We start from the raw sequence: 72089 nt of genomic DNA on the forward strand, positions 1-72089 counted from the left end.
CTACCCTCCAAGGGTATTGGATAGAAGACTCCAAGAAGATTGAGCCAGAGATGCAAGAGAAGGTCCGAGGGTTCTCATGAGCCTTAGGGTAGATTTTGGGCTCATGGGCTAAGTATGAGCCCATGTATCTTTGTATATATTAGATTAAGGTTTCATTATTTTTGGGCCTTGTATTTAGGGCTCCATAATGTAGGTAGGGTACCCTAGAAATGTAGGATTTTTCAGCCTTTGAATTTTAGGACACCTATACTAGTTTTTGTATTATGGGTAGTTTTTTAATTTCACACGCATTAAGTGAATATTTGATGTGTGTGTTGGGAAATAAATTTAATTGAATTGGGAGAAGCCCAATCCAATTAAATTTTAGAGGGGAAGGTGAGCATTTGCTTGCTACACCCCATTGCCACATCATATAGTCACACTTTGTGCATGCCCTTCATGCTTTACATGCCTCATGACACCTAAGCACACTTAGTGGAGAATCTTGGACTTGATCTTGGATTAGTGTGCCGAGCCATAGCTAGAATTCACTAATCATAATTAGTGAACTTTTGGCTCCAAAATTTGGCTCCGCAAATTCAATTCACATTTAAGTGAAATTTGAATAGAAATTCAAATTTCCCTCCAATTTTGTGTGACACTTAGGCTATAAATAGAGGCCATGTGTGTGCATTTTTTCAACTTTGATCATTTGAGAATTACACTTCAAAGTTCAGACCTCATTTGAGGCACAAAATTTCGTGCTCCTTCTCTCCCTCTCCCTCCCATCATTTTCTCTTACCTTCAAGCTCTTATCCATGGCTTCCTATGGTGGTGAGCTTGTTCTTGACTAATCTTCTCCTTAAAGTGGTGTCTCCAATCATCTTTCCTCCTTCTCCATTCCTCTTCCATTGAACTTAAAGAAGCTAAGCACTCCATTAATGAAGAAGATCCAAGGCCTAAAAGCTCAACATGGAGCTACGTCATGTGGTATCAAGAGCATCTTCATCTAGGTGATATTCTTTTGCTTCCTCTATCTTTTTGTTCGGTCAATTCACTTTAATTCCTTTTTCTTCATCTTATTATCCATGTATATCCTCCATTGTCCTGTGTTTTGGTGCTGTTTAGAGTAGATTAAAAAAAATAAACTGATTAAATCTTAGATCTACACTTGTTCTTGCATTTCTATGGTTCAAATTTTATAGATCTACTCTTGAATCATGTTTTTGTGTTGATTTTAGGTTCTATCATTTTTCAGTCATATTCTTCTTGTACTGAACCTTTAGATCTAAATTTTCTTCCAAAATATTGATTAGAATAAAAATACAAAAATCTAAGTGTAAATCACTTAATCCATGTTGTCTTAGAGTCATGTTTAGTTATAATAATTGTCACATTATGTTCTAAGTTTGTGTTGAATTTTGATTTTGTTGATTGAATTCTAGATACATTTGTTCATGTATTCTTGTCACTCTTAGCCTATCTTTTGAATTTTGAGTCTAATTCATGCATGTTATTTAGTTCATAACATGTTCTAAATCAATTCCTAGAAGCAATCTTGTTGAACTTTTTTTTTTTTGTTTTCTAAGTTTCCTACATGATGCCTATGAAGAAGTTGAGTTGTGGTGCTGAGTTGTGGTTGGATTTGTGAATAAAAATAAGTCTTAAGCTCTCTTGAACTATGTTATTCCAGACAATTTAGCATAAGCAAACACAAATTATAACTATCTAAGTCTTAAGCAACATAAACACTACTCTTGATTTCTAGGTTGAAATTACTGGTGGTGGCAGCTTGGACACACGAACTTGTAAAAATTACTGGGAATTGATCACTACGAATTTTTAGCTGAAATGATTACTGAATTTTCTAGAGATTTGTACCAAAATTGGAAAAAAGGAACCAAGTCATTTGGATAAATGGAAAAAATAATAAAAATCATACACGTTGGTAGGAAAATCAGTGTCCAGAAAAAGAAAGTGAAAGGGAAGTGTGTTTGTTGTTTGGCTCAAAATTTGTTCTATAATTGGTGCATATTTTATACCAATCTTATGAAATTTAAAATGAAAATTAGTGTGAAGACAAGTGCCAAAACTAGAGGTTTCTTGAGTTTTTTTTTTTAGTTTTTCTACTCTACTCTAGAGCCATTCTAGGTTTCTCTTTGAGTCCTAGCTTTCTTTTATGTGCTTTTCATTGCTTTAATTGTTGAATAATCCTTGAAAATTTGTCTTGTTAAAACTCTATTGGTTTAACTTTCATTTCACTTTTTGGTCTTTGGTTATTGCTTGCCTTTTTGTTTCCTTGTTTGTGAGTTGCCATATAGAGAATTGGAAATGAGGATTTGTGCCATCCCTTGAAGAACTTGAGTCAAGCAGAAAGGGGCCAACCACCTTAATAGCTATTCGACTAAGAAACACTCCAAATTGAGTGAATCACCAAAGAGAGAACAACCACAAAAAGTGAGGACCATCTTGTAATTTTGTAATTGACAATTTACTTACCTTCATTGCTTTTAAGTTTTGTAATTAAAAAGCCTTTCATTGGAAGTGTGTTGGGAGCCTTCAATAGGTTACGAAACTTCCATTTATGTGTAATAATTTCAGGCAATTTTCCCTGAGGATAGTGAGTGTTTTGTTGGGAACATTAAATGTGGTCATCTATACACTCTTAGGATCTGCCTAGTTTACATTTCTTGCATTTTAATTTCTTACTTACTTTCATAGCTTATTTTCTTTACTAGTCACACCTAATTTATCTTGTAATTAAATAATACTTTCTTCTTGGTTATCACACTTATCTTGAGTTCTTTTGAACCCTAGCTTTTACCTTTTAGAAATCCCTAACAAGAAAGAACCACGACTTAGGAACCAACATGAGTCATCATCCATCTAGTGTTAATGGTGAGGGTACTAGTCATAAGGATCCTCTATCTAGAATCTTAGATGAGTTGAGTTCCCTCAAGTTATGAAAATAAAAACTATAAAGTAAAGAAAAAGGAAAAGAGAGGGTATAAATAAATCAAGATGAGAGAGAACAAATAAGAGAGGAAGAAAGAAGAAAAATAATGAAAGAAATGAAAATAGAAAAACATGTCTCCTATAGTAGTCATGACTCTTGCAAGAGTTTAAGTGAAGAACTTAGCGGCTATTATAGAGGGTGTCATAGTTCCATACTAAAAACCATTCCCAAAGAAGAGAAAAGGATAGAAGGCCTTAAGAGGTTAACATTAGCTTCCCATATTTCCATGGAAAAGATAATGTTGAGGCCTAGTTAGATTGGGAAATGAAGGTTCAACAACTCTTTGCTTGCCATCATATTAGCGAAGAGAAAAAAGTTCCATTGGCTACCATTAGCTTTTAAGGGTATGCCCTCTATTGATGGACTTACCTTGTTTGGAAACAAAGGATTCATGGGGATCCTCCAGTAGAGTATTGGAATGATCTTAAGAGTGTCCTTAGGAAGAGGCACATTCCCTCCTACTATGAAAGGGAGCTTATGGACAAGCTCCAAAGGCTTAGACAAGGGAGTATGAGTGTTGAAGAATATAGAAAACAAATGGAACTACTCCTTTTAAGAGCTGGACTTAGGGAGGAGGAAAGAAGAAGCATAGCTAGGTTCCTTAATGGGATTAATATGGAAGTAAGCGACAAGGTTGAACTCCTTCCATATAAGGACCTAGATGAGCTAGTCCAACTTTGTATAAGAGTGGAACAACAAATTAAAAGAAAGTCTTCTTCAAAATCTTATGGCTTTCACTCTTATCCATGGAAGGACTAAGCCCAAGGAATTTTGTGGGCTGCACCTTCCAAACCCAAGGAAGATAAGGGTAAGACCATAGAGAAATCCACCCCTAAGCCTAGTTCCCAAGAAAGGACTAGCAACATTAAACGTTTCAAATGTCTTGGGAGAGGTCACATTGCCTCTCAATGACCCACAAAGAAAACCATGATAATGAGGGGTCAAGACATTTATAGTAGTCAAGAGGAGACTACTTCTTCCCCTTCCTCTAGTGAAAGTGAAGATGAAGTAAGGGGTGAAGAGTCTAGTGAGGAAGTCTACCCCCATGAAGAAGGTGACCTCCTAATGGTTAGAAGGCTCCTTGGAGGTCAATCTTGTGATCTATCTCAATCCCAAAGAGAGAATATCTTTCATACAAGATGCAAAATTTTAGATAAAACTTATTCTCTCATTGTGGATACTGGATCTTGTTGCAATAGTTGTGGCACAAGATTAGTTTCCAATTTGAACCTCACTATCATTTCCCACCCAAAACCTTATAAACTTGAATGGCTTAATGAGCAAGGGGAAATGATAGTTAACAAACAAGTGAAGGTACCTTTCTCCATTGGGACATATAAGGATGAAGTTAATTATGATATAGTGCCCATGGAAGCAGGGCATATTCTTTTAGGAAGGCCATGGAAATTTTATAGGAAGATCATTTACAATGGCTTAACTAATGAGATTACTCTCACCCATCTTGGAACTAAATTTGTGTTGCATCCTCAAACACCTTCACAGGTGGCCAAAGATCAACTAACTATGAAAGATAAGAGGGATGATGAAGAAAAACTAGAAAAACAAAAGAAAAATAAGAATCGTAAGGCCTTGTCTTCAAAGGCCAATGGGAAGGGAAAAAAGGAAAATGATTCCTCTAAGAAGATTGTTAAGAAGGATAATCATTTTGCAACAAAAGGTGATATCAAAAGAGCACTCCTTCTTAAACAATCTTTCTACCTTCTCTTATCAAGGGAAACATCCCTTAGCACTACCATACCTCTTGAGCTTGAGGTTATTCCTCAAGTAAAGGAGTTTTTGGATGAGGGTTTGATTCGTAAGAGCTTAACTCCTTGTGCGTTGTTGGTGCCCAAAATAGGTATTATGAGGCACCAAATCCCTGTGATAGGTGGTATGATGAATGTGTTGAGTGGTGCAACCCTCTTTTGTAAAATCACCCATGCATCCAACATCTTCATGATTCACACACATAGGGACTCATTAGGTAGGTTTATACTTGTTTTTAATTTCAATACAAACTTAGGTGCTCATATGGGACACCTTAGGTTTGTCGCACTTTTTGATAGGAATAATCAACATGAAAATACAAAAAAAGTTATGTTTTATTGCATTACTTTCCTTAATTTTTTTAATAGTGATCAAGGGGATCCCACGAACCCTAAGAGAATAAAGGTCATTCCTGAGTGACCCACTCCACCAAGTATAAGGAAAATTTGAGGCTTCTATGACTTAACAAACTTTTACAAAAGGTTTGTCCTATATTTTTCTATACTTGTAGAACCACTCATTGAGTTGGTGAGGAACCATGTTCCCTCATGGGAAGATGCCGAAGAAAAGGGTTTTTAGACCTTACCTTACTCTAACATACCAAACACCACTAATATATATGTTTTTATTCTTTTTATAGGTGTTGAGGGAAGAAGCCCAGAGTTTCAAGAACCTCTGGATTTGAGCTCAAATCCTTTTCAAGAGGGAGAGAATGATGCAATCCTACCCTCGAAGGGCATTAGATAGAAGATTCCAAGAAGATTGGGTCAGAGATGCAAGAGAATGCCCTAGGGTTCTCATGAACCTCAAGGTAGATTTATGAGCCCATGGGCCAAGGTTGGGTCCACTTATCTTTGTACATAGATTAGGATGTTATTATTTTTGGGCCTTGTATTTAGGGCTCCATAATGTAGGTAGGGTACCCTAAAAATGTAAGATTTTTCAACCCTTGTATTTTAGGGCACCTAGACTAGTTTTTGTATTATGAGTAGTTTTGTAATTTCACACGCATTAAGTGAATATTTGATGTGTGTGTTGGGAAATAAATTTAATTGAATTGGGAGAAGCCCAATCCAATTAAATTTTATAAGGGGAGGTGAGCATTTGCTTGCTACACCCCATTGCCACATCATATAGTCACACTTTGTGCATGTCCTTCATGCTCTACATGTCTCATGACACCTAAGCACCCTTAGTGGAGAATCTTGGACTTGATCTTGGATTAGTGGGCTGAGCCATAGCTAAAATTCACTAATCATAGTTAGTGAAATTTTGGCTCCACAAATTCAATTTCAAATTCAAGTGAAATTTGAATTGAAATTCAAATTTCCCTCCAATTTTGTGTGGCACTTAGGCTATAAATAGAGGCCATGTGTGTGCATTTTTTCAACTTTGATCATTTGAGAATTACACTTCAAAGTTCAGACCTCATTTGAGGCACAAAATTTCGTACTCCTTCTCTCCCTCTCCCTCCACTCATCTTCTCCTACCTTCAAGCTTTTATCCATGGTTTCCTATGGTGATGAGCTTGTTCTTGACTCATCTTCTCCTTGAAGTGACGTCTCCAATCATCTTTCCTCCTTCTCCATTCTGTTGCCATTGAACTTTAAGAAGCAAAGGACTCCCTTGAGGAAGAAGATCCAAGCCCTACAAGCTCCACATAGAGCTATGTCATCTTGGTCTTCTTATCTTGATGCAAATTTATCTATTTATGTCTCGTGATATATATGTGCATGATTTACTATACCAAGTAGGTAGGATTTCAAATGTTAGAGTAATTGCAAGTACTTAACAATAATAGATACATCCCAAGAGTTTAATTTAAAAGTACTTGGACCACAAAGAAAATAAAAGGGGAAGCTCAAACATTTGTTCTTAATGGTTGTATAGCACATATGCTAAAGTGTTAATTATGGATCACCTTTGATAAGGTCTACCTATATAGGAGTGAAGTGAGGCTGCTTCTTGGAGTTAAGGGCATAACTCTTAAAGCTCTCATGAAAATGATACACGACACAAGGCCTTATTAAATGTGCCACTTTAGCAATTCGTTCAATGGTTCTAAGATTGCATGTGTAAGTTATGCAAGCTTGTTCTAATGATTATTTGGTTCAAAGCTTGTTTACCGTAATACTTGGGATAAGTGAAATCCATAACTTACTAAGTAAAGGTTCAAATTGCGAGATACCTTTATCTAAAACCATGTGATTTTCAGAGTAATGGGATTTGGATATATTTTGAAAATGGTGGGGATTGGGAGAGGTTTTCAAAATTAAAGGTTGTGACTTTTCATTAAAATCATGTGATGTAACTACTCACAAAGGGTTGTGAGATGTGACTCCTCACCAAGGGTAGTTAGATGTGACTCTCCACTAAATCAACAGATGTGTCTCTTTGAAAGGTTAAATCACTTCACGAAACACACATGAGATGGTCTATAAATAGAACCAATCTACATACAGAAAAAATGACTAGAGTACACAAGGAACAACAAAAGGAGAAATCATTACATTCTTTTGTATCCAAATAATTTCCTTTCTTCCATTGTGCACGGAGAGAATTAAGGAAGCTATTATTTTGTCATTGACAATATGTTACAAACTCTCATTGTATCTTCAAGGAGATTCTCCAAGACACCGATTGCATCCAATTTATATAGAGATTGTTGGGGGCAAATAGAACATAAATGTTAGTGTTTACACATGCCTAGGAGAATTGTGCTTTTCTTTGTTGTTGATGATTTCTTGAATGATCATCACCATCAATGGTTTCTTCTTTGGTATTTCTTCATTGTTGTGGAGTCAACATCACCAATTCGCACCAACAATCTTTAGGTTGGAGTACTAGCCAATGAAGATTGCTCCAACAATGAGATTGTGGACTATGCAAAGAGATTTAACAAAGGATGTTTTCTTTTCAAAATAGACAATATAGATGGAGCATCTTGGTTTTTCCGATACATGGAGAGGGTGGATTTGAGAAATCACTTATTCTAGCCACATGTCTATTATAGCAATTATCCTTAACTTTGTATGGATCCTTATGTCTTATTTCAGATGAGACTAATGTAACACCTTAAATTTTAAACTGAAAGTACTGCTTGAAAATGCTTTAATTTAATTTATTTTAGAAATATGTGTCACTTTTTTTACCGCTACTTATAAATAATAAAAACATCTTCATACTATTTTTTTAAAACAAAACGCGATAGTTAGAAAATGCTAAATAGTTGCATTGAATTAGAATAAATGCAAATATAGAGAAATTTAGTTTTCATACATAAATATAATAAAACTTGTAGTGTTCCAAACAAATATACGGATACAACCAATAATAGTGTGATGATAAACAAAATACATTTTTCATCCCTGCTACAACAAAATACATGTCTGTGGAGAAAATATCTCTCAAAACACATCAAAACAATGAAGAAATTAGGACCAGAGCAGACCACTTATCACACTAGAAGTATAGAACTAACTAAGACGCGTCCTTGGAAGAATCATCATTCTCTTCCTCAGACATCAGTTCCAACTGTCTCAGTAGTTCTTGGTACTCCTCCATCTCCTCGAACGACTTGTCCAAATGGTCACCTCGGTCCTCTGTAACCTCCATTAGGTGTACTTGATGCATGTTGTATCTGGTCTATGAGCTGGCACTACGTGGACTTGAGTATGGTAAGTGTGATGATGTGTAGTCCGTGTTACGGTACTCTCGGTGTACTCAGCATCATCAGTACTTAAAATTTGTTGCTTGTAAGGGTGAGTCCTCCGTTCCTTAAATGCCATAAACAACAAACAATAGTAAAACAAAATTAAAACATGCAATCTACATAACCATTGTGTGTGGTTATCAAAATAAACGACACTCTCATATCCTAAGCGCGTAACTATCACACTTAATTCACCATTAGGCTCAATCACTGCCACCAATTCTCCCAGATCTTGATGGTCTTATAAAATCATGTGAGGAAGTTAGGAGTAGCAAAGTGAGGTCTACAAGTGATCACTACGTACAGATACATTGAGTAGGCTAGGAGTAGCAAAGTGAGGTCTACAAGTTAACTACGCTAAATGAGTGCACCAAATGCCGAGTAGTCACCACTCGCTAATTCTCCTAGGTTCTTCGAACCTCTCCGCCCACTACACCTTAGGGTATCTCTGTCCATAATCCACTTTCTCAATGCAATGTCACCTTCTCATAGAAGGAAATAGAACCATTGGTTCTTCTACTCTTTGTCCAGTCCTCGTGCCAATTACATCAAGGAACACGTACAAATAAACAAACAAGAAAGAGAGACGAGGGTCAGGCCTACGTACTACTCTTAGGGAACCATTCATGATCCCTTAAGCGGTAGAAACCACTTGTCATACAAACATATAGACAACATAATGCTTGTAATGATAGCTATCTAATCAATCATAACAAACAATTTGTTGAGGGTTGAACACCCCTGGACCCAAACCACAACGCGTATAGATAAAAATGACAATATGCAAACATATATATATATATATATATATATATATATATAAATGACAATATGCAAACATATATATATATAGACTAGAATTAAATTTGCATGCCACATATATAATTGTTGGAGTTCACACTCTGTCGGTCTTATCAGCAGAGAATTATCACAATTTTAGAACATGCATCAATCATCAGATCTTGCATTTTTTCAGCAATATAATAGTAAATAAATCTGCAGTTCCAGAAAATAAATAATTTTAAGATAATTTATATGGAGGCACAGATTCTAAAGTTAGGTAATCTACTATCTAAAATCACTCTGTCACTTGACTTTTCATAGTTTTGCTCCTAGCTTATTTTTAGCTCTCTCGGTGCTTCGGGAGTCGGATTTTCATAAATCTTATATGCTACCCTACATTTTCAAACCTAAAAAACTCATTTTTGAGGTAAAAAACTTTAATAATAACAGTCTTGTAATTCTCAATCCAAATTTGTGACAAAATTTTCATTTTGCTAAAGGTCCTTAAACTTGTTTTATTAGTAACTTTTTCTAGGAAACTCCTATTTAAGTGAAATTTAAGGAAAACTCTATGCTTTAACATGCAAAGAACTCATTTTTGGCATAAAAAACTTAAGGAAAATAACTTAGCACACAAATTCAGGACATGACAGAAAGCTTGAAAATTTCAAAGCAACAACATGTTCAAGGAAGTTCAACAACAAGCACATGGTTCAAGAGTTGGAGAGACCCCCTTACCTCTTGCAGGCTCCAAAATATTTAGAAGGAAGAATGAGGGAGTTTAGATTCATGTTTCCAACCTTCAAGAGTGCAAAATAAGGTTTTGAAACTACTAGTGAGAATAGAGCAAGAAATGAAGTGAAAATCAAGCTTAGAGTTGAAAATAGAGATCACTTACCTAAGCTTGATGGAAGAAGTGCTCAGGAACACTTGGTAAAACTTGGAAGAAGAGGAAAAATATGTTTTCTTCTTTCTCCAAAAGCTTCATCAAAATGGGAGAATTGGCCTAGGCTTTGGCTTTAAAAAAAAAAAAACAATTGTAGGTGAGAAGCTTGGACCAATGGAATTGCAAGGCCTAATCACACACACACAATAAATTCATATATGCACAAATTACACAACACAAAGTTTCCTCTATCATCATGAGCTGTAATTAGTTATATAGTCATTTATGAAAATTCCCTCCACTTTAAACTATTATGACTTAATTGCCTCTTTTCTAATTCTATGAAATCTAAATCACCATTAATCAACCTTAATTATCTCCACTTAATTTCTATTTTTACTTACATTAATTACTAATTTTCTTTCAAGCTTCTAATTTCTATTTTTAGACCAAAATCTAATTATTAGCATCTAGGTCATTAATAAGTTGACCATTATTTAACTAGAGATTTCTCTTTGAATTATCCTTATTCTTTCTAGACTTTAACTTAAAAACTTCAGAATTTAACCACACCTAGGTATATTATGATAACATCTCATTTTTGTATTTCAGTAGTCTAAAAACACTATTCAGTCGCATAACAAAACAATAACATTGTCTACCACATATGAAAAATTGGGATGTTACAACTGAAAGCATAAACCTTGATAACTATCATGAAGTAAAATTAGTTTTAGATAGTTATTTTTCTATTTTTAATAATTATTTAAGTATTTTTAGTCTAAACTTTATATTAAATCCATTTTAACTAAACAATTATTCATTTTTTTTATAAAAAGTGTAATTATATGTATTTCACCTAAAACTGAATCGACTTTATTGATTTCATTATGTTTATGGGTGAACCATATCCGCTTGCCATAGACAAAAGACAAAATGTAAGAAAAAAATCTCAGAACTATATATTAAAATATATAAAACATGATTTCAAGCTCAGATTGTCGTGCTACAGTCATTTGAGTCACTTCCTAATGTCATCCTCGGGATGTAAATTGTCATTTTTACAATTCTCTCCGGGATTTGGCATGAAGAATTATTAAAACTCATTATTAAGTAGAACTCAAAACTTTGATGGCAACAGTGGGGAATAGAATTTTTATATTCCCTCTAGATTTTTTAGTATAAATTTTGGAAAATAAGAGAAAACAACGTTTATTTTTTGAAAAGTTGGGTATAACACTTCCAATAAAAATCATTATCAAGTCATTATAATCTCAAATTTGTCTTTAATCCTACCTAAACGTTATGTTAATTTATGCTTGTAAAAAAAGTAGTTTAAATAATACATAGAAAAAGTACCTTATTGTTATAAAAAAAAATATGTATAAATAACAAAAATTCTTTTTTATGCAGTTATTATAATTATAAAAAAAACACTTTATTTTTAAAGATAGTTATAATTTCTATTTTTATTTCCGGAAACAATTTAATTTCTTAAGACAATCAATAGTTTGATTTTTATTTTAAATAACTAATTTTTAAAATAAAGGCAATTTTAAAAAAATAAAACAAACTAATTCTTATTAGACATAAGAATAATTAAAATACAAACTATTCCTACCGATCTGAAAGCTTTTAACTTGAAGGGCCAAATCACCAATATTATAATATGCATTATGAATCGCTGTTGCTTATCCACAATACTAGCAAATTGACCAACTTGGCGTGGGGTGCAAGCGAGTTGACTTTTTTTATCACGGCAAGAGAGTTGACTGTGTGGCCTATATTTAACAATAAGAAATTAAACTTTGCTTTCTATCTCAAGATTTAATCCTTAGTCTGAACTCTCGGAGAAGTGCTTGGAAGAAATAGACAACTTCATCACTTGCGGTTAGTATCTGTTACTATTTTAAGGGAATAGAAAGTTAGTTATTGAACGATGATTGATAGTTGGATTTAGGATGGAGATGTAGTTGGAAATATTAATTAGAAGTAGTAAATGATTTTATAATCGGGTAGCTCTTAGACAATGGAAGAAGGAGTTTATATTGATTCCTAAAACTCATTATATTAAAGTGTTGTAAGTCTATTTATAGGAAAGTAAGGTTTAAAACATCATACTTCTAGAGATAGATTTTTCTAGACTTTATATAATAGTCTGAAATACTAACATCTATTTGGACCATATCCTAAATCTTTTTTGATTGTTCCTAATAATTCTCTTATACTTTTCTGCTACATTACTTCTAGATAAATCATAAATTTCTAGGATCTTTATTTTCTATTCTAAAAATTTATATCATATTTTAACAATATCTACTTTAACTATTTTCATGTAAGTTGGAAAACAATGATCTTTTATTAATCTCATACTATGTATCCATATAATTTCTTCGATGTCTTTATATTTACTTATTTGTACTTTCTAACCGAAATGGAACAGTTGATAATAAGGTTGATGCATAATACAGAATCATACACACAATATGGGACCGAAGGACAATGTTGCAGATAGCGATCAACTAAAATTTCAGATACGAGAAAAAGTGGTATGTGCCAAGTTTAATATGGTTGACTATTTTCCTCTGTGTTGAGTATATTACATTATAAGACATGAACAACTGGTAAAAACGAGCCATATTTTAATATTTTTGTATTTTGATATACTATAAAAATTAGTAGTTTCTTAGAAATTAATCTATGTTTGAGTTTGGGTGGTGTCAAAAATCATATTTTATGGAAACTTCTCTAAACAGATTGAACGGGCAAGGATGGTTTTTAGGCTGAATGATTTGGAGAACTACAATCTTTATAGACGCAATTATGGTATTGCTAGGAAAATGGACATCCTGAGGCATTTGCATCTGGCACTAGACAATTTCTCTTGTGCAAATAAACCACATAAAGGGAGAGCTATCAAGTCATGCACAACAGAAGAGCTAGACAATAAGGTAAGAGTAAAACCAAAATTAATAGTCTATTTGGTTAGATCCGTAGATAATTTGTTTTATTATTTGACCGTTTTTTTCCCTTGTTGTGTCACAATACGTCAGAAGTTGAATTATATGATGCTACATGGGACTAGAAACTTGATTGAGGAAAAGAAGCTATTAAGAAATAAAAATATGTGCCACAAGACAGATGATGCTTCAAGTTCACGTCTTCTAGAGCTCATGAAGAATGTAAATTAAGAATTTTGATCCGTGCCTTTTATTTTGTGCTATTATTTTAACTTTTGTTATCTTATAAAATGGTATATATTGATGTTAAATTATTAACATTAAAGTCGTTCATTTAATTCTTTTTGGGGTTATTTGAATTATGACTTATATATATACATGGTAACTCTAGGTACAGATGAAATATAGTTCTTACAATCATCACTGTAAACAAAAAAATTGTGATAAACTCCATAAAGAAATCAAACGTTTTGAAGTGACAAGGAAAAAGTCAGCACAATTAAAGCAAGGCATCAGAAATCATGTGAAGGTAAAATGTTAAATAAAAATTGGTTCTTAGTTGAAAAATATTTCTCATAACTCTTTTAGACTAATCTCACTGATATCTTCTTTGCTTCTGTTAGATTATGAGTGATGAGTTGATGGAGATGAGGAAGAAAAAGCATGCACTTGAGACCAAAATTAAGCATGTTAATAGAGAAATAGAGGTCATAAATGAAGAAATTATAAGGTCCTTTCAGAAGCACTTGAAAGGTAGATTTTGCAGAAATGATGCATATCTTTTTATGCTTCAGGAGATGAAAAATAAAGGATACTGGGTCCTCAATTCTATTGACTTGGGATATGATCAGGCCTTTGGCTTTCGTGACATCTATTCGAAGAAGTTTTTATGTTATAATATAAGCACTTTGAATGACGATGACCTGTCTTGTAATAAAGACTTCTCCAAATAGGTGTCAGAAATATGAAGTTATCGATAGGTTTTCCGAAACTCTGTATGTTATAATATATTTTTGAAATATCATATTATACAATTTATACAAAATTATTTTTTTCTCTCTATCTGTCTCCATCACACCATTCATTTTATTCTATATTTTTCTCTTTGTCCAATAAAGAAGTAACTAGAAAGAACCAAATTATAAGAATTGCTCAGCATTATGCGTACCTGTTAATTTCATTTTATACTCCTCTTTACCAAAAATGACAAAATAAATAAGCAATATGCACATGCACATGTATAACAAAAATATTTTCTATATCATAAAGATCTGACAAATAATTTAAGATTAACTGGTGTTGTTTCTTAAATAATTTATCTGTTGTATGTGTTTTTGTATTTCTTTGTTCCAGGAGAAGGCGTAACAAACATACATTCGTTCTCGAAAAGAACTCAACTGAAGTCGTTGTACATTAAACTTTAGAATGCATACAAGCCTTTAAAGTGCTTATATTGATATTTTGTAAGCAAAAAAGTGCTTGTATTGATATTTTAAGGGAATTTAAGAGGAAAATAAAATCTTCCATGTTGCAAGGCAAAAGAAATTTGCATAGTTTCGTTTATTTCAGAAAAAGAAAAAAATCCAGTTAGTTGTGAAAAATGCCTACTGCTTTTAATCTTCACCACAGAAAATCAAATTTTGAACTCCAATATTAAGAATGATGTAACTTCCCTTATTCTAATGCTACCATGGATGCAGTCAACTGGGTTTCAAGGTCGAGATAAAAAATACAATACAAGCCTTAAAGTTCAACTGGTTGAGGCATTGTACGCATTAAAAGTTTGATGGAATTGATTTTTGAAGTGTTGAATATGACTCGGATATGTATCTAAATTAATCTAAACTTATTGCAACATATATAAAAATTTAAAAGTATGGGAATTAATATTTTTATAACTTCAAGGACAGTTCAACTTGTGATACTGATCTTTCAACATAACATAAAACAATGTAGAGCACCATCTACAATTCTGCATAACCTAGCAGATGATTAGAAATTCACCCCTTTCAAGAGGTTGAGATTTTCAAAGTGAGTTTTTTCCCATAGCAGCTACAAATTTCACTCCTATCAGCATGTTTAAAGGACCATTGTGATGAACTTTATCGGTCCCACGTTGGACTTATATAAAGGATTAAAGAGTAAGAAAAACCTTAAGGATCCAGATTAGATGGCACTATGTTAACAATCAGGATTACAACGACAAAATGTAAGCCAAAATACAAGAAAAAAAGAAAGAAAACTATACATTGCTTAACAAGTATGGCTCATACCGAACCTAAGAACTACTAGCAGTTAAATGAATCCTCTCATAATTACTGGAATGTTCAAAGCTCATTTGTTGCTCTTTTCCCATAAGTGGTGAATAGGATTCGTGATGTTGTTATTCCAGTTTTTTCCACTGATTGAATATTTGTAGTTTAATATTTTTTTTTATTTTTTTAATTTAATTAGCATCCCTTTGACTCTTATTTTTTTTTACCTTAACTCAGTTTTGGTATAAGGCAAATGATTGAACTTAATTGAGAATTGTAGTTAAATTTTAGATTTTATGTTTACTTGACCTATTTTCCTTGTGCAGGGCCTAGAGGATACTACAGAATTTCAAATGAAATGTGTGAGTAGTCTTTGGAAAGCTAAGAAAAAGATCTTTAATTTTGTTACAAATGCGCTTTGGCAATTATGCTAATTCGAGGGTTAAATTAAGCTTGGAAGTAAGAGTTTCTGCCCTTAAATAATTGGGCTGCAAGTTGGGCTTTTGTTTTATGTGATTAGTTTAATTAGGTAGATTAGATGGGCCAAATCAAGGCCCATCCATTCCTTCTGAGTAGTCACTCTATATGTTAGTGGAAGTTAGTTAGTTAGTTCATTTTGCAAAAAATCAGAATTAGTTACTTGTTGGGTTGAAACTTTGCCAGAATGTAGAAAAAAATTCATACATCAAGGTGCCCCTCTGAGGGACAAACACAAGCATTAGGGGTCATTTTGGCCAAATTCATTGATTTAGACCACTTTTGGATTTTTTTTTCTATTTTCATGATTTTTAAAATTCATAAAAAAATTACAAAAAATAACAAATGATTTTTAAACATATATCGTGGTGTTTCAGAATTTTTTTAAAAATGTTTTTGAGGCAGTTTTTCATTTTTTTGTAGTATTTTAGCATATATTGTGAATAGTGTTCTATGTAGTGTAGTTGTTTGTATTTATGTCTGTGCTGTCATTAATGAACTTATCTTTGCATGACTAGGTCCAAATCAGGTGACTTGCATCCATATGATCCAAAGATAGATAAGGCATTTCATAGGTTGAGTAGAAATAATAGGAGTAGAAGTGTAGTTTTGCATCATAGTGTAGTTGTGCATGATAATGTAGTTTTTGATGATAGTGTAGTGCATACTGAATTAATTGCTGACTATATTTCTAATTTTGTTTCTAAGCCTATTTTTATTGCTTTTGATTCTAGTGTTGATATAATGGTTGATAACAACCGAACTCTTAAGGAATTGGCTACACTAGATGTTGTGTATCAACCTTGTTGTATTCAATATCCTGAGAGTGAGGTTAGTTATGAGCTAAAGTCTGGACTAACCCATTTGCTGCCAAAGTATCATGGTGTTGTAGGTGAAGATCAACATAAGCATCTAAAGGAGTTTCATGTAGTGTGTTCCACCATGCAACCTGGACAGCTATTCAGACCTTAACAACAACAATATAATCCTTACTCCAACACCTACAATCCTGGTTGGAGAGATAATCCAAACTTGAGGTATGGTCTTGGTCCATAACAGCAGCAACAATAGCAGCACACATAATAACATCCATTCAGACAACAGTTCCAACCCTCCACTAGCAAATATCAAACTCCTCCTTTTAGACAACAACAACAACAATTCTAGTATTCTACACCTCCACCTGCACAACCTGTGCAGAATAGCAGTGTTGGACCTTCCTTGGAGGATTTGATGAATTAAATGGCCACCAACAATATTCAGTTTTAACAAAATATGAGTGCCATTATCCAAGACTTGCAGACTCAGATTGGACAATTAGCTACAACTATCAACCAGTTGTAGCAACAAGGTTCTGGCAATATTCTTGCACAACCAATTATTAATCCAAAGGAGAATGTGAGTGCTATCACCTTGAGCAATGGCAAAGAGCTTCCAAAGCCAACATATATTGGTGCCAAAATTGATGATAGTGCCAAAACTGATTATGCACCAAAACAAATTCCTCTACCTTTTCCTTCTAGATCCATTCATGCAAAGAAAGTGGAGCTTGATTTTGATCTTCTTGAGACTTTCAAGAGGGTGGAAGTCAATATTCCCCTCTTGTATGCCATCAAACAAATTCCAAAGAATGCAAAGTTCTTGAAGGATTTATGCACTCATAAGAGGAAATTGAAGGGAAATGAGCAAGTGAAGTTGGGCAGAAATGTTTTTGTACTTATACAGAGCAAAAATGTTGCTGCCATTCCACCATCCACCTTGGCACATAAGTGCAATGATCCTAGAACTTTTACTATCCATTGTACCATTGGAGAATGCACTTTTATAGATGTCATGCTTGACCTTGGAGCCTCAATTAATGTCATGCCCACATCAGTTTACAGATCATTACATCTAGGTGATTTAAAACCCATTGATGTTGTCATCCATCTAGCCAACCGTAGAGCTATGATTCCACTTGGAGTCATTGAAGGCGTGCTGGTGCGAGTTAAGGATTTGATTTTTCTAGCAGATTTTTATATTTTGGATATGGAGAATGAGTCTTCCAGCCATGGGTCCATATTGATGCCTAGGGAGACCATTTTTATGACACCAGGACCAAAATCAATGTCCATGTAGGGACTCTTTCCATGGAGTTTGGGGAAGATGTTATGCATTTCAACATTTTTTAGGCCATGAGACATCCGACAGAGGAGCATTTTGTTTTCCTAGTAGATATCATTGATGATGAATTAGATAGTGTAAATATTAGTACATATTTACTTCTTGATTTTTCTGATTTTTATGACTTTAATCTTGGTTCTTTTGATTGTATCTGTGATGATTCTGATGAGTGTACTACTATATGTAGTATTTATGCAGAGATCTCTTCTACAATTCATTCTGATTGTGATGCAGGTATAGGTTTTGATCCTCTTATTTCTCTTCCACCAGCTATCAACCTTCCCTTGCCTTCCACGATTCAACCACCTTCCTTGGAGCTGAAACCACTACCTGAGCACCTTAAGTATGCATATTTAGATGATGCCCAAAAGCTCCCAGTCATTATATCTAGTAGCCTTTCACTTGAGCATGAGGATAAGTTGCTGCATGTTTTTAAAGGCCACAAAAAGGCCATTGGGTGGACACTTGCTAACCTTCCTAGAATAAATCCTTCCATATGCATCCATCGAATACTTTTGGAGGATGATTCCAGGCTTGTAAGGAATCCATAGAGAAGGTTGAATCCCACCATTCTTGATGTGGTGAAGAATAAGGTGATTGATGTGCCATTATTTTCTCCTATTTCTTAACCCTTTTTGCACCATTTTAAGTACTGATTAGTCTTAATTGTCAAATTAATTAGGCAATTTTATTATTTGGGCCCATTAAGCTAATTTGATGTTTTTAATCTAATTTCAGGAATTAATGAAGCATTGGGCTTGAATCTAGAATTGGGCTTGGACTTGAAGATGACAGACTATTTTATTCTACAAAATTTTATCTTATCTAGACTTTATCTTATATAGATATTATTTAGATTTGATCTCATCTAGATATTATTTCATCTAGATCTTATCTTATCTTATCTTATCTTATCTAGATTTTATTTTATTTTATTTATGGGCTTGGATTTAAAATAAATTTGTAACCTTTGGGACTAGAAAAACTATATAACAACACCAAGGTTCTAGTTTAGACTCTCTTTTCTCTCTCTCTCTCTCTCTCTCTCTCTCTCTCTCTCCTGTTTTTGTTTTTTAGTTTTAGGCTTTTCTTAGACACTTTTTCGTTTTGCAATTCCAGTTTTGACTTTTTGTTTTAGCAATAAAATTCCGTTCTTCAATCTATAATTTCGTTCTCTATTGATTAATGGAAGGCTAAGTCTCCAGCGTTGCTTTCTCTTGAGGATCAAGCACAGTTCTCTTTGAGGTTCTATTATTACTGTTAAATTCTGTTCAGTTTTTCCTCTTCACTAATTACTCTGAATTTGTTGCTATTAATTCATGCATGCTTAGTGCTTGATTAATTGTCTCTACGCTTAATTACGTTCGTGCTTAATGATCGTTTATGATTAATTGGTGTATGTGTTGCTTAATCACATAATGAATGCCTTATGTTAAATTTCGCTTAGTAATTTAATTTAGGGTTGGATTAAGTGGTTGAACTGATAAAGGATAAACTCTCGTAACCTAGGATAAGAGACTTGCTTGTGAATCAAGGGGAAGCAATGCGTTTTTAATTCTGATATTTTCTAATTCAATTTTACTCTTTGTTTAATTTACAAAAAAAAAAAAACAACCCCCCAATTCGTTACTATTTTCCTACTATCTGTTATGAACGTTTGGTTGATCATTGCTCATTGGGAGACGACCTAGGATCACTTCCAAGTTACTGCATTTTAATGTTTATTTGATTCGGGTACGGTGTCGATCAAATTTGGCGCTGTTGCCGAGGAGTAGTGTCCAAAGGTTCATAATAGCTAGTGCCGTGTGAGTGTTTAATTCTTTTGTGTTTTATGTTTAATTGTTAGTATTGTGTTAGTGTTTGTGTTAGTGTTGTTTAGTGTCTTGGTATTTTGTTTAGTGTGTGTTCTGTTTTAGTTTTTTTGTTAAGTGTTTCCCCTGTTTCAGTTTAGGGTGTTTTGCCGTGAATAGTATTTTGCGATGGATTTAATGACCACTTTTGCTTGCGGAAAAACAGAGTAATAGTGGAAATCATGTAGCGACGGATTTTAGCGACCACCCTTGCTGAATTATTTGGAATTTTTTGTTTTAGTAGCTAGAGTTGTTATTTTTGGCTGAACTTTTTTGTGGTAACTTCTTTTAATCCATATTTTGTGGGAAAAATAGCTAGAGTTTTTAGTTTGGTCAGATTTGAAAGTTCCAAAAAAGTAGCAAATTTTATTTTTGTCAAAACTTCAAACGACCATAATTTTTTGCTCTGGTTATCAGAATCGCAATTATTATATATGTATTTGGGATAGAAAAAAATTTCCCATGCTATAGCAGCCTGCCATAGGCCGGCTGAGGTCTCTTTCTTCCAAAAATTGCGATTCTGTCAAAAGTTTTTTATTTTCCAAGTATTATTCTCTTATTTTTCTTAACTTATCATTTTTAGATTCTATTGTTAGACTTTGAATTTTCGTTTGAAATTTTTTGTGCTATCTTCTCATCATTTCATAAGGTTGCTCACAAAATTTCAAGTCATTTGGATATCATTTAATGGTAGCTGTAGTTCAAACCTGCACTGTTACTTGCATAAGAAGGCAACTAGTTGTGCATGTTGAATATAATGTATGACTAAAGGAAATCCATCTGACTTACAACCCTTTGATCCTGAGATAGATAAGACATTTCATAGATTAGTTAGACATCATTTAGTACCTTTTGAGCATCCTGAGCATTCTGTTATTGGTGATTTTGAGCATTATAGTTTTGAACATTCTGATTTTGAACATTCTGAGAACATGGCACAGCCTCCACCCTATGAGAGGACTCTAAGGGAAATGGCTGCACTTGATTTCACCTACGAAAGCTTGTGCATCCAATACCCTGATGAGGATGTCCCATATGTTTTTAAAACTGGACTGATCCATTTGCTTCCAAAGTTTCATGGCCTTGCAGCTGAAGACCCGCACAAACATCTGAAAGAATTCCATATTGTCTGCTCCACCATGAAACCCCCAAATGTTCAGGAGAATCACATATTTCTGAAGGCCTTTCCTCATTCTTTAGAGGGAGTGGCGAAGGACTGGCTTTATTACCTTGCTCCACGGTCCATGACAAGCTGGGATGACCTCAAGAGAGTATTTTTAGAAAATTTTTTCCCTGCTTCCAAGACCACGACCATCAGAAAGGATATTTCAGGCATTAGACAACTCAGTGGAGAGAGCTTATATGAATAATGGGAGAGATTTAAGAAACTATGTGCCAATTGCCCTCACCACCAGATTTCTGAGCAGCTTCTCCTCCAATATTTTAAGGAAGGACTCAATAACATGGAGAAAAGTATAATAGATGCTGCCAGTGGTGGAGCCTTTGGAGACATGACCCCTGCTGAAGCCAGAAATTTAATTGAGAAGATGGCTTCAAACTCCCAGCAATTTAGTGCCAGAAGTGATGCTATTGTCATTAGAGGAGTGCATGAAGTAGCCACGAATTCATCTTCATCAGCCAAGACTAAGAAGCTTGAAGGTAAACTAGATGCCTTGGTTAACCTGGTAACCCAACTGGCCATGAATAAAAAATCTTCACCTGTCGCCAGACTCTGTGGTTTATGCTCCTCTGCCGACCACTACACAGACCTTTGCCCTTCTGTGCAATAATCTGAAGCAATTGAACAGCCTGAAGCTTATGCTGCAAATATCTACAACACACCTCCTCAACCTCAGTAGCAAAATCAGCCACAACAGAACAATTATGACCTCTCCAACAACAGGTACAATCTTGGGTGGAGGAATCATCCCAACCTTAGATGGTCGAATCCTTCACAACAACAGCAACAACAACAAAAACCTTATTTTCAGAATGCTGCTGGGCCAAGCAGACCATACGTTCCTCCACCAATCCAGCAGCAACAACAACAACAGCCCCAGAAACAACAAACAGTTGAGGCTCCTCCGCAATCTTCCCTTGAAGAACTTGTGAGGCAAATGACTATGCAAAACATGCAGTTTCAACAAGAGACCAGAGCCTCCATTCAGAGCTTAACTAATCAGATAGGACAATTGGCTACACAGTTAAATCAACAACAGTCCCAAAATTCTGACAGATTACCTTCTCAATCTGTCCAGAATCCCAAAAATGTGAGTGCCATTACATTGAGGTTGGGAAAGCATTGTCAAGGACCTCAACTAGCAACATCTTCTTCATCCACAAATGAACCTGCCCAACTTCACTCTACTCCAGAAAAAGATGATGACAAAAATTTAAAGAGTAAGTTACCTAACAATTTCTATGTAGGTGAACCTTCCACTGGTAATTATGATTTACAGAAGCAGCATATCCCTCTTCCATTCCCTCCAAGAGCAATTTCCAACAAAAAAATGGAAGAGGCAGAGAAGGAGATCTTGGAAACATTTAGAAAAGTAGAGGTAAACATACCTCTACTGGATGCAATAGAGCAAATTCCAAGATATGCTAAATTCTTGAAGGAGCTATGCACTAATAAGTGGAAGCTTAAAGGAAGTGAAAGAATTAGTATGGGCAGAAATGTCTCCGCATTGATTGGTAAATCTGTTCCCCAAATCCCTGAAAAATGTAAAGATCCAGGTACATTCAGCATACCTTGTATTATAGGGAACAGTAAGTTTGACAATGCTGTAGAAGCAAAGCTTCATGGTGAATCAAGAGTGATTCAAAGATGTTTTGATGATAACAAAGATGACAACAAAAGATGATGACAAAGGTGATGACAAAAAGCTCAAAGGTCAATCAAAGAATGAGTTCAAGATGTTCAAGATAGAATCAAGAACACTTTAAGATTTAAGAGGAAAGTTGAATTCAAGAATCAAGAATCAAGATTGAAGAGATCAAGGTTCAAGACTCAAGATTCAAGAATCAAGAAAAAGCTTAATCAAGATAAGTATGAAAAGGTTTTTTCAAAAACTGAGAAGCACATGGATTTTTCTCAAAACATGTTTACCAAAGAGTTTTTACTCTCTGGTAATCGATTACCAGTAGCAAAATGGATTTGAAAAAGTTTTCAAATTGAATTTACAACGTTCCAATTAATTTCAAAAAGCTGTAATCAATTACAATGTTTTGGTAATCGATTACCAGTGTCTTTGAACGTTGAAATTAAAATTCAAATGTGAAGAGTCACATCCTTTCACATAAAAGCCTTGTGTAATCGATTACACTGATTTGGTAATCGATTACCAGTGATTGTTTCTGAATAAATCAAAAGATGTAACTCTTCAAAAGGTTTTTGAATTTTTCAAATTGGTTTTAAGTTTTTCTAAAAGTTATAACTCTTCTAAATGGTCCTCTTGGCCAGACATGAAGAGTCTATAAAAGCAAGGCTTTGATTTGCTTTTCGATATACTTTTCCAATCAATCTTATACAATCCTTTACAAGCCTTTAATCTCTTTGAACTTCTTCTTCTTCTTTCTACCAAAAGCTTTCCAAAGTTTTCTGGTTTTCTGAACCTTGAAAGCTTGTGCTATTCATTCTTTTCATCTCTTCTCCCTTTGCCAAAAAGAATTTGCCAAAGACTAATTGCCTGAATTCTTTTTGTGTCTCTCTTCTCCCTTTTCCAAAAGAACGAAGGACTAACCGCCTGAATTCTTTTGTGTCTCCCTTCTCCCTTGCCAAAGAATTCAAAACGACACAGTTTAAGAATTCTTTTGATTCTTCCCTTTCCCTTATACAAAAGTATTCAAAGGACTAACCGCCTGAGAATTCTTTTGTATCCCCATTCACAAAGTATCGAAGGTTTAACCACCTGAGATCTTTGTCTTACATTGGAGGGTACATCCTTTGTGGTACAAGTAGAGGGTACATCTACTTGGGTTTGACTGAGAACAAGAGAGGGTACATCTCTTGTGGATCAGTTTTAGTGGAGGGTACATCCACTAGGGTTTTAAAGAGAACAAGGGAGGGTACATACCTTGTGGATCTTTGCTTGTAAAAGGATTTTTACAAGGTTGAAAGAAATCTCAAGGACTACAGGTCGCTTGGGGACTGAATGTAGGCACGAGTTATTGCCGAACTAGTATAAAAACTCTTGTGTGTTTGTCTCCTTCTTCCCTACTCTTTTAATTTCCGCTTTTACTTTCTGTTAAGTTTCTTTTCTACTCCTTATTCTCTTAACAACTTAGTAAAAGCCTTAGAAGAGTAATTTTTTAATTAGTAAAGGTTTAGGAATAATTAATTCAACCCCCCCTTCTTAATTATTCTGAGGCCACTTGATCTAACAAATGCCATGCTAGATTTAGGAGCTTCTGTTAGTGTGATGCCTCTGTCTATTTTTAATTCTCTATCTCTTGGTCCCTTGTAGTCAACTGATGTGGTAATTCATTTAGCTAATAGAAGTGTTGCCTATCCTGCTAGTTTCATAGAGGATGCCTTAGTTAGAGTTGGTGAACTGATTTTCCCTGTTGATTTTTATATTTTGAATATGGAGGAGGGATTTTCTAAAGGATCAATTCCCATCATTCTAGGCAGGCCATTTATGAAAACTGCTAGAACTAAGATAGATGTATATACAGGCACACTATCTATGGAGTTTGGTGATATAACTGTTCATTTTAATATTCTTGATGCTATGAAACACCCATCTGAAGATCTTTCTATATTTCGTGTTGAAATAATTGACCATATTGTTGATGAATACATGACCGATCTTCATTCTAATCTGCATGCCTGTCACTCTTCATGCATTGAATATGAATTTGTACTTGATCATATGTATGAATTTGATGTTGAGAGTGAATCTAAATTTGATATTGATTACATGTCCGGTGATGTTTTACCTCTTGAGATTGATTTTATAGAGTCAGATAGAACTAACCATGTTTCAAGAAGTACATATACCTTTGACTTTCTTTATGAGGTACAGGTTGAGAAACCATCTCCTTCTACCATTATCCAGCCACCCACACCAGAATTGAAGCCTCTGCCATCAAATTTAAAATATGCTTACTTGGATGATAGCAAAAGTTTTCCAGTAATTATATCTACCCCCCTTGCTGATGAGCAAGAGGAGAAGCTGTTGTCAGTCCTTAAGAAGCATAAGAAGGCTATAGGCTGGACCCTGCGGACATTCCTGGTATTAGCCCATCCACATGTATGCATCGAATAAATTTAGAAGATGGAGCTAAACTAGTAAGACAGCCACAGAGAAGACTCAACCCGGTGATTCTTGATGTAGTGAAGAAGGAGGTAACCAAGCTTTTGCAAGCAAGAATCATTTATCCTATCTCTGAAAGCCAATGGGTGAGTCCTGTCCAGGTAGTCCCGAAGAAAACCGGCCTCACCATGATAAAAAATGAGAAGGAGGAGTTGATTCCTACTCGGGTGCAGAACAATTGGAGAGTCTGCATCAACTATAGGAGGCTGAACCAGGTTACCAAAAGGGACCATTTTCCCCTGCCATTCATTGACCAGATGCTTGAACGCCTGGCAGGTAAATCTCACTACTGTTTCCTTGATGGTTTTTCTGGTTATATGCAAATCACTATTGCTCCTGAGGATCAGGAAAAGACCATATTCACCTGCCCTTCGACACTTTTGCTTATAGGAGGATGCCTTTCGGCCTATGCAATGCCCCGGGTACCTTCCAGCGGTGCATGATTAGTATTTTTAGTGATTTGTTAGAAAATTGCATAGAGGTGTTTATGGATGATTTCATTGTATATGGATCCTCTTTTGATAATTGTTTGGATATTCTGGAAAAGGTTTTGAATAGATGCACTGAAACTAACCTTGTTCTAAATTTTGAAAAATGTCATTTTATGGTTGAGCAAGGTATAGTTTTGGGCCACATTATTTCCAATAAGGGCATTGAAGTAGATCTTGCAAAAATTTATGTTATTTCACAATTGCCTTACCCCTCTTGCGTGCGAGAGGTGCGACCTTTTCTTGGTCATGCAGGATTCTACAGGCGCTTTATAAGAGATTTTAGCAAAGTAGCCCTTCCACTATCCAACTTGTTGCAAAATGAGGTAGAGTTTGACTTTAATGATAAATGCAAAGAGGCTTTTGATTGCATGAAAAGAGCACTGACTACCACCCCCATCATCTAGGCATCCGACTGGACAGTCCCTTTTGAGCTTATGTGTGATGCATCCAATTATGCATTGGGGGCTGTCCTTGCTCAGAAAATTGATAAATTGCCTAGGGTGATATATTATGCTTCTAGGACTTTAGATGCTGCCCAAGCGAATTATACTACTATTGAGAAAGAGCTACTAGCCATAGTTTTTGCTCTTGAAAAAATTCATTCTTATTTGCTTAGTACTCACATTATTGTTTATATTGACCATGCAGCTTTAAAGTACTTGTTGTAGAAGGCTGATTCAAAGCCTAGGTTGATCCGATGGATGCTTTGGCTCCAAAAATTTGACTTGGAGATCCGTGATAGGAGCGGAGCACAAAATTTAGTTGCTGATCATTTGAGTCGGATCGAACATGTGTCTGATGAGGACTCACCCATTCGGGATGATTTCCCGGATGATCATTTATATATATTGTATAGTATTTCTAATTCTCTTTCTACTCCCTGGTTTGCTAACATTGTCAATTATTTAGTTGCTTCTGTTTTTCCTCCCTTAGCATCTAAGGTTCAAAAAGATAAAATTAAAAGTGATGCTAAGCATTTTATTTGGGATGACCCCTACTTGTGGAAATTGTGCAATGATCAGGTCATTAGACGATGCATTCCGGATCATGAGACTGACTCAGTCCTGCAATTCTATCATTCTTCCGCATCGGGAGGTCATCTGGGTGTTCAAAGGACAGCTCACAAAGTGCTTGACTGTGGCTTTTATTGGCCCACCATCTTTAAAGATGCGTGGAAGATTTGTAGCACTTGTGAGCAGTGTCAGAGAGCAGGAAGTGCACTTACATGGGGACAACAAATGCCTCAACAACCTATGCTATTCTGTGAGGTGTTTGATGTCTGGGGTATAGATTTCATGGGCCCTTTTCCTATATCTTTTGGTTATGTTTACATTCTCCTTGCAGTTGATTATGTTTCAAAATGGGTGGAAGCCAAGCCCACTAGAACCAATGATGCTAAGGTTGTTGTACATTTTGTCAGATCTAATCTTTTTGCAGGTTTGGAGTACCTAAAGCAATTGTTAGTGATCAAGGAACCCATTTTTGCAACAAATCAATGCATGCCTTGCTTAAAAAGTACGGGGTTGTACACAGGGTATCCACACCATACCACCCCCAAACTAATGGACAGGCATAAATCTCTAACAGGGAGATCAAGAGAATTTTAGAGAAGATTGTGCAGCCAAGCAGAAAAGATTGGAGTACCAGGCTTGATGATGCTCTTTGGGCACATAGGACTGCCTACGAAGTACCCATAGTAATGTCTCCTTATCGGGTTGTCTTTGGAAAGGCATGTCATCTCCCAGTGGAGATTGAGCACAAAGCATACTGGGCAGTGAAGACTTACAACTTCTCTATGGATCAAGTTGGTGAGGAAAGAAAGTTGCAACTGAGTGAGTTAGATGAGATCCGCCTAGAAGCCTACGAGAATGCCAAGTTCTACAAAGAAAAGACCAAGAAGTTCCATGATAGCATGATAATTAAGAAGGACTTCATGGTCGGGCAAAAAGTGTTATTGTATAATTCTAAGCTTGGACTCATGAGTGGTAAGTTGAGGTCTAAGTGGATTGGTCCTTTTGTTGTTACTAATATTTTTCCTTATGGTACAGTTGAGATCAAAAGCGACTCCGCAAACAAGAGCTTCAAGGTCAATGGACACCGACTTAAGCCATTCCTCAGAAACCCTTCTTTAGTGGACGTAGTGGTGGAAGAGACTTCCTTACTCCACCCTACTCTTCCTCCACCATGACTTAGGGGGTTTTTCTTTCCTATCTCCTTCTTTACTTTTATTACATTTGTCCGATTCTATTTGATGGTCTAATTGCTTTTAATCTTTTAATTGTGCTACATTGAGGACAATATGTTGTTTAAGTATAGGGGGGAGTTCTTTGGTTTTGGTTTTGCTAGTTTTGTTAGTTTTGTTAATTTTGTTAGTTTGTTGGGTTTCTAGTTTAATATTTCAGGTCAATTCTGTTTGCAAGTACAAATTTGCATATTTTTCTTTGAATTATAGGATATGTTCAAGAAATGGGTAATTATAGGACATTTTAGGTCAAATCTTGACATTTTGTGATTTGAAATCCTTGTTTTTCCTCTATATGTCATGATAGTTTTGAAAGCTCAATTTGAAAGTGATAAGTTTACCTTTGTGAGAATTTGAGCCATCCATCATCATAATCTTTTGGTGTGTTTTGCCCCATTGATTGCTTGCACAATAGCCTTGGCTTGATTCTTGTTGATGCTTCCTAATTCACATGCATATTTGGAAATGATTTAGGCAATTTTGTTCTTATAAGCTTCTAGCCAAAGAAAGAGGGAGAGAAAGAGAGAGGGGGGAGCACGAAATTGAAGGAAGAAAAAGGGAGAGAAGTTGAACTTTGAGTTGTGTCTCACAAGACTCTCATTCATCAAAGTTACAACAAGTGTTACACATGCTTCTATTTATAGACTAAGTAGCTTCCTTGAGAAGCTTTCTTAAGAAAACTTCCTTGAGAAGCTTCTTTGAGAAAACTTCCTTGAGAAGATAGAGCTTAGCTACACACCCATCTAAAAACTAAGCTCACCTCCTTGAGAAGCTTCCTTGAGAAGCAAGAGCTTAGCTACACACACCCATCTAAAAACTAAGCTCACCTCCTTGACAAAATACATGAAAAAACAAAAAAAAAGTCCCTACTACAAAGACTACTCAAAATGCCCTGAAATACAAGGCTAAAATACTATACTACTAGAATGGTCAAAATACAAGGCCCAAAAGAAGGAAAAACCTATTATAATATTTACAAAGAAGAGTGGATCCAACCTTGACCCATGGGCTCAAAACAAAAAAAAAAGTCCCTACTACAAAGACTACTCAAAATGCCCTGAAATACAAGGCTAAAATCCTATACTACTAAAATGGTCAAAATACAAGGCCCAAAAGAAGGAAAAACCTATTATAATATTTACAAAGAAGAGTGGATCCAACCTTGACCCATGGGCTCAAAACAAAAAAAAAGTACCTACTACAAAGACTACTCAAAATGCCCTGAAATACAAGGCTAAAATCCTATACTACTAGAATGGTCAAAATACAAGGCCCAGAAGAAGGAAAAACCTATTATAATATTTACAAAGAAGAGTGGATCCAACCTTGACCCATGGGCTCAAAAATCTACCCTAAGGTTCATGAGAATCCTAGGGCCTTCTTTAGTAGCTCTAGCCCAAGCCTCTTGGAGTCTTCTATCCAATACCCTTGGGGGGTAGGATTGCATCATCCCTTCCACCTTGGAAAGGATTTGACCTCAAATCCTGAGGTTCTTCATACTCTGGCTCCTTCCCTTGACACCTGTAAAAAGAATAAAAACATATGTATTAGTGGTGTTGGGTATGTTAGAGTAGGGTAAGGTCTGAAAACTCCTTTCATGGACATCTTCCCATGAGGGAACATGGTTCCTCACCAACTCAATGAGTGGTGCTACAAGTATAGAAAAATATGGGGCAAACCTTTTGTAAAAGTTTGTTAAGTCATGGCAGCCCCAGATTTCCCTTATACTTGGTGGAGTGGGCCAATCAAGAATGATCTTTATTCTCTTAGGGTCCTTGGGAACCCCTTGATCACTATTTAAAAAATTAAGGAAAGTAATGCAATAAAGCGTACCTTTTTCTATATTTTTATGTTGATTATTCCTACAAAAAAAAAATATGACAAACCTAAGGTGTCCCATATGAGCACCTAAGTTTGTATTGAAACCAAAAATAAGAACAAACCTACCTAATGAGTCCCTATGTACATGAATCATGAAGACGTTGGGTGCATGACTGATTTTACAAAAGAAGGTTGCAACACTCAACAAATTCATCATATCACTTATTGTAGGGATTTGGTTCCAAATAATACCTATTTTGGGCACCAACAAAGCACAAGGATTTAACCTCAAGCCCAAAAGGTGTGGCAGTGCTAACAAGTGTCTTTTTACAAAAGAGAAAATGTGGAGGTTGTCTAAGAGGGAAAATTTCTTTAATGTTTGTCTTTATTGTAAAATGAGTTTCCTTCTTAGCTAAACTCTTGGAGGAGACACTTACCTCCTTACACTTCTCTTTAACCACTAATGGTTGTCCTTCTTCTTGGGGGTAAATTTCTTCACTAGATTCTTCCCATTTTTCTTCATCCCTTTCACTAGAGGAAGGTGAAGTAGTAGCCTCATCTTGGCTACTATAAATGTCAGGGCCCCTCATAATCATGGTTTTTGTGGTCGGGCATTGAGAAGTAATGTGTCCTCTTCCAAGACATTTAAAGCACTTTATAGAGCTAGTTTTCTCTTCCATACTAGCCTTAGGGGCTTGCTTTTCTATTGTCTTCCCCTTATCATCTTTGGGCTTAGAAGGTGTCACCCCTAAGATGCCTTGACCTTGGTCTTTCTTTGGATAAGAGTGAGAGCCATAAGATTTTGAAGTAGACTTCTTTTTAAGTTGTTGCTCTACCCTTATTTCCCAATCTAAGTTAGCCTCTACATTGTCCTTACCATGGAAGTATGAACAGTGGGTCAGAGAAGACGGGAAGACAAATTCAATAAAAGTAAAAGCAACATCAAATTTTACAAAAATTGACATTAATATTAACAAGGTACCTTCTATTCCAAATGATTGGGATCGATCCACAAGGTATACCTACAATGATGCATCGGTATAATCAGGGACATTGATGGTCAAACCCCCTTAACTCTCCTAGATTCCCCAAAATCACGCATGCTTGGGAGGTAAACTAACATGTCTTATTATTTGATAAATGAGCAAAATAATATATTTTATGGAAATTTCCTTTCAAAAGAAACTAAAATTACTTATTTGATTCTTATAGTCCCTACACTTAAAAATCATCCATTTTAGTTCCTATGCAAACACTTTTGGACCCCTTTTGGTCTTTGTTGTTGCAAAGTGACAAGGAATAAAAATAAAGTGTGTGTAATAATAGAGACCAAAAGGGATCATTTTAAAAGTAGAAATTAAAAGGAGTCATTTTCCATTTCTAAAACCCAATTAGGTAGTATGTATATCCTTGTTTTTATATGCATTTATTTATTGGTAAAGTGTCCTTTATATGTACTAATTTAACTGCATACATACATGTCAATTTACTTGTTACAAAATGCAAAATGACTTCCTAGCTAATTCCTGGATTGAAGCCCTATTTGAAATTACCTATAACAAACAAGTTTTAAATATGGTTTAATTAGTTCTTCAAATTTGAGGCACTTTTGGTTTTAATGGTTAAATTAAAAAATTGCATCTTTTAGTCCTTCAGTAATTGTCTTATTATTTAATATAGCTGCTTATTTATGATAGTTATATATTATTACCAGTGTTTAAGTAAATTTTATGAATATCATACATACATATGGTTTTCCATCTCGTTTTCATCTAATTTTTCTTTTTTTATCTTTATCTTCATTTTCAATCTTATCACTTATCATTTCTATAAATTTCTCCATCTATTTTTTATCTCTCTTTTATTTCCACCCCAATCCATCCCAACATGGGATAAATGAATACACTACTACAAACAAAGCTTTTTAAGTCGGTTCTGCAGACCATTTTACGACGATTTTGAACCATCATAGCACGCAGTGTCGTAAAATAAGTTAACCTCTACAACGACGATTTTGGAACCGTCTTTTAAGATTAATGTTTTTAAGACGATTTTATGAATAACCGTCTTAAAATGTATTGCTTATTCAAGACGGTTATCAGTTCTTAACCGTAATAATAGGCCAACTTTCTACGACGGTTATTACTAAAACCGTCTTAGAAAGTGAGACATACTAAGATGGTTACAGCAAAAACCATCTTAGTATGTCATTTGTTTGTAAGGTTTTCTAAGACAGTTATTCACAAAACCGTCTTAGAAAGTGAGACATACTAAGACGGTTTTCCAACAACCGTCTTAGAATAGATTTTTTTAAAAAAAAAATTTGGTGCGGCTCTACTTTTTTAACTGGTGTTTTAATTTTTCTATACATTCATTTGAAGCAAAAGAATTTACATAATTAATAAAAGAATTTACATCATTTTTAACAATTGTAAAATCGTTTAATCACATAATAAAAGAATTTACATAATTAATGATAGTCTATAGTTTTGCAAGAATTTAAAATTATTATGCAATATCTAACATTGCTAACTTCAGTTGTAAGTTGTCCACAAATTACAAACTTTGACAACACAACTTTCATAAAGCAGTGTCGAAACCTCCCTCAACATGTAATGAGCCCATAATTAAGGGCAGATGCAGTAAATCCCTGAACAAACAAGGAAATTGATTACAAGTTGATATAAGGATCATCGAGTGTTTATCAGATAAAAGTAAAATAAAGATCACTTAGTTCTAAAATGCTAGAACAAACAAGACTTGCATTCCTTTCATGCCTCAAATAAAAACACCCTCATTTTTTCAGCCTGGCTATTTTTTTAGTAAATTTTTATTTACACTGCTGTATTGTTAGGTATTTCAAGTTAGATGATTCTGATGGTCAGCCATATAAAAGTATAAAATCATTGGTGCAATCTAAAGTTACATGAAATTGCTACTGTAGGATCACTAGATCATACCATCAGCCATATCCTTAGTTTTGTGAAGAAGAAAAGTTCCTGATAGAATTGTCACAAACCCACATATTTCTGTGATAACTTGTGTTGGACTTTGTCTATCCCAGTCCTGACATCAAAATCAATTCTCAATCAAAGGTCAACCTTAAGATATGGCAAAGAGGGGACAGACATTGAATGTGAAAGTAACAATTAAACTGATTTTTTTTAACAGCAATAATTAAACTGATCATTTGCAAATCAGATTCAAGACAAATAGTGAGACAAAAATTAAAGATTTGCATCTCCATATGCTTGTTAAGGGAAAGAGCAAAAGAAGTTTCACACCCTATTGAAATGTACGACAAAACAATTTTCACATCAAGACGTAAATGCCTCAGCAGACACTCGTTTATTCATAAAAGCATTCACCTCTCACACTTCATTTGCAAGCAGTTCATTACACAGGTATATGCAAGGACCTACCAAGAGAATCTTGACTACCAAATAAAATTAGGTTCACATAGTTATAGGCAACAACCAGCATACAAGTATCATTGAAGATCTTGTGGCAAAACCAAAACAAAATGATATTAAGCATTGCCTTAACAAACACAGATTATATAATATACAATCAATCTGGATTATTTTAACACAATTTATACAATCTTAAAGTTAGAGTAATGAAGCAGTGTGTAAATATACCAGTTAGGTAACAAAACTTACCTTAAACATAATAACACTAGCCACAATGGTAAATGTTGTGAACATAACATAATATATGGGAGATACCACTTCCATATTAAAAGTATCCAGTGCCTGATTGCAGAAATGAAAAAAATATTATCACATGAATTATAAAGTAGAAAAAACTATTCATCAACCCCCCCCCCCCCAAAAAAAATGGTGACAGTATGTAAAAGTAATTGCATAATACTAGTAAATAGCATAATCATGACAAATCGACATCCAGCACCAAGGAAACATATAGTTTTATCCTAATCCAGCATATCCAAGTTTAAAGCCAAAGAGAAAATGAACTTGTTCACATAATAAACCATCCAGATACCTAAACCCAAGTTTGTCAAACTCAAGAGTCTACGTAACCCGAGCAACATTTGTAGACTCGATTCGTAAAGTCATAAAAGTTTTACCTAATATAAAAAAACCTATTAATGACATATTTGCATAACATTAAACTTTTAACACAACAATAAATCAACATTTCAACGTCATAATATAGCAAGTTATGACTGATTGATAGCTTGGATTACACCTGTTTTTATCGACAATGTTAGTTGTTAATTTTGTTAGCAGAGGAGATTGAATCCATGATATGTCTCTCATTTTTTTCTTCCTTAACCATCTAACTCACTTTATATCTTCAGAAGTAAGAGATTCATCTTTGATTGGCTCGATTCTTCTTGGTTGCAATCACTCATTTATAGTCTTTTCTAGTTATGAAGTTGAATGTATTAGGTGAAATGCACTCCTGGAGTAACAATTTTCATCTCCTTATATTCCACTCCTAGAACTTTATTATTGGGTGAAATGCACTACCAGCATAGTATGATAGGGTTTAGAGATAACATGTCTCATAATAATCATGTAATCAAAGATTTGATATATGTGTTGGGATAGATTTATCTCTTAAATAAGTTTGATCAAGACTTTAAGAGATTAGTCTTTTAACTTTTGGAGGATTTCCCAAAAAATAACATAAGTGAATCTGACTAAATGATGTGTAGGTCCACTATATATTTATTTAGTGAGATCCACTTGTATTTCTCCCAATATATACTAGTGTGTTTGGGAATACAATGTGTTACAAATTGTTTTAGAAATCTTATAAATTTATAATTTTTGAAGTTAATTCTTGTGAATAATCTGATTCTTACAGCATTTGTTGACATTGCATTTTAGTAGTCTGCAACACATATGAAAACTAATGCAAAATATTGACATGTTAATACTTTAATATAGTTGTTGTTGGCGTATGTGAGTATACCACGCTATGAAGGCCCAGAGTTGGATCATATAATAGTCCAGGAGGATGCAAAACAACTCTATAAATCAGGGGAGAAAAGGATATGAACTGATGAAAAGATTTTTAGTGAGAAAAGCAGCATACATTTGGCTACAGTCAATTCTGCTTACATAGCTTCATATGGACACTCACTAGAAAAGGTATACAATGTCTCCAAACAATTAGTGATCTATTTTTTCCCTCTTTATTTTGTGTACAAACTCTAACTCATCTTTCTCATGGAGGCAATAAAGAAGGAAACATCTTGCTCTTTTGGGAGTGCCCTCTTAACCATACTACGTTGTGCATGGGTGGAAATGAGCCGAGTAGCTTGTCGAAGGCCTTTGGCTCGGCCTATGTAAGGCTCGGCTCGGCTCGGCTTGTTTACTATAAAGGCCAAGCTCAAGCTTTTTAAAAATCCTTTTTAGATAAAAAGGCCAAGCCCAAACTATAAAAAAAAGCTTGTTAAGCTTGACAAGCCGGCCTGTTTAACTAACAATAATAATAATAATAATAATAATAATAATAATAATAATAATAATAATAATAACAATAACTTTATTTTATCAAATCTTATCTTATCCTGATTTTATTTCATCTAGATTTTATTTTATCCAGATTTTATTCCATGTAGATTTTATTTTGTCCATATTTTATTTCATCCAATCTTATCTTATCTTGTTCAGATTTTATTTTATTTCGTTTATGGGCTTGGACTTAAAATAGATTTGTAAGCTTTGGGGCTGAGGACCTATATAACAGCACCAAGGTTTTAGTTTAGGGAGTTTTTTTCGGAGAGGAGAATAATTCTAGGATTTTAGAATTCCAGTTTTTATTACTGTTCATGCACACTGTTCACGTAAAATAAAATTCATTTTCTGCAATTTCGTTTCGGCTTCAATCAACAGTTTTGTTTCTACTGATTAATGGAAGACTAAGTCTCCAGCATTGTTTTCTCTTGAGGATCAAGCACAACTCTCTTTGAGGTTTTGTTATTACTATTGAATACTTCTTTTCACCAATTACTTTGTATTTGTTGCTATTAATCCATGCATGCTTAGTGCTTGATTAATTGTCTCTGCGCTTAATTTACGTTCATGCTTAATGATCAGTTTCGTTCATGATTAATTGGTGTATGTGTTGTTTAATCACATAATGACAGCCTTATGTTATTTTTCGCTTAGTAATTTAAACATTTTTAATAGATACTTAACTATGTCAAATTCAATTATTATTATAATTCTAGTGCTGTCAAAATGTTAAACATCAATACATCATGTTTGTGGTAGAAGTCTGCACTTTAATTTATTGGATTAAGGGTGTATATCTTGAATTATATTTTGTGTGCTAGTTTTATAGCAATTGATAGATTAATGATGATTATCTATACCATTTTTATGGCATTATGAATGACAGGATGAAGTGGCATATAAAGTGCTTAGAGAGTTCACGTGCATGTGAAAAATTTTCAAAAAGAAAGAGACTCAAGCTAAAAGGATATTGCAACCAGATTAATACTTCCAAGGAAAAGAATGTTTTGTAAATACATTTTCACACAATTTAAATATTTTTGTTTGGCTATATTAGTGTAAATAATCTCTAATCCATACATTTTTTAATATTATGCTCTTTTTATTTTCTTTTGATATACTTTGTGCTTTAACGACTTGAATTCAATATGATTTTGTTTATCAATTATTTTTGGATTTGTACATTACTTATACAAAATTTTATAAGTTTCTTTTTTTTAGTTAGTATTTCACTAGGTTTTAAAATAATTAATTAATCAAAGATGTCTTTAAGCAAGCTTTTAAATAGGCTAGTGGGTCAAGCCAGGCTTTTATGTAAGCCGAGCCGAGCCTTAGAAAAAAGCCTATGACAGGTAATGAGCCAAGCTCAAGCCTTACGTATTCAACTCAAGCCGAGCTCAAGCCTAGTAAAGCTTGGCTTGGCTTGGCTCATTTCCACCCTTGTGCTACATTCACCTTCTATGTACTTTGCCAAGGTATTTCTTGTTCCCAAGTTGTCATCTCCTAAAATCTATATTCTGTTATAAAGCTTCTAGAGAGTGAAAAACTATACATGTACCTTTTTCTTCATTTAAATGGACTTTATGATTTCTCATTTGAATATATTCTTCAACACCCTAATTAAAGCTTGTGTACCTGAAGAAATTATAGAGATTAGGGAAAAGTTAGAACAAAGGACTGAATAATTTAATATTAATTGAAAGTGCTTGGCTAGCCATTTCAATTAGAGGTGTTTATAAAAAAGCCTATATTTCACTGGCTTATGCAACTTATATGGCTTCACTTTGCTTTATGATATATGTTAGTTTTTGCCACAAAATAATGTTTACCCTTGATATTTTGTAGATTCTATGCAAGTCAATGAAGGGTGTGGGAATTGATGATAGTAGACTAATAAGGGTAATTGTAACAAGGATTGAGATAGACATGCATTATATAAAAATAACATATTATAAGAAATATGGAAAACCATTAACTCATGCTGTTAAGTCAGACACATCAGGCCAAAGAGTAGAGTAACCAGTTTATCACATGATTATGTTTTATAAATTCCAATTACCAAAGAGTACATGCCATAGAACTTGATGTTTCCATTTTCAATTTTCAGATAGTACTTCCACTCATTTGAATGGAAAATTCACAACTTTAACCAGATTAAAGCCCTTTTATTGTAAAATTTTAGGAGATATTTGTTTGACTAAGAATTTATCATGTAGATAAATCCAAGGCACCTATTTTCTCCATTTGAAAAATAAATAAACTATTACACTATACCATTTCCAAAAGTTATCAACGATACTATTTCAGCTATGGTAGGTAATTTTGAATGTATATCACACTATTAACAATGGATAATTCTAAACAAAATGTATTTTAGGATGAAATATAGCATACCATTCCTTGAGTAGAATGTATACAATATTGCAGCCTTAGTTCCCAAAACCTTCAATTATATCCTACAAAATGAGCATCTAATTAAGCAAACAATTCAGAAGTGCTCAAAGGACATTCTTCTTTAATGAGTAGTCATATATAAGAAGCTATATAAATGACTCGAATATATAAAGCATAGACAACTTTCAATCTCCACCTCTTAAATCGAATTTAATATATTCTGTATGGATCTTGGACAAAAAATGGTAGGAAAAAACATAAGCCTTTAAGAAAATATAGAAGTTTATTATGACAACAAATTTATGATCTCCCTTTCCAAGTCTTTAATTATTTTAGAATGTAATGAGGAATACAATACGCCAAAAAGATGTCTACTCACAGACGAGACAGGGTATAATATACAAAATACAACTTTTGAAACTTAAAAGAGTAAGGGTGTTCTCAGTTCACGTAACTCATGAACCTGAACCAACTAAAGCAATATTTAAGTTTTAAGCAGTCACTTTAGTCCCTGAAAATAAAATGTAACCAGATGATAAAACTCATTAATTCTTTTATTGGGTGATCAAGCCTACTCTGTTCTTACCCTCTTTCATATTAAAACACCAACACCTTTTCCAATCAATCGGATACCTCTTCTTCCTCTTGTGCAGCCCCTACTCGTTCCTCTCCTCTTAGAGAAGCCCTTCCTCTCATAAACAACATAAAATAGAAGAAAAATGAATCCTCAAACGGTGTTGAAGAAGTTGAAGAGGAAGGACAAAACAAAAGGGACATACAACAAAAACATTGTATTATTATTAATTAATAGTATTAATATGTTAATATAAAACCATAAACATGTGGTTCAAAATAAGAACACGCGGCACCTTTACATCCCAGATGACTAAGGGTTTTGTTGGCAGATGTTGAAGCTGCAAGCAAGCTGCCCCTCGTCCGTGTGTTGCTATCGATAAAGGCAAAATAAAAGCCCCTACCTACCAGCAAAACAAAAACCTTGTCTTCGCAATGCCATTCATTACACATTTTCAAGCAAGCAACACTAGGGCATGGGTACTTACTAGTTCGTACAATACGACCGCGGCACGGCACACCTTGAACAGGGCTTAGTGATGGGTCACAGAGTTTTCTTCGACAAGGCTTAGTGATGATGGGTCACAAAGTTCTCCTTCAACACTTGGTGAAGACCAAAGGGGATGCTGGAGTTGTCTTTGAACACGACATTAGACGCTGGGTCAACAGTGGAAAGGGATGGATGTAAAGGAATAATCCCTAATTTGAGGGAAATAAAACAAAGGCGGCTTTGGTCCAAACCCGTCGTTGAATTTTTTTTCTTATATTTACAAAAATGCCACCCAACAACTTCCTAAGACGGTTATTTATAACCGCCTTAGAATTTACGTAGTAAAAAATTATTCTCAGCTTTTATAATTACAAATTTGTCACTGCGCCACTATCTAAGGCGGTTCTGGATAACCGACTTAGATAGTACGTCGTAAAAAAGCATTATTCTAGTAGTGATATCAATGTCCAAATTTCATATGTTAAATTTAATGATATTTTAGCATTGAAGGAAAATGTTATGTGATGATGTTCTCTATAAACTGTAGATATACTATTTTTTTATTTTGTTGCCTTGGTCCTATATGTACACTATTTATGACTATTAAATATAGGATTAGGTAAACATAAAGAGTACGTGGTTAGAAATATATATTACTTTAATTAATATTAAATTTTGTAATATTAATTTATACAAATGTCTTTATGATGAATATATTCTTTTGTGCATGTAGGGAAGTTTGGTTGGAAGAGTTCACTCGAATCACGCACGCTTCCGTTAATCAAGCAAGGGTATGTTATACTTGATTTATTGTTAAACAAATCTTTCTTGGCTTAAATATCTAATGTGTTAGATGAGTTATACCAGAAGATGATTTTATTTATACTTCTTTTAATTTGAGCAACCTGCATGGTAACAATTATGAGAATTGACTACAAATTTGTCGAATTTTTCCCTCTTTTTTCCTTGTCAAATAGGCCGATAGGAAACCCGCATCACCTGTCACGTACGTGGATCTATAATCAAATACAAAATTTTCTTATTTGTCCTTCATTTTGATTACAAAAATAAACATTTGACAAATTCTAATGGAAAAATAAAAATGAAAAAAATATCATATAAAAATAGAGAAATTATTTAAAACCTTTTAATTAATTTTAAAATATGTTTAATATTCTTTAATACTAGTTAACCAGACCCTTTGATGGAATCATAAAATAGAATTTTCTCAACAAAAATCCAAACGTACACATATAATTGTTTAAACTCATAATTTATTGTGAGAAAATTAAATTTTCTAAATAAATGCAATATGCGAAATTCAAGAGCATGGTTCTGAATTGAGGTCGTGGTTGTGATTGCGGTTGTGGATGTAGATTGCAATTGTTGCGACGTAAAATTATTATATGTTTGGATTGAATATGAAAAATGAATTTTATAATTATTCTAATTATTGGTGTATCTTTTATCTATAAGATAACATAACTTTTCATTAATTTTAAGATTTAGTATCCCACATCCCAATAGTTCATACCCATTCAACCATTGATACTTAGAAGTTCAAATAGAAGATTAAAGTTTGAATCATTATTTTTTTTGACAAAAAAGGTGGAATAGAACAATGTAAAGGTTCTGTTGAGACTTCAATGTGATTCATTGCAGCTATGTTGCGGCATTTCGCGTGATTGAAATTCAAACTACAATTATAGGTTGATGTGGTTCCAGGCACCAATTCAACAATAATATTGCGGCTGCAGTTGTGGTTGCAAGCCGTAATTTAGAACCTTGGTCAAGAGATACACTCCAAGTGGAATGTATGTTGACTAATAGAGAACTCTAGTACCATAATGAGAGGATAGGTGAAGAAATGAGATGATTAAGGTTTACTAAATCTCATTCATGAATGAAGTCATTCACCTTTGCTAAATAAAAGGGTCTTCTGAAAAAGATGAACCATCCTAACTAATGCAAGAATAGAAAGCCACTTGGGTGAGAGAGTATATTGTAGTGAGAATACATTATCATTTTTTGTAATAGTGTTGGGTAATTAATACTTTTACAAACAAAATTACCCACACCTACAAAGTATCATCAAAACACAATAAATATTAGACCGTAGGAAAAATAATAACAAATATAAGAATTTAACGTGATTCGGCACCTCTTGCCTTCATTCACGGAACCATCTCAAAAATATTTCCCTATTATAAAATGATTACAAGATTGTAACTTAACCTCAAATAGTGTATCACTCTACAAACCTGAGTACCCCACTCAATGGTTGCAAGAAATGATAACACTCTCACACAAGACATTTTTCTCTCAACAAAGTGATTTTATTTTGTAATCTCTGTTCTCACATGCTCTCTCTTCGTGTGTTTCCTCTATGCTAATTCTTTTCTTTATTTATAGTGAAGATTGTTACCAACTATAATAAATAAATTCTTTTGGAAGTTGAAATAAAAATAACTTTCAATGCATCCTTCAAATAAGGTTCATCTAGTAAAATGCAATCTTCCACTTTATATTTAAACCACCTAAACCTTAGTGGTAAAAGTTTAATTCCCCATATGCATTAAATGCATCTTATCTTTTGACTTAAAAGTCTACAATATATTATGACATGCTAGTTGTTGGTTTATCTAGATACACAAGAATAAGGTTATATTCCAAAATTTGTTTCCAAATATTTCTTCAGTTCTGCTGCATACACAAGGTATCTCGTGGACCTGGTTTATATATAAGACTCCTTTTACCAGTGGCGTAACTTTTGCCAATTGGTGTAGTCCTGTGGACTGTTTGCATATGGTCTATTAGAAAATTTATTAGCTTTTCTTCCGCCTTCATTTATACTTTGCCAATAAAAACATAGAATCTTTACTCTTTATTTTAGAATTTAATTATAATGCATTGGTATCTACATATATTATATAAATGTTCATAAAATGTTTTTTAATCACTGTCCATCAAAATTAAACTCATATTTTTTTGAGTTACCAGTATAACGGATAAAATAACTTTTTTCCATGGGAATTGTTAGGTGCATCTTGTACAATTTCTCGTGCATCCAGTCTTTTAAGTGAAGTGACAACATTATCCTTCACTTAAAATTTTAAAAATTTCTCCCTCTCCCTATGTTGTGCTATATATTGTGCTTCCCTCTTCTTCATTCTTTGCTTCTTCTCACCTCGCCGCCGCAGTTTGTGCCTCTGTTTGCGCATTCCTGTCAATTCCTACACTGTTGTCGCGTTCACCTTCACCGTAAGTCCCTCTTTTCCACTCCTTGATTGAAAATGAGATTACATAGCCATTATACGCATAATCCGTATAATCCATACGAATTATCAATCCGTATACATTACATGGATTCTCAATCCACATAATTACTTTTTTATTTATTAATTAATAAATAAATAATTGAATAAACTATTATTACTTAAAATAAATTAATATTTTTGTTGTTATAATATTTAGTTAATAAATTCATATTGTTGTATATTTTTAATATGTATTATTTAATTAGTCATATTTCTTTTTTGAAGTTGGTTTTTAATGATTAATTAATTCGATAAATAATTAATTTATGAATTTTTTATTTAAAAATGAATGTATAAATATTATTGTTATTTATTTATTTTTAAAATATAAGTAATTTAATTATATTTGATATTTAAAATAGTTTTTTTATAAATTTGTTAAATATAAAAAATTCCAATTTTTTATAAGTATATATTGTACAATTTAGTTTAACAAGAAAATCTAATATTTTATATGACAAACTTTTTTTATTCATATAGTTGTATAAATATTAGTACACTAATAATGTTTGGGATTATAAAATTAAAATTTCTTCATTTGTTTATAAATATTTAAAAGTACTCAAATACTGATTTGTAAAAAAATAAATAGTTATTTATTAGAAATAAAAAATAAGTTTGTATTTAGATTTTCATCATATATTTTAGTTTACTAGAATTAGTAATGTGTTGTTTATAAATTTTAAAAAAGAATTTCTATATTGATTTATGAATATATAAAAGTATTAAAAAGTTATTTAAAAAATAATAATAAAATATTTCTTTATGAATTATTAAATAGTAATTTATTAAATATTTTAAATCAAATTTATTTATTAGTCAATTTCTTAGTTAGTTTATGAAACTCAACTATTATTTGAATGATGACATTAATTAATTGTTATGACTGTTTAAATTTGTAGATTATGGCTTGAACCAGAGGATTGTGTCGTGCTTTAGGCGGAGTTGTAGGAAGAGCCTTAAGGACACAAGTTAGTGGTGATGTGGAAGAAGCCTCTCAGCGTTGAAGGCTGATAGCATCTGCACATAGGCAAAGAGCAACTGTAGCTATTCCTGAGGATGTTGAGCATGTGGATAATCTAGCTGACGAGGTTCATAAGCAACCTCAGGAGCCAGTTACTGATGATGTACTTGCTAATGCCCAGGGTTTTCCAGGCAGGCCCCATAATACATCAGTTTTGATATATTATGTATATCATGTGGCAGCCATAGTTTGGGTAAGAGAGGTACTTATTACTTGAATTATATAATATTTGAATAACTATTTTTCATTTAACCTGAAGTAATTACATTTTTTCTTAGGAGTGTCCTAAGTTGAAGTTGTCCTCTCATGGGAGAAAGGTGCAAAATTTTTGAAGGCCTACACCAAAGATTGAAGGTATAATAGCTGCCACAGGATTAAGTTTTTTTATTGCATGTTCCTTGGACACTAGTGACAGGGAACTTATATCTGGTTTTGCAAAGAGATGGCACAAAGAAACTAGTAGTTTCCATCTTCCGGTAGGAAAGGTCACTATCACCCTCGATGATGTGGCCTTCTTGCTACATCTGCCCATTATAGGCGTCTTCCATAACTTTGATGCTCCTGACGCAGAACATGTTGTGGAGCTGCTAGTTGAGTTGCTCGAAGTGAATACAGAAAATGAAAGAGATGAGACATTCCAAACCAGATGGACATATGTTCAGCTAGCCTAACTGTGAGACATTTATCGTAGCAAATGTGACATAGGACAGTGGACCGTAGCAACTCGAGAATATTTTTTGCATCTAGTTGGTTGCACACTGTTTGCTAACAAGGGTGCGACACACATGCATGTGGTATTCTTGGACGCATTTCGTGACTTCAGCCAATTTGGAAGCTATTCATGGGGAGCTGCTGCATTGGTCCATATGTATGATAATTTGAATGATGCATCAAAGAAATCCACTAGGCAACTTGCAGGATATATCACATTGTTACAGGTATTTATAATTTCGTTTAACTTCAATTATTATTTTTATAGTTTATATTTACTATTGATTAGAATTTTTTTTGTTTTTTAAATAGGTGCAGTGTTGGGATCTATGAGCATTTTCTTACTCTTGCTTCATGTGTTGTTGATGAGGATTATCATGAGAGAAAACTACGTGTTTGCCGATGGAAGTCTGAGAAGGCATTACTGGTGTTGACGTATCGTAAGCAATTGGATAGATTGATATCAGATGTTGTTTCCTAGATTCCTTATGGTGACCACCGTTCATTCAAAGAATTTGAGTTCATCTCCTTATTTTCCGGACAAATCAGATGGGGCCCATTTATTGTGATACACCGACCAGAGAGGGTAGTGCAACAATTTGGTTATTTGCAGACCTTTCATCCACACCCTAATGCTCCATCTTTATCTATAGAGGAGATTGACAATAGATGGATTCGGTTTTCTGAATACCTTGCACCGGTGGGTCAAATTTGTGTTGCTTTTAGACAATGTGCAGCAAACTACATGGAGTGGTTCTACATGATATCTCACCCCTTCATGAGTCTGACACAGCTTGGGGATCCTCCTAAACATTCACTCGTGGTGCATGATGAGACATTTATTGTACCAAATCCTCCTCAGTAGCCCGTCAGTGCAGCAGTTATGCCAAAACCACCTGACATGTTGATGTAGACATGCCTCACAATGCAGTGGTATAATAAATTTTTACTTTTATGTGTCATGCACTCAATAATTACTTTTTACCTTGTTGCCAATGTCATAAGAAGCTTTCCAACGGATAGAAGAAAGGTTGGAACACTTGATCAACATAAGGATGGTTACTGCTGGAACTGAAGCATACATCGTGATCAAGGAGTGCCTGAGAATCGCTAGGGGTGTCACTGAGCAACAGAATATTTATGTTCGGTCAAGACGAAGGCAACAAACTTAGGATTGATTAAGAATTATAGGAATTATGTATGTAATATGGTTGAACACTGTTAAATATCTATTATTTGATAAACAAGTATGTTACGACAAGCGCTTTTAATTTGTGTTTATGTAGTATATGAATATTAATTTATTAACCTAAGTAGAATATGTTAAACCTTAAACAAAATTAATTAATCCCTCAAACCTAAATCAATAGACCCTAAACCCTAAAAATAAAGACTACAACATAAACCCAATTCTGTAAACTAACTAAACCCTAAGACCTAGACCACCATCCATAAACCATAAACCCTCAATTATCTACGACTTAAACCCTAACAACTACCTCTTAACTAAGCAAACAATAAATAAACCATAAACAATAAGCTTTAAGCAATAAGTAAACCCTAAACCACGTTAACCCTAATCCCCATAAACCATAAACCCTTTTATGTTTTGCCTTTTTTCTAATCTAAATATTTGCACAGTTGATGAATACGTAGAATAAATAATTATATGAGCATCCATTGAAACACACATTAATTACCACATTACATGACAATCCCATAATTATTTCACAAGTATGTAAGTTACAAACATTGCCTTAATAATAACTAAATGTTCAATCTTCTCCTAAATCAACAAAGTGTGTTGTCAACCTCATCAAATTTGTATACTATTGCATTCTACTAATGTAAGGTATAGGCCACTGCTTTGCATGATGATGACAATGTGTTGACCATAGCAAAGCTATTGGCGGTAAGGGATAAGCGTCTCTTACAAATACTTGTTACATAGGCACATGCACATTCAAATCATCACAACACAATTTATTACAAAAATTACACAAACAGGATGATCATGAGTTTACCTGAATAAAATGATTGTCATACAAATGACCAATACATATAGCGTGATGTACAAAACAATCTCTTGGTGGTTGACTTCTAAGAGGAAAAAATATCATGTTTTGTTGGAGAGAAAGAGAAACAAGGATGACATTATACCTTGATGCAATCACATAACAAAAAAACTTATATACCAAGGATAATCCATCAACAAGTAGCAACCGCTTTAACTCCTCAAATCTATATATGCCACCAAGCAAGTTGATATACTCATCAGATCATTTTGCAAGTTCTTTAAGAAAATGGTTATGAACCAAAGACCATGAACCTTCACCCATACCTAATAAGACAATAATTGTAAGATATCCACTATTACCATTAGGTTTTACATCAACAATATTTTCAATGAAATCATGCATGCATGGATGAAATTGATCCAACATAGGCATGTTCCTTCTTGGTTTTGGTTGTTCACATGATGATGTCGCCCGTTTTATTGAAGAATTGTTGTTCTTCACAGAATGTAATGCATCCACATACTCCCAGTAAGATGGATCACGCTTTGTTGATCTTTGATGTTTGGTCATTGGTTTCTCTTTGAGCACCTTTTGTTTACACCTTTTATAGAGGAGCACACATAGAATTTACATCAGGGTAACTTTTTCACATACATCAAGCTCTTCAAACCGCTTGGATATGATTTTTATCTCTTCAGTTATGCTGAATTCGAGCTCAGATAAACCTTGGTCTGTAAAACTTAGCCTCCGCCAAAACATATGGATTATGTCAAGTGATATGGTACCAACAACATATCTAGCTAGCTCACATGCACATGGAAGACCGTGAGTGGTTCTCATTATACATCCACAATGAGAAGGGTTTTTGCCAGCATAATGTACACGCTCAAACTTGGCAGTAATTTGGTTTAAAGCATACCTTGATACCATGCCAAGTAGTTTCTTGTATAAGGTAACTTTAAAAACATGTCCAACCACATGTGTACTTGTCTCAAAAGATGCCTTAATTTTAGTGTGTTGCAGCGTGATCATGTTGTTCATGGCTTCCCAAACACTACATAGGTTTCCAAGGCTATTCTGCAATAGTCTCTTTAAGGCCTAATGAGCAGACTCAATCCTACATTTGAAATACACAAACAAGTAAACAAAAAGATTTATTTTTATCCATTAGACCCTAAACCCTAACACCAAAATATATTTACAATTTCTATACTTGTTAGTTGTAGTGTTTCCTAAATGCATCACCTTATTCATCAAGGCATTAACAAATCTTTCTTTATGGGGAATCAACCATGTTTGCTTCATATAGTCAACAAACATTGGCCATGGCGAACAAACCATTTCAAACTTCATAAGGTACTCATCAAACTCTTGCTCAGAAAGACAATCCACTAGACTTCCCCCGGCTTCCATGACATAATCACAAGCATTTTTTTTTAGCAACAAGGGTTTTACGTTTTGCCTTCACATTCTTATCAATGTGAAACTAACACAACAAATTGGTAGACTCAGGGAAAACAATTTTCACAGCATTCATCAATACTAAATCTCTATTAGTAATAATGACTCCAGGGAGTGCATCACGTCTCAAAAAAATACCTCAAAATCGTTCTAGAGTCTAAACAATATTGTTTACATGTTGTTCCTCCAAATAGGCAAAAGAGGATAAAAATATCATCCCTATTAGTGTCACACCAACAATGTCAAGTAACGGCAACCTATACCTGTTTGTTTGTCAGTACTATCTATGATGTGACACCCTCTACCCCGACATATATAAAAATAAATAAAATATATGAAAATATCGATAACCAAATTCACACAGGTAAAAGGTTCACATTCACTTCTCTATTATCAATTAAAACTTATTAAAACATATTCGGCTCAAAATAAGGCCGTTAAAATTTACAAAAATATTTTGTTAAATCAGTGAGATAAAATAAAATAGACTAACATCATGCAATTAATAGAGAACTTATGCCTCACTGTCACATCCTATCAGAGCATTGTGTCCCGACGTCCTTCAGCACAAGGTTCCTTAAAGCACTTCACCTAGCCATCTGCTCCCCTGAACACAAGATTCAAGATCATCACAGGATCCAAACACAAACAACACACAGAGAGTGAGTTATCACATTCCTAACTAATAAAGAAAAATAAAATAACATATAGGTATAAATATTATATAACAAAATACAATTTACTTGAGCATAACTCACGTTATTTCACCACACGTCTCATTCATTTTCACAACATTCACATACTCAATAATCAAAACACAATGTCATCAAATCAATCAATATAGAACAATACACAAGCGTTACGCAGCAGATACACTAAGACTCAATCCTATATGCAATGTAGTACCATGTCAGTGAAAAACCTTGTCGAGCGCCTAGGAGTACATGACAAGAAAAACCACACACTCGCAAGTCAAGTCACTCTCACTAGGTAATATCATAGGGAGACCAGTCAGGGTCACAGTGTTTTGCGAGAATGCTCCAACCATATGGGATCAACATAAGCTTAAAGGAGCACTCAAACCGGGTGACCCCCAAGGCCTACACTCTGAAGAGTCCATCAGGGCCTCTCCCTCCTGATTCAGGTCCAACTCAAAAAACATTTTAGCACACAGACTCTATCTATGAACTGTACAAAACACAAGACTCCTCAATTGTTCTCAAATATTTTTAACTCGTCGCCCTTAAAGGGTCTTAGCATTAACTCACCGCCCTTAAAGGGCCTTATAATTAACTCACCACCCTTAAGAAGTCTTAAAGTTGTGTGATTGTACAATTCATAGTTCATAAATCAATGCAAACAAAATCACAATCACGTGTATACTCAATTTATCACATACACTCGATCTCAATCACAGTGACATAATCTCAATTTAACACGTCATCACACTTCATGAATCACATGTACTTTACCTATGAACTATGCAATACAAACAATTATTCAATTATTTTCAAAATCATTTTAACTCGTTGCGCTTATGATTAAACTCGTCGGGTTCCCACAATGGATCCCATCACAATACTCGTCGCGCAAAACTCGTCACCCTTAAAGGGTCTTACAGTTGTGTGATTGCACAATTCATAGCTCACAACACAATACGCATCTCAATATACATGTATTTTGTCATTCATCACGTGTTCAATTCACCACATACTCACAATTTGAATCATCATTTCATATCCTCGATATAACAATTTATACAAAAGACTATCACAACATGAGGACTAAAACCCCTCAAATAATATTACACAATTATATCAAAATCATAGGTCAAAATATACAAATATCAAGAGCACAATTTATCAAGCAATTCTCATCAGGACATAAATATTTTATTTATAATCATAAAGGAAAAATTTCAATTTAATAAGCATCCCAAAATAAAACCCCAATTTAATCCTCTACGGATCCCTACACATGTTCTCACTAACCCCCAATTGTGAATGACTCATCCCTTAACTTTAAGCGGACTCACATGTCTTCTGACAACGATAGAGACATCTCTAATAAGTTCTTGAGATTCCTCTGGTTGCTCTGATAGGGTTCCCAAACGTTAGAGAGAATGAGAAGGGATTGAAGCCTTCATTTGTACTATCTTCATGCGATTCCTTTTTCTCCCTCCAAAAATATTATCTCACAAATCCCAACGGTGAAAGTGTTCGGAATTGAATTTCGAACAATATATCCAAATTTAACAACAATCCAACGGTTAACAAATCCAGGATCATATTTTACCAAGACAGTTTTAGGTTTCTGTGGGAAAATAAAAGGCTAAAATGCGAAGGGTTTTCCTCTGAGCTCAGACATGATTTGAAATTCCCAACAGTGAGAATACTCGGAATTGGGTTGCGAACTTGGTGCTTAAATTTCACGATGATCCAACGATGAATGAGTCCAAGATCATCGTTTTTCTGAGACATGTTTGGTGGTCTATGGGAAAAGAGAAGTTGAGAAGGGAAAACGAAATTGAGAGACGAAGGAGGTGGCTGAGGAGTCAGTCTGAAAATTGACCTAACATTTTTCTATTTATAGCTAGGGGTATTCACGACCTACTATTTACTCTATTTATTTATTTTTATTATTTTATAAAAAAAACTCTATTTTATTCTCCATCAAATGAATAATAAAATACTCTTTTTATTTTCTCTCAAACTATTATTTTAATTACTAAAGTTAATTTCCCTTATTTCTTTAATTATAAAACCTCATCATTTTTTTTTCTAAAACTCTATTTATTTACAAATAAAAATCATTTTTAAATTAGTTTACAAAAATTGGGGTGTTACATATGAGAAATACCAAATTATAAGCATTGGATAATTTGATTGCATCAAGATGACTCCAAAATATATCACGTATAACATCTTCATCCTTTAATCTATGCTAATGAATATATTGATCTCGTTCAAGAAGTTTCATTAGTTGTTTAATGTCAGTATTACTACCTCTTATGGAAGAATGATATGCATATGTTGCATTGTATACTTGTTTCATTGTTATATAAATGTTGGCATGTGCTCCTTCAATGTTAGAAGAATATTTCTTGGTTTGATCATTGAGTTAGTCATATCACAAATAATAATCTTCTCATCCTTAGTCAATCGACCAGCATATGAATGTCCAACTAATGACTTAGCCAATGCATGATTATGACTCTCACGTATTAACTTCACCATTCATCCTTCACCTCCCACCATTGGTTTCACTCGAAGCTTAAAGGAACGCCCACTTTGTCTACTGCTAGTAATTGTTCATACTAAATCTTTCTTCGTGACCCTATATTTTTCACTCATTTCACAACCAATTAAAACAAATGAGGTCCTTCCTCTGATTCCAATATCTATGTCTAACCTCATAATCACCGCCAAAAAACCAATATCATACGCAATAAATCAAGCCCAATGTAAAACATCATCACGTGTAGCAAACACCTATAAAGGGATAATACATGTTTAGTCTTCAAGGCACATTCATTTATTTACTTTAACAAAAAAAATCATATTAATACCTGAGAAATATTGAAAGCATAATAACAATCAACATGTTGATGCACATCAAGTTCCTCTCCATTTTCTTCATTCACACTAGGTTCCTCTTCATTCATATCAACTTTTTTAGACATTATGTTGTCATACATTCACTAATCTTCGTCCATCTTAATAAAACATTGAAAAAAATTCAATGACAAACAAACGACCCCTAACGACATCATACATATACTATCATACAATTTTTTAATTTTTTTTTTTTACTATATTTAATAATATAATACATTAAAATTGATAACCATATATATTAAAATTTAGACTTGCATGAACTAATATATGTCACAATATAATTACTTTTTTACTTCCATAAAGTTGTTAACTTAATAATATTTACACAAATATTATAAATGTTTAAATACTCATCCAGTACTAGCTATAAAAAAAATATCAACTCTTTTAGGGACTTACCTTTTAGTCTTTGCTACAAAAAAAGATATATACATAAATAATCACCTACAAATTAGTTATAAATATCAACTCTTTTAGGGACTTACCTTTTAGTCTTTGCGATAAATTACATACAAATGTGTTGTTAATATTTTTGTAGTTAATTGTAACTCATAAAATTATAAGGACTAAAAAAATTTAAAATAAAACGACTAAAATAAAAAAAGTCTAAATTATTTTAAAATAAATACCACTTTCAAATTATAAAAACTAAAAGGTATAAATTATGAAACTATGTGTATTTAAAAATATTTTAAATAATAAAACTAATCATATTAAAAAAAACAATAAAATAAATCTTAAAAGAAAGGTTCTTATGGATTCACAATCCATATGTTTCTTACGGATATTGGCAATCTGTATGGTTCTTGTCAATCCATAAGAAACATATGGATTGTCAATCCATAACAATCACACGGATTATTAATCCATAAGTTTTATACGGATTGTAAATCCGTATAAAACTAGATCAAAGTTGCAAAAGAAAATCAACTAACATCTATCGTTAATAGCCACACCAACCATCACCACAACTACCACTTGCCAACGAACTACCGTAACCAATGCGCCTCAACCAAAACAGACACAATAACGAACGATCACCTCTCACAAGAATAAATGCAAAGAATAAAACAACAGAATGAATGGTCCGTGAAGAAGGAAAAGAAGAAGAAGTTAGCAAGGGGTATTTTCAGAATTTCAAAAAATTCCTGGGTGCACAAAGTAATTCTCTTCTTCTATACTAAACGCCCACAATATAACAAGTGGGCTTTGGAATATACTTAGCCCAATGGACTTCTTCATTCGGCAAGCTTAGATAGACTATCAGATATAGTTACGGAAAATTATTTTTTCGGTTACCAACAGTAATTAAAAAAAAAAGGTCCCTCTATTAATTTATTTAATTCAATTAAATTCCTCTTTTAATAAAAAGTTAAATTTGATCTTTATCTTGCAAAACTTTTCAATGCGGCTCTTTCCGCCATATTGCCAAGAATGACGTTAACGTTGTATATACATGACACAAACAACTTAGCACCACATTGATAAGTTTGGTTAGCCATCCTAATGGCACGACACCGACAGAAAGGACCACATTGAAGAGTTCATGAAAAATAAGAGATGAAATTGAACTTTTCATTAAAAGTGAAATCAAATTGCATTAAAAAAAGTAGAGGAAACAAATTAGTAAGTTAGCCAAATAAAAACTATTCTTATAGATATGAAAACTTGAACTTGAAGGGAAAAATTATGAATATTATAATACGCATCATGCATTGCCATTGTTCATCCACAGTACTTGAAAATTGACCAACTTGGCGTGGGGTGCAAGGGAGTTGACTTTTTTGGGTACAGCAAGAGAGTTGACCTGTGGTCTATATTTAACAATAAGAAACTTTGAGCCCATTTGTACTTCAATAAGAAACGAGACAACCTTCGAAGCTTATTTATACTTTCTTACCAAAATGGAACTGTACAGTAAAGGGAAGAAGCCCATTTGATGCATAATACACAATAATCTAGTAGTCAAAGAAGTGTAACACGCAATATGGAATCAAAGGACAATGTTGAAGATAACGATCAATTTCAGATATCTGAGAAGATGATAAGAGAAGAAGCGGTAAATGTTCCAAGATTAATATGATCAATAATTTTCTGTGTGTTGAATTTTACATTAAGGCATCTTACAACTGGTAAAACCGAGCAAGATTTTAATTGTTTCATATGTTGATAAACTATAAAGATTAATAGTTTCTATGAAATTAAGCCACAATGTTTGAGTTCGGGAGGTGTCAAAAATCTTATTTTATTGAAGCTCCTTTTAACAGTTAGCATGGATAAATATGCTTCGAAGGTTGTCTCGTTTGCAGCACTATTATCTTTATAGACACAATGATAGTACTGTGAGGCAAAAGGATATACTGAATCATTTGCGTCAGGCACTAGACAATATCTCTTTTGCAAATAAACCACATAAGGGGAGAGCTATCAGGTCATGTACAACAGAAGAAGAGCTTGATTGCAAGGTAAGAGCAGAACCCAAATTAATAATAGTCTATTTGGTCAGTTCCTTTGAGAATTTTTCTGAATTTTTTTACCATTTTTTTTTTCCTTGTATTGCTGTGTCCGGACACTTCAGAAGTTGAATTATATGATGCTACATGGAAGAAGAAACTTGGCTGAGGAAAAGCAGCTATTTAGAAATAAAAATATGTGCCACAAGACAGATGATGCTTCAAGTTCATCTCTTCAAGAGATCATGAAAAATGTAAATTAAGAATTTTGATCCGCTTGTTTTATTTTGTGCTATTATTTTAAGCTTCTATTATATATCTTATACAATAGTATTATTGTTAAATCATTAACCATTACTTGTTCATTTACTGTTTTTTTGGGATATTATGAATTATATACATGATGACTCCAGGTACAGATGAAATATAGTTACTACAATCGTCTCTATAAACAGAACAATTGTCATAAACTCCTTAAAGAAATCAAACATTTTGAAGTGACAAGGAAAAAGTCGGCACAATTAAAACAAAGCATCAGAAATCAAGAGAAGGTAAAATATTAAATACATATGTTGGTTGAAAAACATTTCTTGTTAATCTTTTAAGGACTAATTAATCTCACTGATATCTTTGTTTTTTTTAGATTATGAATGATGAGTTAATCGAGATGGGGAAGAAAAGGCATGCACTTGAGACCAAAATCAAACATGTTGATAGAGAAATAGATCTCATATATGAAGAATTGAAGCCCTTTCACAAGGACTATAAAGAGGCAAATTGCCAAAAGGATGCATCTCTTTTTATGCTTCAGATGAAAAGAAGAGAATACAGGGTCCTCAAATGTAGCAACTTGGAATATGATTTCATTCGCTTTCATGATATCTATTTGGAGAAGCCTTTATCACAAGAGAGGTCAGTGTATCTTCATTTCTTTATGGTTTAATGAATATAAAATGGGAGAAGAATTTTCTGTCTACCAACAAGAAACTCTGTATGTTGTAACATATTTTTGAAATATCATATTCATACAATAAAATTATAAAACTTGTACAAAACTCTTTTTTTCTCTCTATAACTCTTCATCACATCATTCATCTTATTCCAAATTTCTCTCTTTGCATTAAAGAAGAAACTGGAAAGAACCAAATTAAAAGAATTGCTCAGCATTCTGCGTAATTCTTAATTTCATTTTATACTTATTTACCTATAAAGACAAAAATGCATAAGCAATATGCACATGTAGAACATAAAGATTTCAATATCATAAAGATCTGACAAACAAGTTTAGATTAATTGGTGGTCTCTAAAATACATAATTAATCTGTTTTATGTGTTTCCTATTTCTATTTTCCAGGAGAAGGCGTAACAAACAAACTTAACACATTCGTTCTTTCATAGAACTGAAGTGAAGCCATTGTATACTAAACTGAAGAATGTATTCAAGACTTAGCCAAAGTGCTTGTATTGATATTTTGTAACCAAAAAGAAGTGCTTGTATTGATGCTAAGAAAAAATAAAAACCTTCCATGGTCATTGGCAAGGCAAAAGAAATTTGCATTGTTTCCCTTATTTCAGAAAAGAAAAAATATCCTCAATACATATTAGCTGTGACAAATGCCAACTGCTTTGAATCTTCACCTCAGAAAATCAAATTTTGGTTTATAACCATAATAAGAATAATGTTTGAACTCCAAATTAAGAACGATGTAACTCCGAATTCTAACGCTACCATGGGTTCTGTCAACTGGGTTACAAGTTTTAGATAAAAGATACAATACAAGCCAGAAGTTCAATTGGTTGAGACATAGTGCCCGTTAAAAGTTTGATGGAATTGATCTTTGAATTGTTGAATATGATTGGGATATGTATCTAAATTAATCTGAACTATATATTTGCATTATTGAAACAATGAAACATGTATTTTTCATTAAAAAAGTATGAGAATTAATATTTTTCTAATTTCAAGGACAGTTCAACTTGTCATACTGATCTTTCAACGTAACAGAAAACCATGTAGACCATCGGCAATTTTGCATAACCTAGCCGATGACTAGAAATTCACCCCTTTCAAGAGATTGAGATTCCAAAATGAATTTTGCCTATCCCAACAAAGTCTTCCCCGTTGCAGTTAGAAATTTCACTCTAACAACATGTTTAAAAAACCATTGCGATGAACTTTGTTGGTCCCTCGTTGCACTTTTATACAGGATTCAAGAGTAACAAAAACCTTAAGGATCCAGATTAGATGGCACTATGTTAACAATCAGGATTACAATGACAAAATTTAGGCCAAAATATAAGAAAAAAAAATGAAACTATACATTGCTTAATAAGTATGGTTCATACCAAACCTAAGAACTGCTAGCAGTTCCATAACTCTTCTCACCTCATCACAAAACTCCTTCACTTAAGAATAAAGGAGAGAAGCAGAGGGCCTAGGATAATTAAACTTTTTAGCAGCATCTATACTTCCTTTGCTGGTAGACGCAGGGAGTCCATTGGGGTGGCCAAGGCCAGAGCCACTAACTCTACACTTTTTATGATCACCATTTTTCACCTTATCATTTGATTCGCGTAGCTGCTCCAATGCTTTCACCACCTCATCCATATTTGGCCTGTATTTGGGCTCTACAGAAAGACATTGAAAAGCAAGGGTGGCTGCCCTTTGAGCTTGGGTAAGGGAATACTGTCCTTCAAGACGACTATCCATCACACGAAAAACTCTGCGTTTGTTAGAAAGGTAAGGCTTTGCCCATTCAACTAGGCATTGCTCTCCAGATGGTCGGTTCTTGTCTATGGCTCGTCTTCCTGATAACATTTCCAAAAGAACTACTCCAAAACTATAGACATCACTCTTGGCAGTGAGGTGACCTGGTAAAAATGGAGAAAGAATTGGTTAGTCATAAAATTTTCTATGGATCAACCCCTTGTTTGTATATTATGCTAAAAATTTAGTGTGACTTAGATTTAGTTGTTTCACAAATCTATAAATAAAGATTGAAACAGAATAGTGTTTTGCAGAAAGTGTATAGGATATTATATATTACATCCTATGAAAAGTGGTGCCAGCAAAACTAACTGGTATTCTGCAAAAGCTTGGAGAAAGTAATGCAGCTTAATGGTACTATTATTGTACATGTAAGAGTATTTGAAACCATTCCTATGCAATGATGTCTAAAGAGTCCTAGACAAAGAAAATGACCTGGAATTGATTTATATATAGTCCATCAACAAAAACAGTATATTTTGATATGGAAAACTGTTGCATGGAAAGCCAAAAGGCAAGTCAGGAACCTGATTTGACAAACACCAGATATTGTACCTGTTGCTAGATACTCTGGTGCTGCATATCCATGGGTTCCCATGACCCTAGTAGAAACATGGCTTTTATCACCAGTTGGTCCATCTCTGGCCAGCCCAAAATCAGAAAGTTTGGCATTATAGTTCTGCAAAACATAAGTCAATCAAGCAGCTTAGTGAGTGCATGCTAAATCGTATATTCAACCATATGAAGATATGGCCAAGTTTCCAATACTTACAGTATCAAGAAGGATATTGGAAGTCTTAAAGTCACGGTATATGACTTTAGTTTCTGTGCTATGGAGAAAAGCAAGACCCCTTGCAGCCCCAAGGGATATTTTCAATCTCAAAGTCCAAGAAAGCTGCTGAAAATGAGATCCTCCTGCATCAATGATGAGTTCATTCAACATTAGTATAGGAACTTCGGAGGAACAAGAGAATATTACAATCTTTGAAGGAGGACTAGCACTACTTGTACAAAGCCTAAGCCTAAGGAAAGAAATCAGGAAATATAATGAAATTAGCAAACAACTCCTAAGATAGTTTCACAATTACACAATTAATTGACTCAACAATATATTGAGATATTCTATATTCTAAGATACCCTAAATGTTCTCTATCAGGAAGGAACAATAAGCGGAAATATAGTATTCGTATAAATTAGATGGTACTGACTTCTGAACAGATGATTCTCCACACTGCCTTTGGGCATATACTCATAAACTAGAAGCCGGTGCTGATCCTCTAAGCAGTAGCCTATCAACTTCACAAGATTAGGATTTTGCAGTTGGCCAAGATAGTTGATTTCAGCCTGCAAATTACAATATAAAACAAGAAGAATATTAACCACTAAGCTATAAGTTATGGACATCTGCTGAACTTTAGCATCCTAATCTAGTCATCCAAAAGGTAATCTTTTTAACTTGCATCATTAAGACAGTAATGCCAATTAAATCAAAGTTAACAAATAAAGAGTTTAACAGAAATCCCTGAAACAGGATCAGGCATACTAATTGAATAAGTAACCAAAAAAGCATGGAGCTGCCTACAATCTTGTTAATATACATCAAATGAGGAAACTGAATGAGTGTACAGAAAATAATTGATACTTACCAACCATTCCTTGTGACCCTGGAAACTGTCTTGGTTAAGTTTCTTCACGGCAATAACCATGCCTGTTCCGGGTCTGGTAACAGCAAGCGAATGTTCATCAATCCAGCCCTTGAAAACTGAACCAAATCCACCCTCTCCTAGGACACTATCTGGGCAGAAATTTTTTGTGGCCATTTTTAGCTCATTGTAGCTGTAGCTTTTTAAATTGGAAAATTGTAAGATCTCTCCCTCGCTCCGAGGGGTCATGGGTATGGAAGCTGATGAGTTCCTGCTACTTGACTGGATGTCATGGCCATCTCTGCTAACACTTCTAGAAGTGAACCCTGCATACATACCAAGACAAGTTCACAAAAATTTAATCACCGTAGTGCCTTACAACAAACAAAATAATCAAGGTCATCATCACTCATTATCAAATTTACAAGGAATCCAACTAAAGCCACAAATTATCCCTATTGTGCTAACTATATTTTCTCTCAAATTCAAATTTCACTTTTTTCCACCAGGAATCACCTCAGTGAAAATCCAACATCAGAAGGGGCTTCTCAAAGGGGATTAAAAAAATTGAAAATATACACTAAGGCCCAAAATCTAGAATTTAGGCATTTAATGAACCTCCAAGACCAAACTCAACTATGAAGAAACACAGATCACACCATAAGATAAGGCTTACCATCCTTAAATAGCATGGATCTCAAAGATGTCAGGGACTAGCATACATGTCTAGGCAGCACAAATCTTCATATAGTTATCAAATTTAAGTTTTGTGATAACGAACCCAATATTCACTCCAACTCCAAAAATTAAATCATGACAAGTAATTTAGCTCATTCAGATATTAGGAGTAAACAAAATTATGTAACATGCAAATCAAGAAGTGACTTACCTGTATTGGAAGGACTCACGGCCTTAATCCTACTGCTCCAACAAGCACCCATCAACAAAAATCTGCTCAATACTTTTCGGGTTATATCTTTCAGATGCAACCGAACAAGCAAGCAAACAAACAAACTCAAAAAATGTAAAGAATAAGCCAAAGTTTGCAACCCCAAATGCAAAAGCAAAAGCAAATATCCAAACAGGAGAAAGATAACATCGCACTAGGCTTTTTGGCTGATGCTAGTGAATGAACACTGAGTAGCTGAGATTTAAGAAACTTTTCAACTTAAAATGATTATGGTTAGGAATAGACGAATCATAAAGTAAAAAGTACAAGGAAAAAAAGTGGAACTTCGTTCACTTTGTTAATGGAGCCACTTGACTATTCAGACGATTAGTTGGTTGACTTTTCTTTTTCCATCTACTTTGTCTTGTTGTTCTAACACCCTAAAGCAAACGAACATGAGAATTTATTAGCTAATTTATTCCTCTCACAAAGAAAAATGACGGGGTAGGTAAAAATTAAATGCGGATATCAAACTTCTCTTCTGATTTTATTAATCAGTGACAGGTTCACTGACATGTTTGAACTTTCATTATTGAAGCCAACCCCAGTGATAATCCATTTCTTCTTAATCGTTTGATTGATATCATGCATGCTATGTTCTACGATCATGGTTTTTCATGTTACCAACTTGTCACGCATAGGATTCATTTGGTAGGGTTCATCAATTTGACCATGCGGCCTAATGTTTAGTACAACTTTTCAGTCATGTGGGTACGTAATATTTCTTTCTTATTAAAATGGTAAAACTGAGAGATACCTCAATACTATTGCAAGGGCGCCAATGGTGTATTAAAACTAACAGCAGATACTCATCTATAGATTACTGCATGCACCGTCTCATATCACAAACAATTTCAAGAAATTTAGAACTTGATGCATAGTTTGTACCGAATTCTTAGTCGCTCATCATGTAAGTATACTTCTTAGAGTGTGTTTGTTTTAACATAGGGAGGTTGAATTAATGACACTAGAGAAATGGTTTGAAGTGAACATACATTGAAATGTGTGATAATTGTAAAATAAATACACACTTAGATGGTTAAATTGGTTCTTAAGACAACTCAAAGCTGCATATAAAGTTAACTTTAAATAGAAAAATTGAAAATTGGGACATAGTCACATAGATGACTCTGAATCTGGGCAAATATTTCTGTAATTAGATATTAATGTAGTTGACTACAGCTGGTCATAACGGATCGTACGACGAAGCAAATAGTCATATGGATGATGCAAAATTAAGGTGAATTGAAAGGGTATTAGAGGAAATTACCTTTTGTAACATAGTATTCTATTCAATTCCGAAGTTACTTCATCAAATGTTACAATTAATAAGAGCAATTTTCAAATGCTATTATGGAATTTATGTCAAAAACACATGTTATTATGGAATTCCTTAAAAAATGTTATAATGAAAGCATAACTGATAGTAACAAAAAATAAAGAGTACTATGTAGATTTAAAAGAAAATGGTTTTAGGAAATGAGTTAGTGAAGATTTTTTAACTATTAATTAACTAAAAATCAATAGTAGGCGTAACCTTTAAATAATCATTACAACAGTCACAATTTTCATTATATTTTGATTAGTTATCACTTATCATTAATTATATATTTCGGAAGGTTGAAATGTGTTGATGTTCATTTCAAAACGCGCCAAACCATGTCAAACGAGAAATTGAAACCTTCCATTTCAACGCACAAAACAACAAGAAGAAAGGTTCAAATAATTTTCAATTATCCTCAAGAAATAGTCAGAATTAAATTGCGAGGTCTGTCCTTTCTCCCCTTTCCATGCAATGGCAGGAAGAATGCTTTACTTTTTCACATCACATATATCTTTCGTCTTATTCAAAATGGTTGACACTTTTCATTATGGAAGTTCTTCAAACTGTGATTTCCTATTTTAAGAAAAAATAATTTTCTTTTACTAAACATAACTCCCTATAATACTTTTGTACATCTAAGATTTTGATACATAAATTAATAAATATAATTAATATTTTTAATCTTTAAAAATTATTTATATAATTTCTTTATGTCTCTTATTTTTCATATTAATTATATTTTTCTCTCATTTCTTTTTTTTTATTTTTTTTCACTTCACTATGAATAATAAAGGATATAACTAATTTTTTTAATATCAATTTGATGATTAAACCTATAAAGGTAGTAGTTTAAGATTCAATAGTGGTTAATTGTAAGTTGATTATTATTATTATTATTATTATTATTATTATTATTATTATTATTATTATTATTATTATTATTATTATTATTATTATTATTATTATTATTATTATTATTATTATTATTATTATTATTATTATTATTATTATTATTGAGGTTAAAGTATGTTTAAGGTCCTTGCTAAATTAGTAAATTTTTATTTTTGTTCTTGATATTTTATTTTAATATTTAATAAATTAGTGAATCGTCAAAGAATTTTGTTTAATTGATTAAATAAGATGTGTGAATTGTTGTGCATAATTTTTTATTCCCATGGATAAAAAATAGTGAATTATTTTTGGACTCATGATAAATTTTGTTCATTTGTTATTAATATCTATCAAATATTTTTTAAAGAGATTAATACAAAATGAACAATAATTAATAGAAACTAAAAATAAAATTCGCTTATTTATCAAGAACTAAAATCAAATATAAAAAATTAAAAATAATTTTATTTTATTTTATAAGAATCTCAAAAACAAAAAAAACTTAAGTCTTATTTCCCCAAAACTTAGTTCTAGGCAAAATTTGAATACATTAACATACTTTTAACAATAACTAAACATATCCCAAAATTAAGTTTACTCTAAAAAAAATGTGTTTAACCTCCAAAAGAGTATTTTTTTGAACATAAAACATAACATTTAATTATGCACCTACGGACACTTGTAGTGACACTCACATATTAGTGTAGGTAGAATACAAAAAAAACACTAAAAACTTCCATACAGACCTGCAAGAGAGTGATGCGTGAAGCGCTTCCTCATTGCAAATTGCAACACCACACACCCCTCTTTAAATTATACGAAAGCCTAATCCATCTCATTTTATAGAAAACCTCCTTGTCTCTCTTCACTTAGTCTCTGTCTCTCTCGTTCAAATCGTTTTTAATACACTCATTTTATTCCAAATCTTGATCACGTCTCTAATTTAATTACTCTCTTCTTCCCAATTTCTATGCTCGTATATCACAGCAAGCACGCGATTCTGATTCTCTCTTTATTTCTCTTCTTTTAATCTGAAACCATGTCATGATTTTCCTATTCTATTCAATCTTTTCTAAATCGCATTGTGATCACCTTGCTTTAGTTGGGTTCGCATGGTTTTCGTAGCAGGTTTGTCATCACCTTGTTCAGGAACGGAACCTGAAAAAATATTCAGGGGACCGAATTTTAATACATGATAAATAAAATTAATAATAATTAACTTATAGTATTAATGATTATTTAAAACTTAGGATAATAAAATAAATTATTATATGAAAGTAAATGTATACTCTTAATGCAAGCTTGCAGTGAAACTTTTTAAGTGTGTGACATAGGAGTAAGCTGAGATAAAAAATTTTAGGTCATCTTGTAAAATATCAATGATTTTTCTTTTTTCTTAAAATATGTTTCGAAAGAAAATCAAAGAAACTTTTTTTACAAAGATAAAATCAAAACTCATTCCTCTTATAAGGATGGAAAACAAATTTAAATCTAAAATATAATGTACTATATCTTATCTTTAACGTAAATAATGTAACACAGAAATCTTGACATCGCCTAATTAAAAATCTTAATGTAAATAGAATAATCTTAACGGAAATAAAAAAAATTATAAAACTAATTAAAATCAATCCAAAATTAAATAAAAAGCATATTCTTTCTATATATAGTTATAAAAAAAATTATTTATTAAATCAATTAAAAACAAAATTAAATCCTAAGATGTAAAGAAAAAGAGTTTAATATTTTGAGAACAACGCATTTAGTACTTAAGATAACAACTATCAACATAGACCTAAATATTTTTAATAGAAAAATTTATTATTTTATTATAAAAGAATAAATTACTTTTTGTCCCATTATGATTGATGTCTTAGATTGTTTTACATAGATTAAGAAAAATAATAATAAATAGATGAAAAAGAATAACAATTTTATAAAATTAATCTTATCATTATGATTTTTTTTGTTTTTAGTTCATATTATTAATATTATGAGGAATATAAATAAAAAAATAAATAATGTTAGATTTAAAATGTAAAATAATAATTATTTTGAGATAAATTTTTTTATATGATAATTATCGTGGAAGGGGGGAATTATAACTTTTGTTGGGGAAGAAAACTGAGAAACGGATAAGGAAATTAGAAACGGTAGTGTGGGGGTCGAAAACATAATATTAATGGTTATGTTAAGTGCACTTTGTGTATCCCGCTCCGTGTACGTGGTTCCGTCCCTGACCTTGTTTGTAAGCGCCCTATGGTTTGTCACCTTAGTTTAATTTGCTATACTCCTCTGCTATTGTTTTATTACTGAACACTCAAGTGTTTGATAAATTTCCTTAGTGGCCTTGCTTTTATCAGTGTTGGTATTATAATGTTGAATTGATATATCGTTGGTCACATTAGCACTAGTAAAACTATATTTGGTTTTAACCGGAAAAAAGATTTAGTTGTAGTTAATGTTTGGGTCGTCTATTCTGTCCTTGCGCTTTGGATCTAATCCAAATGAACAAAGAACAAAGTTGTCATCTATGCTTGTTTCCTTGTGCTTCTTATGTATATAAATCTTTTCTCAGATTAATAATGATAAGAAACTAGTAACATCTTGAAATATATAATTCTTACAAATAATAGATAAATAATGTATATTCTTTTTCATAACGAGACTTTTTTCTAATACATTTTGATTCTTTGAAAAATGGGAGAAATAAGATTTCGTTCCATTTGCTATTCTTTATATCTCTCTACATGATGGTTAGGAGTTAGAGAGAATATTTTTCTGGAAAGGAGGTATTGTTTCATGTTAATAGGATTAACACTCTTTTAAACCACTACTTTCATCAAATAATAATTATTTCTAGAAACTTCTTCAATTTAACCTAATTACAATTTAGTTCTTAATTATTATTTATTTATATATTAATCCCTACATAAATCGCATGTCTCTCACATGAGACATTAATTGTTACATTCTCCCACTTGGTTCATGTGGCATTACCAAACATTATTGACTAAATAAATAAATAGATTAAACTAACATAATGCGCATTAAAATGACTAAATCATTTTATACATTGGCTACATCATAATTTCATGATTAAGAATAAGAATCAATTCTAGTCATGACAGTTGTACATCAGTTAATCAACATAGTCTCTTCCATGTACTACAAATTAGCCTTCTCCTTAATATGACCATTAGTTAGGAATACATAATTGGTCTAACATAATATTTTTATTCAAGACAACCTATTAACATTACTCTAATACAAGCATGCATACAAACACAGAGAATAAGTAATCAGAAACATATCATAAATGAGCTCAGAGTGTTAGTAAAAATGCATAAGGTAAATTACACTTGATGATCATCAATAACAATAATGAACATATTTTCAACATATTCTATAAATGTCTTGGACGGTAATTCCTTTGTCAAAGGGCCAACTATCATAAGGTTTATGCTAGTATGTTCTATTGACACTCTTTGTTCCATAGAATTTAGCTCTTCTTTCATGGCATCTAACTACTTCTTGGAATTATCATAGCTTACAGTCTGTGAAAATGAAACTGGATCATTATTATTAATGCTTAAGTCTATTTCTGTTTCATGTAGGTATACCACATAATCATTTGAAATAGTTGGTCTCCTTTCTCTTTAAGACCTCCATAATGCTACTTCTCATGGTTCTTCCACAATAAATTCATTATGTATCAAGGTCTCATTGTTGTGTTGCTCTTCTTCATTTTTGTTTGAAACAACAACTGAAGGAGCAATCACCTTACTGCTAAAGACACAAGTTAAAGGAACTTGCACTCTAACTTTTTTAATTTTCACATCTCGTGAAATTGTACTCTCACTTATTTCACCATTTTCAATGAACATTGCATTTCTAGTTTCAACAATTCTCATACTATGATTAGGACAATAAAACATATACCCTTTTGACTTTTTTGGATAACCAATGAAATATCCACCGATTATTCTTGCATCCAATTATCTTTCTTGTGGATTATAAATCCTTATTTCTGCTTGGAAACCCCAAACATGCAGATGCCTTATACTAGGTGTCCTATTTGTCCACAAAGGTTTCTTTGGAATTGCCTTACTAGGAACCCTATTCAACAAATACATGGCAGTTTTCAAGGCATACATCCATAAAGATACGGGTAAAGTTGAATTCCTTAACATACTCATAATCATATCCATTAAAGTTATATTATGTCTTTCTGAAACACCATTTTATTGTGGTGTATTAGGCATTATTATTGTGCAAAAATGTCACATTTCTGAAGGAGTTTAGCAAATGAACCTGGGTGTTGTCCACTTTCATCGTATATTCTGTAATACTCACCACCTCTATTAGACCTAACAATTCTCACATTTATGTCTAATTGTCTTTCTACTTCATTCAAGTAAATTTCTAAGGCATTCACTGCCTGAGATTTCTCATGCAGTAAGTTGACATAATCGTAACATGAATAGTCATCAATAAAGGTGATAAAGTATCTTCCTTTTCCAAAAGAATTAACATCAAAAACCCACAAATATTAGTATGCACAATTTCAAGAAATTGAGTGCATCTTGTAACTCCTTTCTTTGTATGTTTTGTTTGTTTTCCCTTAATACAATCCACACAAATCTAGATCAGGAAGAATTTCATTCTTTATTAATATTTCTCTCCATCCTTTCTCTAGAAATGTTGTGACACCCTCTACCCCACACATATATGTACTAATAATAAAAGAAATAATTAAAAAAAATTAAACTTAATTCAAGTTTTTAAAACATATTTAAATACAAGCCTTTCAAGAGGGTAGCAGGCTCACATTCACCTTTCAAACATCATCATAAAGCTTTTCTAAATAAATAATAAATTCACTTCGGCTTAAACAAGGCCGTCTATAAAACCCTATACCCCAATGCCACATCCTTTCAGAGCGTTGTGTCCCGACGTCCTTCAGTACATGGTTCCTTAAAGCAATTCACCTAGTCATATGCTCCCCCGAACACAAAGTTCAAGATCATCACAGGATCCAAACACAAACAACACATGGGGAGTAAGTTATCACATTCCTAACTAATAGAGAAACAAGACAACTAGATATACATATCATATAAACCAAATAAAATTTAGTTACACGTAATTCACGTAATTCCACCACTTTGTCATTCAAAGTTCACTTTTCAATCATCAATCATATTACACAAGAATTACACGCTTTGATCAAGACATAATAACACATCAATTTCATAATAAACAATTAGCAAGCGCATGAGACAATTATGCTAAGACTCAAACCTATATGCAATGTGGTACCATGTCAGTGAAAAAACCACCCTGGGGCGCTTAGGAGTACATAACAAGACACATCACACAATGGGTTTGTCAGGTCACTCTCACTAAGTAAGATCATAGGGAGACTAGTCAGGGTCACGATGTTTTGCGAGAATGCTCCAACCATATGGGATCAACATAAGCTTAAAGGAGCACTCAAACCCGGTGACCCCCAAGGCCTATACTCCGAAGAGTCTGTCAGGGTCTCTCCCTCCTGATTCAGGTCCAACCCCTAAAATCATTTTAGCACACAGACACTGCTCATGAATTATACAATACACATGACCTCACACTCGTGTGTTAAACATGTACAACATATTGCGCTATAATTTAACACTGGTTCCTAAATAGAAAACCTACACTTTCACTTTAACACTAGTTCCTAAATAGGAAACCTACACTTTCTCTTTAACACTGCGCATTTACACTTTTCTCAAGATAACACTGGTCGGGTTATTGTACAATTCACAGCTTACAACACAAATAATGTCACATCAAGAGTTAATCACACACTTATTTACAACCAAAACTCATTCACAATTTCACATCTCATAATGTCACAATCCACCATCTCATAACATTCCCAATGATATTCATAAGGTACAACATACACATGTTCATGAAATTTAACCATAATATTCTTAAACTCCAACACTTAATAATTTTTGGAATCATACTATAACACTACAATATTATTTACATAAATTATTAATATAAATAACTACCTCTATATCTATAAACTAGCATACATCATATTGAATCACAAATTTCAAAGTAAGCTTTCAATGCACAAATTCTAAATAATTATATAAACACTTTGGTCAGTTTCAATTATGATATTAATTTTTTAAAAATTATATATAAAAACCTAAACAACAAGAAAAAGAGAAAATACAAAATCAATATCTCTCTAAATTTCTCCTTACTTTATTTCATCAATTCATATTAATTAGAAAAAGTACTCGATTTATAGGGTTCACGCTCAACACAATAGCATATCAATTTCACAAAAATTGGTCTGTCAAACATATATAATTGTCTGTAATAATTATAAGGATAAAATGAAAATTGCAAAAAATACCCCAAAACTCATTCCAATTGATATCTCTAAGGATCCCTACACATGTTCTCACTAATCCCCAATTGTGAATAACTCATCCCTTACCTCTGAGCGGACTCACGTGTCTTCAGCCAATGATAGCAGCATCTCTAGCAGTTCCCTAAGATTCCTTTACTTATTCCTCCGACTGCTCCAATAGAATTCTCAAACGTCAGAGAGACGGAGAAGAGATTGAAACCTCCACTTATATTGTCTTCATGCGATTCCTTTTTCTCCCTCCACGAATATTATCTCGCAAATCCCAACAGTGGAAGTGTGAGAAATTGAATTTCTAAAAACATATCCAAATTTCATGAAAATCCAACGGTTAACGAAACCGAGATCATAGTTTTACCGAGACAGTTTTTGGTTTCTGCGGGAAATTAAAAGGCTACAATGCGAAGGGTTTTCCTATAAGCTCAGACATAAATTTAAAACTCCCAACGGTAAGAATGCTCGGAATTGGGTTTTGAACCTGGTGTTTAAATTTCACGACGATCCAACAGTGAATCAGTCCGAGATCGTCGTTTTTCTGAGACAGGTTTAGTGAGCTGCGGGAAAAAGAAAGGGTTTTGAGAGAAGGGGAAAAACGAAAATGAGAGGCAGAGGAAGCTGAGGAGTCAGTCTGAAAAACCTAGCATGTTGCTATTTATAGCTAGGGGCATTTACGACCCATTATTTACTCTATTTATTTATTTTTATTATTTTTACTAAAAAACTTTTTAAATTTATTTATGAAAAAAATGGGATGTTACAAATGTGACCTAAACGTTTTATGCTACAAGAAAGTAGATCCTTCATTCACTAAATTGCTTTTAGTGCCAACATTATGATGCAGAGTTAAAAAGGTTTTAGCATACAAACTGTCGCAACCTACCCTTTGGCGGGAGGGCGACGCGAGGGCTCACGGGTGTACATCTTCCTAGAAAGGAAAATGCGCGGAGTCGCCACCAACATTTATTCGAGGAAAACGTCGGAAAAACTGGAAAAAGGGGCATGGTCTACGAACTTTAAGTGTGAAAGGTTCAGGAGTTGTATTTACGCATAGAGAAGGTATTAGCACCCCACGCGTCCGTCACAAGGGACGACAACCTTTAATCAAGTGTGCCAATACGACTTCAATTTGTGTTATCTTCCCTTTTTTACGCTTTTTATGCCTTTTTATGCCTTTTATATTTTTATCTTTTTGTGGTCGACAAGGGTGTTTCCCTTACTCCTACGTATTCCTCAATTGTGATAAGGAAATCAAACCTACGTAGTTCTTTGAGAACTAAACGTTGGTTAAATTGTTTTTATCTTTTTGCAAGATATATTTTGATTGAATAAAAGGTCATTTAAGGCGTTGGACAATTAAACGATCTTTCGATTTTTTTGAAAGGAGAGAAAACATTAAGGCAATGGACCATTAATGATCTCTTGGTTTTTTGAAAGAGGTGACAAAGCTATGTGTTGATTTTAGGCTTTTAAAAATCCACATTTAACCAATAAAAGCGCAAAGGACCATTTCAAGGCGTTGGACCTTAAAAATGGTTTTTAGGTGATGACAAAAGCTTGATTTATGAATTGATTTTAGCCTTAGTTTCACTTTGGTTATTAGTCAATTCGATTAAGAAAGAAAATCTCAAAGAAAAACGTCCGATTGATTTTTTTTATTATTTTATTTAAAGATATTTATTAATTATTATATTATTATTTTGCCTCTTTTTGGTTTTAAAGATGGTTACAGCATGACAGATCGGTCGGATTTTATTCTAACAGAAATTAAAAGATGTTACAACTCAAATGATCGGTGGAAATTTATTTTATTTTTGATTAGGCGAGAAAATGACTTAAATAAATGACTAAAGCACGTCAAAAGGGGGTACGGAAAGCAAATGAAATAAAAATAAAAGCCCGCGAGACAAGTGGGGACCACTAAGGGCACATAGAATGAATTAAAAGGTTCGATTTCGGGAACTTACCGGTTGAAGACCGAAGAACGAACAAAGAACGATGAAGAACGGTGGAAAACCTTTGCGAAATCGCCCACGGAAACGTCTCAGAAGCGTTACGAAAGCGTCTCGGCTTGGATTTTCGTCACGGAAACAATTTTTCTCACTAATTTTAAGTGAATCTCAGATACCAGGAGGGTTGAACAAATTTGTTCTGCCCTCCTTCCCCTATTTATAGGGGGAAAGAGGGAGGTGGTTGCCGCCCAGGTGAGCTGGGTTGCTTCCACCAGAAGGCACCGCCTTCTATTGGAACATCCTAGAAGGCCCAAGTGGGCCTGTTTGCTATTTGCACACCCCCGTTTACTAAATACACCCCTTCTGCCATTTTTTGCTGGTTGAGCTTAAATAAACTGAAACATCCATTACCAAAATTAAAAGAGTATCCAATAACATCAAGTTTAGATAATGAAACTAAATTCCTAGATAAATTAGATACATAAAGAGTTTCTAGTAAATCTAAATGATATCTAGTGTCGTGTTTTAAACAATATGTCTCAATTGCTTCCACTAGAGCTTTCACTCTATTCCCCATGAAGACAAACTTCTCATTTGGGCTTATGGTTTGGATTGTAAGAAATTCTTGCATAGTATTAGAAACACGAGTTGTACATCTAGAATCAATCCACCATGTATTATGGGGAACTTCAGCTAAATTTGATTCAAAACATACATGAGCATTAAGTTCACCTTTCTTTTCAAACCAAGACTTACGCTTTGGGCAATTTTTCTAGAAGTGTCCAAATTTCCCACAGAAATGACAATTATTGCTCTTTGATGCCTTCTTCTGGATTTGCACAGAGTCATCGTTGATCTTTAATGGCCCTTTTCCTTTATCATGATTCTTCACAAATTTCTTTCCAGCTCCTTGATTCCCTTGGTGGCTTACATAATGGACTGAATGACTTCCTTGATTCTTAAGCCTCATTTTTGTGACACCCTCTACCCCACACATATATGTACTAATAATAAAAGGAATAAGAAATCGAAATTAATAAAAAAAATTTAAATCACATTTAAATAAAAGCATTTCGAAAGGGTAAAAGACTCACATTCACTTTTCTAACATCACAATATAACTTGTCCAATAAATGATAAAATCATCTCAGCTCAAAACAAGGTCGTTCAACACTTCATGCAATTAATATATAAACCTATGCCCCAATGTCACATTCTAACAGAGCATTGTGTCCCAACTTTCTTCAGCTCAAGGTTCCTTAAAGCAATTCACCAAGTCATTTGCTCTCACGAACACAAAATTCGATATCATTACAAGATCCAAACACAAACAATACACAAGGACTGAGTTATCATATTTCTAACTAATAGAGAGAAATAAGACAACATGTAGATATATATATATATATATATATATATATATATATATATATATATATATAAATGAAATACAACTTACTTCAACCTAGCTCACGTCATTCCACCACTTTGTCACATAACATCACATCACAACACAACACGTCTCATTCATTTTCACATCATTCATGTACTCAAGGATTGAAACACAATATCACTAAATCAATCAATATCGATCAATAAACAAGCGTTATGCAACAAGTACACTGAGACTCAATCCTATATGCAATGTGGTACCATGTCAGTAAAAAACCTCATCGAGTGCCTAGGAGTACATGACAAGACAAATCACGTACTAGTAAGTCAGGTCACTCTCACTAGGTAAAATCATAGGGAGACTAGTCAGGGTTACACTGTTTTGAGAGAATGTTCCAACCATGTGGGATCAGCATAGGCTTAAAAGAGTCTGTCAGGGCCTCTCCCTCCTGATTTAGGTCAAACTCAAAAAACATTTTAACACACAGACTCTATCTATAAACTGTACAAAACACATGACTCCTCAATTATTCTCAAAATAATTTTATCTCGTCGCGCTTATGATTAAACTTGTCAGGTCCCCACAGTGGTTCCCATCACAATACTTGTCGCGCATTAACTCGTCGCCCTTAAAGGGTCTTATAGTCGTGCAATTGTACGATTCATAGCTCACAACTCAGTGCACACAATATCTCAATGCACATATATATTACAAGTCAATACATACTTAATTTATTACATACACTCGATCTCAATCACAATGGTATAATCCCAAAGTAGCATGTTATCACACCTCATGAATCATATACACTTTACCTATGAACTATGTAATACACACAATTACTCAATTGTTTTCAAAATCATTTTAACTCGTCGCGCCTCAAAGTGACTCAACTTGTCGGGTTCCCACAATGGATCCTATCACAATACTCGTTGCGCAAAAACTTGTCGCCCTTAAAGGGTCTTACAATTGTGTGATTACACAATTCACAGCTCACAACTCAATACATACAACATCTCAATACACATGTATCTCACCATTCATCATAGGTTCAATTTGTCACTTACTCACAATTTGAATCATTATTTCATAATCTCAATATCACAATTTATACAAAAATTCTTCTCACAACATGGGGAGTAAAATCCCTCAAAAAATTTTCCACAATCATATTAAAATCAATGAATCAAAATCATAGGTCAAAAAGCACGAAAACACTAAGAGCACTTAGTTATATCAACCAATTCACATCAGGACATCGATTGGCATGTCAAACACAACAATATCATATTTATAATCGTAAAGAAAAATTGTAATTCAATAAACATCCCAAAATAAATCTCAATTTGATCCTCTAAGGATTCCTACACATATGCATTCTAGCCCCCAATTGCGATAAACACATCCCTTACTTCTGAGCGGGTTCACGTGTGTATTCTGACAATGATAGCGGCATCTCTAGCAAT

General features: G+C 33.5%; 3 protein-coding genes and 1 non-coding gene across 10 annotated transcripts; 2 read left to right on the forward strand and 2 right to left on the reverse strand.

The window, feature by feature from the left end:
- Positions 1–11960: 11960 nt before the first annotated feature.
- Positions 11961–14632, forward strand: LOC114414742. 5 transcript variants are annotated; one of them, XM_028379164.1, is made up of 7 exons: positions 11961–12033; positions 12615–12692; positions 12900–13094; positions 13197–13325; positions 13495–13632; positions 13727–13856; positions 14457–14632. In XM_028379164.1, the coding sequence occupies exons 2-7, from the start codon at positions 12630–12632 to the stop codon at positions 14525–14527; spliced, it is 726 nt and encodes a 241-aa protein (XP_028234965.1). In that variant the 5' UTR covers positions 11961–12033; positions 12615–12629; the 3' UTR covers positions 14528–14632. The 5 variants fall into 5 exon arrangements, with proteins under 5 accessions (XP_028234965.1, XP_028234940.1, XP_028234932.1 ...); XM_028379139.1 differs by lacking the exon at positions 14457–14632 and having other exon boundaries at positions 12587–12692; positions 13727–14165; XM_028379131.1 differs by lacking the exon at positions 14457–14632 and having other exon boundaries at positions 13727–14165.
- Positions 14633–21158: 6526 nt separating this feature from the next.
- LOC114368673 lies at positions 21159–21265 on the reverse strand. Its single transcript, XR_003657383.1, has one exon. It is a non-coding gene; the product is annotated as a small nucleolar RNA R71 (small nucleolar RNA).
- A 31419-nt stretch (positions 21266–52684) lies between these two features.
- LOC114414771 lies at positions 52685–54907 on the forward strand. Of its 2 annotated transcripts, none has more exons than XM_028379176.1 (6): positions 52685–52876; positions 53085–53282; positions 53396–53524; positions 53684–53821; positions 53914–54182; positions 54625–54907. In XM_028379176.1, exons 1-6 carry the CDS (start codon positions 52805–52807, stop codon positions 54647–54649), a joined length of 831 nt encoding a protein of 276 aa, XP_028234977.1. In that variant the 5' UTR covers positions 52685–52804; the 3' UTR covers positions 54650–54907. The 2 variants fall into 2 exon arrangements, with proteins under 2 accessions (XP_028234977.1, XP_028234985.1); XM_028379184.1 differs by having other exon boundaries at positions 53127–53282.
- Positions 54908–55423: 516 nt separating this feature from the next.
- On the reverse strand, positions 55424–59036 carry LOC114414783 (receptor-like cytoplasmic kinase 176). Of its 2 annotated transcripts, none has more exons than XM_028379205.1 (7): positions 58925–59036; positions 58571–58632; positions 57685–58007; positions 57247–57382; positions 56810–56952; positions 56593–56716; positions 55424–56141 (listed from the first exon to the last, which is right to left on the reverse strand). In XM_028379205.1, exons 2-7 carry the CDS (start codon positions 58620–58622, stop codon positions 55678–55680), a joined length of 1242 nt encoding a protein of 413 aa, XP_028235006.1. In that variant the 5' UTR covers positions 58623–58632; positions 58925–59036; the 3' UTR covers positions 55424–55677. The 2 variants fall into 2 exon arrangements, with proteins under 2 accessions (XP_028235006.1, XP_028234998.1); XM_028379197.1 differs by having other exon boundaries at positions 58571–58657; positions 58925–59015.
- Between the last annotated feature and the right edge of the window lie 13053 nt (positions 59037–72089).

Source organism: Glycine soja, chromosome 1, assembly GCF_004193775.1.
Source record: "Glycine soja cultivar W05 chromosome 1, ASM419377v2, whole genome shotgun sequence".
In the NCBI taxonomy this organism is placed as follows: Eukaryota; Viridiplantae; Streptophyta; class Magnoliopsida; order Fabales; family Fabaceae; genus Glycine; species Glycine soja.

Excerpts from the sequence above, each read along its gene's own strand:
- LOC114414742 (XM_028379139.1), top strand. The coding sequence starts at position 12,630 with ATGGGACCGAAGGACAATGTTGCAGATAGCGATCAACTAAAATTTCAG. Across the intron at positions 12,693-12,899 it reads TTCAGATACGAGAAAAAGTG|ATTGAACGGGCAAGGATGGT; the intron begins GTATGTGCCAAG and ends TTCTCTAAACAG. Across the intron at positions 13,095-13,196 it reads CAGAAGAGCTAGACAATAAG|AAGTTGAATTATATGATGCT; the intron begins GTAAGAGTAAAA and ends ACAATACGTCAG.
- LOC114414783 (XM_028379205.1), bottom strand. The coding sequence starts at position 58,622 with ATGGGTGCTTGTTGGAGCAGTAGGATTAAGGCCGTGAGTCCTTCCAAT. Across the intron at positions 57,383-57,684 it reads AGGGTCACAAGGAATGGTTG|GCTGAAATCAACTATCTTGG; the intron begins GTAAGTATCAAT and ends TGTAATTTGCAG. Across the intron at positions 56,953-57,246 it reads GGAGAATCATCTGTTCAGAA|GAGGATCTCATTTTCAGCAG; the intron begins GTCAGTACCATC and ends TCATTGATGCAG.
- LOC114414771 (XM_028379176.1), top strand. The coding sequence starts at position 52,805 with ATGGAATCAAAGGACAATGTTGAAGATAACGATCAATTTCAGATATCT. Across the intron at positions 53,822-53,913 it reads GCATCAGAAATCAAGAGAAG|ATTATGAATGATGAGTTAAT; the intron begins GTAAAATATTAA and ends TGTTTTTTTTAG. Across the intron at positions 54,183-54,624 it reads AAGCCTTTATCACAAGAGAG|GAGAAGGCGTAACAAACAAA; the intron begins GTCAGTGTATCT and ends TCTATTTTCCAG.